The following is a 61,546-nucleotide window of genomic DNA, read 5'->3' on the forward strand; positions in this document are numbered from 1 at the left end:
AGCTGATGTTTAAAGACACCTTAGCGTTGTTCCTGCTGGAGTCACTACAGCATCTCCATAAATCTTTCTCTAGTCCAGGGGGCACAGCCTATACTTCAGGTGGCCTGACACTTCCTGTTCCAAAACCACGTTTTCAGTTGCTTCTAACTTTGCCAGCCGTATTCCTCAGGACGAGATTAGGGGAAACGTGGCTGTTTTCGACCCCGTTAAAACAATTGCACAGCTGATTTGTTGGGGAGCGCTAGTGCCTCCATGCTTTGGAGTGGGGACTTGAAATTTGGCAGGGGGGTTGCCCTGGTGGCAGGGACCTGCCTTCTGCTGCCCCAGCTCAGCCAAGGTATAAACCTCTGAAGAATCTGTTTGCACGTGCTCAGTAGAGACTGGTTGAATTTGGCAGCTAAATTCCCCCCCAAGACTCCATCTGAACTGAGCATGCTCCATCCCCTCACCTCTCCTAGGTGCTGGCTGGACTGTGCATGGGCCATTCTCACAAAGCAACTGAGCATGCTCCAGCCCGGGGATGCAGAAGCTGAGCCGGATTTTCCCTGCAGTTGCGGCTGCCTTCATCTGCCAGGCACCAGACTGGAGAGCAGGGGGACTGTTTCTCCTGTGCTGTCAGTGCGCCCCCTGCTGGGCCCCAGAAAGCCTACCGCAGGTGGAGGAAGCTCCCTGACGGGTGGGGTGAAAAAGTGATGGGGGGAGGGGAAGAGATGCAGGGTGGGGGGACAGGGACAGGAGGGGGGCAGGGGCAGAGGAGGACAGCATACTGGGAGAGGGATAGGAGCAAGAGGGGAGAAGGGCAGGTGCAGAGGGAGTTGGGGGGAGAACCATAGGCAGGAGTTGCAGAGTGGGGCAGGAGGAGAGAGAGAGGGATGGACGGGGCAGAGGGAGGAGGATAAGGGCGGGGGCAGGAGCCGGGGGATAGCAGGAGGGGACAGGTGCTGGAGCTGAGGAGGGAAGGCTAGGAGCAAGGGAGAGGCTGGAGGGATTGGCACAAAAGGGTACACGCCCGGAGAGAGCCTGGAATAGACCCAGTGCTCAACACTTCTTTGCTGTCAAGCAAATCGCTGTGAAACCCACTGGCAAAGTGGGTGTCTTGAGGGGAAAAAAATAGTTATACCGTCTTGAAATACATGCTCATATCATAATGCAGACCCACGATGGGGCCAAATTAAGGTTGCCCCGGCAACCTTCATACTGGCATTTCCTCACTTTTGACTGCGCACCATTAACATTCTTGCAGTGGAGTCTTTGGGGGTGTAATCGCACGCACGCACACACAGAGCCCCATTGGTCGTGCGAATGGAACGGCTGCCACCATCCGACGAGCTGTTGCACAAGTCGATCTCCCAGGTTAGACTGTGGTCCCTTTCTCAGGGACAGGGTGGAACCTATTACAGGGTGAGTCTCTCCAACCTCTTCCCAGCGTCCGGCCCCCTCTTGCGGTCAGCGTGTGGGACGATCCAGGCAGTGACTTTGGTGGCAGAAACATTCAAGCAAACAGTGACGAAGATTCCCACCATTCCAATGTGAACATTTGCATCGGAAACCTGGCTCTCACCCAGTTAGGTCCCAGAACCATAGTCAGGTGACCTAGGAACCCAGTGAAACAGCTCCTCCATCAGCTATTCACAATCGAGCTGTAGCCAAAGGATGATCCACAGGCAAATAATTCTGAGTAATTACAATAAAAACCAAAGAAATCACCCACAGCTGGGGAACGATTCATGACCAGGAGAAAGTGCTGGTCACTGAACAGATTATTCCCTAGGGGTGACTCTTAGCTCCAGAGGAAACCTCAATGCGTGGGACAATGGGAACCCAAACACCCTGTACAGTAGATTCCTGCATTGGCCAGTGGGCTATGGAATAGATACGGCGGAATATGGCTTTGTTAGCTGTCTATTTCCTGGTTGTCTTATCCCCACGCTCCTGCCAACGGTGGCAATGGAATGGCCCATCGTTCGTTTCATTGCACAGGATGGAAAATGTAAACCAAGGGGGCCTAGAGAAGGTTGGAGACACAAGCAGGCAACACCATGAGATTCAGCTTGGGAAAATACAGCTGAGCCGTCAGTAGGATACTGCCCGTTTCTAGACAGAGCAGGCTAGTCGGTAAATGTGTGGCCAGTGCACCTTAGAGCAAGCACGAGCAATGGTGGGAAGGCCAGATCCCACGGCCATCTTGGGAAGGTCAGATCAGCGAGGGATTGATTTCAGTTCACTGGCACTTGGCAGGCTAGGCAAACATTGCCAAACTGTGAGCCAGAGACAGGCCCCGCAGGTGGCTCTCAGAGGCAGGTAAGATCTGCCCAGGCTAGGGCTGCAATCAGTGCACATATGCGTGGGGGTGAAAGGTGGTCACATCGGGCATCCAGAAGGAATGTACCACACGTGCCCAGTGCAGCATATCAAGGCTGTTAGCCGCTGCCCCTTGTCCATGCCCACGGTGTGAGAGACGGAGCAGCTCTCCAGCCGACAGACTCAAAGGGGGAGACAGCTAGAGACCGCAGCTAGAGGCCTCCCGATCTGTACTCTGTCAGCTGGACAGAAGTCATTACTGGGCTCTCTCGGCTCTAGCATTGCACAGAAAGGTCTCTGAGCTCATTACGGCACAGGCAAAAATCTCTGAGGTCATTTAAAATTTGGACGGTCACCTTGTTCTAACGGGGCAATCTTATCACCACGGCATAAAGGGCTGGCTAATCTCTCTCTCTCGAGGGACATTGTAAATGCTGGCTAGCACCTGCTCTTGCTAGCCACATGCCAGCTTTGTTTGCTGGACAGAGTGTTCCAAAGGGAAACTGGCTCCGTGTTGTAGGTCGGGAATTACAGTCATTGCTATAGAGAGGCTCTGAAAATGTCAGGGAGCAGCTGGCTACAGCGTTTCCTAATCACACTCGGCCTCTGTTGGGTGGCCCAGCTCCACTGGAGCTCCCGCTGCCGCTAGCACTGGAAGAGCAGAACTGGGGCTCGCCAGGGGGAAGAAATTTGTTCTGTGTTCCTGCTGCAGACAAAGCCAGAGAGCGATTGCCAGCCCCAGGACAGGGCAGGTCGGGAGGCTGAGGCAGGGGTGCTATGAGAAGAAGTAGCGTTGTATCAGAGGTGTAATTCACATTGGCTGCATCGTTATGAAAGACACTGAACTGGGCGCTATCTAAGGTGCAGGGATGCTGGTATTGTTCATTATTATCTGTTCTGTTCATTCCCTCTGGGGCACCTGGCATTGGCCACTGTTGGAAGACAGGATACTGGGCTAGATGGACCTTTGGTCTGACCCAGTCTGGCCGTTCTTATGTTCACAGCTGGACACTCCCCTTCTAGCACGGAACTATTTTTCTGCCAAGGAAATAGGTTCATATTCGAAGAGCGCATGGGGCGTTTGACCCTGCTGCCCTCCAGGTCTCATCTCAGGGGCACCTGCCTGCAAGATCGATTGCTTGGAGACATCAGGACCATGCAGTGCCAGTTTAGCGCCCAGGATGCCCTCGAGTCCCCAGGGGCATCTGCATATGCTGGTGTCCGAACATCTTCCCAGGAGCTTTGTCTTTTGTGAGGTTTGTCCAGGGAGCTACTGGGACAGAAAAGCCAGGCACAGTCAATGCCCTCCTCAGCTGGGCTCCTGGCTAACCCCACCTCCTGAAAAGCTGGAGCCCTGTCATGGCTATCCTGAGATGCTGAGTCCAGCACAGGCTCTATAATGGTGCTGGACTAACGACTGCATGAAGAAGTTCTGCCCTACTGCTGGTGTGGTGGGAAGCCCCCGGGCTGGAATGTGGCTGGGACAATCCGGAGACCAAAGGTGAAGTCCAGCCCAAAGAGAAGGGCAAAGGACTTTGTTTTGGACTCAAAGGTGATGTGGATTGTGGGCGGGTCCTAGAGTCCGAATGAGTCTGGCTTTACCTCGTCTGCCCGGCATCGCACCAACCCGAGGCACAGGGTAGACAGGACATTTTGAAGCTGCACTGACTTTCTAGAGTAGCCAGGGTGCCAGAGATGCCCCGGCAAGCTGCCCAGGCAGGTGTGTAGCTCCCCAAAGCCCCTCTGGTTTGCTCTCATCAGATAGTCACGTCTTGAGATAGGTCTCAAAGGGGTCTCACTTTGGCCAGGACCTCCCCGCAAGATCTGTGATGACAGCAAGAGACAGGGCACCTTCCTCAGCCACTGGAACTACCACGTTGATCCTCTTTTGGTGCCAGTCTTGGAAACTCCATTTCACCATTGCCAGGTAGTTCACAGGCAGGCGTGACACACTGCAGGTCACCACTGACGCGCTGTGTCTCACCCAAAGCTGCTTGGAGAACGCCAAGTGAGATGATAAAACTGTGTCCTGTAACAGATGCCGGAGAATAGTTACATCTCCTGGGACGTCCCAACCATCTCTGTCCACCAGAGCATCCACAATGTAGAGACACAGCTGGTGGGACACAACAGCAGCATCATGTCGATCCACTCGCTGAGGGTCTGCACTGACTTGGTCACCAGAAGTGTTTGTTGTCGTGCCCCAGGCAGGTCATTTTTTGGCTGATGAATGTTGTTTGTGCAATAGAACAAATTACAAATTGCAGGATCCCCACTAGATTCTCTGTTCACCACGTTCAGACCACAGTGTGCACAGTAGACGTCCCGCACAACTGAACATCACCACCACCGAGCACCTGCTCATGGCACCAGCTCCTTCAAAACCCAAAGCCGCTTGTCCCCTGAGACTCGCTGCCATGCTGGAGGAGGGATAGCTCAGTGGTTTGAGCATTGGCCTGCTAAACCCAGGGTTGTGACTTCAATCCTTGAGGAGGCCACCTACGGATCTGGGGCAAAAATCAGTACTTGGTCCTGCTAGTGAAGGCAGGGGGCTGGACTCGATGACCTTTCAAGGTCCCTTCCAGTTCTAGGAGACAGGATATCTCCATTCATAGCTTTATATCTTCTCGGCTAGATCCCTCCCAGGCATTGATGTCAGTGAGCCGGAGGGTGTCTCCTCCAATGACACCAAGTTCCTTGAGCAAAGGATTGTTTGTGCCTTCCCCGCCCCATCCACCGTCTCATCTGCCACCACGGTCACCAACTCCAGCTTGCGGAGTCATTTCACGACTATCTTATTTCTGGACGCTCAATTTGCTGAATCTGAATAGCTTGGCTTGTGTGTTGTTGGCCCCCCACTTTAGCTATTTCTTCAGCCCCTTGTGGCCAACAAACTGCGCAAAGAGCCGACTCTGCTCTCGGGACCTTGACTGGGTGCTTGAGAGCAGACATTGCCCATGTGATTTGAGGGGGGGGATCTATCCATTCCTCTCCGTCTTGTTACGATGGACCTTGCTAAGCTGGCTGTACGTATCAGACCGACAGAGGTGTCACCCAGGACCCAGCAGTATTGCACGACAACACAGCATTCAGGTCTGATGTTCAAGGACAGGGTAGTGTACATTCGAGCCAGTGCTGAGCACAGGGTTAATGGGACAGGTTGGCCAGGCATTTCAGAGCACTGTGGGCAGGAGGTGAGAAGCAGAGCTCAGCTGTTGAAGATGGAGGAGATGCTGGAGCCGATGACCCACAAGGCAGCATTGGCACTGAAGCCGCTGAAGAGGAGACAACCCCAGAGGACAATTCATGCCCTGAAAGAGGAGCAGATGGCAAAAGAGGCTCCTCATCTGGTCCTATGGATGCAATTCTGTGGCACAGGGCTGAAGGGGAAGCCTCTCTGCAAAGTTCATCTTTGCCCATGGTTGTGGTTTGCTAAGGAGGGGAAGGAGGACATTTCACTACAGATCAGCATGACGCAAAGAAAGCAATTTCAAAGAGGGTTGGAATGAACTCGACTCAATTTTCTGTTGAAAAGCCGCATTGTCCAAGCAACATCCTTTTAGAAAAGAAAACCCCACCTGGGAAAATTACATTTCCCCTTGTCAAACAAACGGTCATAGGGCATCTGGCTCTATGGACACGCAGCGCCGCTTTGCTGACTCACGCTGCCAGCCAGACCAGCTGTGCCTTACGAGGGGCATGGACAGGGTGGAGAGTCCCTCAAGGCAGGGAGCGTCAGGTTGGGAGGGGGAATTTGGCCATGGACTTGTGTGTAAGCCCAGTTCTGCACAGCAGGACTCACACACACACAACCCCGCCCTGCTAACAGAAACAGCCACAGTTTCCATTGTCACTTGTGAAAAGACAGTTACCTTTTCCATAACTGGTGTTCTTCGAGATGTGTTGCTCATGTCTATTCCACAATAGATGTGCATGCTTGCCACATTTACCGGTGCCAGAAGTTTTCCCCCTAGCAGTACCCGTAGGGGAGCGCCCCTAGCGACCCCTGGAGTGGCGCCTCCATGGCGTGGTATAAGGGGCTCTGCGCGCTCCCCGTACCCTCAGTTCCTTCTTGCCAGACAACTCCGACATAGGGGAAGGAGGGCGGGATGTGGAATAGACATGAGCAACACCTCTCGAAGAACACCAGTTACGGAAAAGGTAACTGTCTTTTCTTCTGCGAGTGATTGCTCATGTATATTCCACAGTAGGTTATTCCAAGCTGTATCTATTGGAGGTGGGAAGGAGTTCACAAACTCTCGGGACGGAGAACGGCCCTGCCGAACCCGGCGTCCTCCTTGGTCTGGGAGACAATCACATAATTCAAGGTGAACATGTGAACCGAAGACCACGGGGCAACCCTACAAATATCCTGAATGGGAACATGGGCCAAAAAGGCAGCCAATGCCTGCGCCCGAGTCGAGTGTGTCCTCACAATTGGCGGTGGTACCATTGGGCCGGCCACGGGGCCCAGTGCCACTGCACCTGCTGTGACACTGGCGGAGCCGGCTGTTTGCCTGGCTGGGTCTGGCCCATCGATGGAGGACTACGAAGGGAGGCCGGGCTGACATACAACCTGCCGCTGTCCCTGGACTGGGAGGAGCGGCGGCGCCGGGAGCAATGCCGACCACGGGACCGCGATCCCGACGTGGAGGACCGGTACCATCGGTAACAGCTGCTCCACGATCGGCTCCGGCGGGCGGACCCGCGACGGCGAGACGCCGGCGATCGACACCCGGGGCTGCGGAGGCGGTGCCATGGCGGGGTCCTGGAGCGGGACGCCGAACGGGAACAACGTCGACATCCATGCCATGACTGGCTGCGATAACCCCTCAGAGACGAGGACCTTTGGCGACGTCTGCCTCGGTCCCGTCGGTGCTCGCTCCTCGAGGCGGAGTGGTGCCGAGAGTCTCGATCAGATGGAACCCAAGCAGAGAGCCTGGTGGGCGTCGAGGGTGATCCACATAGACTTTGCTCTGAACGGTCGCTGGGCGGCGAACAGCGTTGGGAACGTTCCCTGGACCGAGACCGATGCCGAGTCGGGGGTGACTGTGGAGATCCCAGTGGCGGCTTGCCTCTGGAGTGTGGGGCTGATATCGGTGGTGCTCCCGGTACCGGCATGGACATAACACCCCGGTCTGCCTGCAGGGCCTCCGGTGTGGAGGGCATCTGGACATCTGGGGAGGCCTGCTCCAAATGGGCCGGGCTACTCCGCTCGACTTGAGTCGGAGGCCTAGAGGCCGGTGGGGATCGAGGACTGCCCAACATGGGTCTAGCCTCTGTCCCAGGTTTACTCCGGTGCCACGGCGAAGAAGGCCTCTTCCTAGCCTTCTTGGCGTGCCCCGTAGACGGAGAGTGGTGCCGACTAGTCGATGGCGCCGAAGGGTCGCCAAGCACCGACACCGTGGTGCCCGGTGCCGACTCGGAGCGGCGCACCGGAGCCGGGGTCACCGCCAACTCCACCAGAATAGCCTAGAGCCTAATGTACCTTTCTCTCTTGGTCCGAGGCTTAAATGACTTGCAAATCTTGCCACGATCGCTGAGGTGGGTTTCCCCCAAACAGTGTAGGCAGTCCATGTGCGGATCACTCAGTGGCATAGATCGCCTACAAGTGTCGCATGACTTAAAACCTGGGGCACGGGGCATGCCCCAGCCCGGGCACTCTAACCAGCTAAACTAAACTAACTAACTACCTACAAGTACACTGAACGAACAAGCAGTTTTGGGGACGAGCCACAGCAAAGCTGGAGCAGAGCAGTTTTGAAGCACCTTCGCTGGCGGCAAGAAGGAACTGAGGGTGGGGGGAGCGCGCAGCGCCCCTTATACCGCGCCATGGAGGCGCCACTCCAGGGGTTGCTAGGGCGCTCCCCTACGGGCACTGCTAAGGGAAAAACTTCCGGCACCGGGGCATGTGGCGAGCACGCACACCTACTGTGGAATACACATGAGCAATCCCTCGAAGAAGAAGCAAAGTTGCCTCCTCCGGCCCCCCTCAAAAAAGTTCCACCGAAAATGAGAAACTCCATTTGGAAAACAGCGTGAGAGGTTCCCCTTCAGAGACCAATGGAGGCAAGAAAAGTCCAGCAACACAACCAGCGAGAGCCCAGGGACCAGAACGTGTGCTCGCTCTGCTGTGAACACCGAGGGAGATCAGAGCATGGTTCTTCCCACAGGGCCGGACTGCGTTCAGAGCCACTCTGAAACGAACAGGGCTGCTCACGGACCAGTGCATGAGGTGGCAGAATCCGGCCCAGAGAGCTCACGGGCAGATCATGGCCAACATGATGAGCGTGTCTATACCAACGACACTCTCCACTGCACGCAATAGAGGAAGCTGAACACGGTGTAACGGCACATGTAGACCATCCCTGAGTTGGCACCGAATGTGGGCTCGTCCTGTCTACACTTGCAATCAAAGCGTAGTCAGCCCCCGGTTCTGATCTCCCGGTGTCAGCAAGGGGTAACTTCTCTAGCGGAGATGAGCTTGGTGTCACGCTGAGGCAGTCACCTGCAACGCATGCTAACCAGCTCCTGGCAGTCAGGGCGACCTGCTGCCTCAGCAAACCTGAAGGCTTAATAACACCCGTGGGAGGTTCTTGCTCCTAAGAGCGCTGATGGGTGGGATCCAGCGTGAGCCACAGCCCACTCTCAGACCACCCCTCTGGCTCTCCCAGGCACTGGAGACAGGGTCAGCTCATCACTGTGGTTCCCAGCCCAGAGCCTTTTTCCTGGCCACAGCTCAGGGCCTCTGCCCAGGTGCTGCTGTGGGGACAGAGAGCTGGGGGGAGTCCTTTCTCCCCGACGTAGCCCTAGGGCAGCCTGCACCCCAAACCCCTCATCCCTGGCCCCACCTGAGCCCGCACCCCTAGCCCTCAATCTCCCCCGCACCCCAGCCCTGAGCCCCGTCCCGCACCCCGAACCGTTCGGCCCCACTCCCACCACATGAGTTTTGTAATGTGCACCCATATGGAGGGGATGTGTCACACATCCCCACCATATGGGTGCACATAAAATTCATTCTGCACACGCGTGGGGAAAATTAGAGGGAACACTGCCCACATGCTCACCTCCTAGCTTGATCCCAGAGCCCCGTGCACTCCAGACCCTGGCATGCCTGCTGCCCCGCTCCTGGCCATGCAAAATGCAGCTGCTCAGACCCCTCCCCTGGCTCCCACTGCTTCGCCCGATCACACTGAGGCGTCCTGTCCTCCAAGGCACGGCAGAGCTCTGCTTTTCCCTATCATGCCCCCTGCTCCCCACTCTGCCAACCATGCCAGCCTCCTCCCACACGCATCTCTGCTCCCTTCCCCACCCTGCAAAGCCGCTGGCGCCATCCTCCGCTCCTTCAGATCCCCACTCCAGAACCTCCTCTGCTAGATGCCTCGGGGCAATCAGCCAGGCAGTGACAGCTGGGTCCCAGAGCCTAAAGCAAACAGAGTTACAGACTGGACCCCGTGGCCTCTCTCTCCCCCACTCCCTGCATGACTTTTGCTTCTCTAGATTGGAACGGGGCTGCCCCTTGTTCTGTCTGTGCACCATGGGGCGCTGTCCCTGCCTGGGGCCACTGGGCACTGCTGGAAGAGACACTGGCCTGCTTTTCAGCCAGGTCACTCCTAGCAGCACTAGGTCTCACCTCTTAGACCCCCGTGTGAAGCGCAGGCCCAGAGGCTCCTCCACTGCTGGAGAAAGAGGGAGCGAGGCCCCACCACCACCATCAGCGCAGGGTGGAGAAGGATCCGGCGGGAGGGACCTCTGCTGCGTGGCGCCATGCTAGGGGGCTGGCGAGACAGCCGCCTCGCCGCCCAGGAAATTGCAAGAGGAGCGAGACCAGCACTTGGCATGTGCCCAGCCCCAGCCAGGGGGAGAGGAAACAGCACGGAGATAAGAAAGTTAGTGTCCAAAGGCCAGTGCCCGTGCCCCCCACAGCCCCACAGCCACCTGCCAGGAGGTGTTAGCCTCCGTCGCCATCTAGCGGGCGAAGGCCACATTGCTGCACCCGAGGCAAACCTCTCCCTGCGTCCACGCCCCAGCTGGGAGTCCTGGCACGTCATCCTTGGTAGTAACTCTGATGCTGCCACCCCCAGCTCCAAAAGCAGCCAGGCCAGGCCTGCCCAAAAGCAGCCTCCAGAGACCCAATGAGACAGCGACAGCCCAGGCGACTGCTGGCCGGTGGCTGAGCACCAGGGCACGGTGGCTCCCTCAATAGAAGGGCAAAGGGAACAGCCAGAGCAGGGCTGCGGTTTGACTCATGTCTGCGTTGCAGGGCACTGCCCAGACTTACTGCATGATGGTCTGGCGGGAACCTCCCGGTCTCCCCCCGTGTCACTGCCATGTCACATGTAGAGGGGTACTCCGGGGGACAGGAAGCCTGGCTTTCCAGGCTGCTGTGCCCTGTGACTCCATGGAGAACGTTCACTTTAATCCTACGAGGAGCTTTTTGCAGCCTGACGTTTCCAATCGTTAATCTCCCAATGGTCCGGCTCAGCCAGCTCAGCCTTTAAGCTGGGGAACAGCTCCCCAGTTAATTACTGGCCGGCTTGCTGGCCACTTCCCGGTAAGGAGTCAGCAAATGCAGAACTGGCCCCCGAGCCAGCCAGAGCAACCAGGCAAGAGCAAGGATGCTCCTTCTTCCATTTGATGCAGAGAGTCCTGTCACAGCCCCCATCCCAATCCCCCCCCTTATCTGCCACCGCCTTTTCACTCCCCTTACCATGCATCACCTCCATCTCATGATCTCACAGCACCGGCCTCCATCTCGGCACTGGACCCTTTCATCTGACACAGCCGGGCAGGAGGCGAATGGGCTGGGCACACCCGGAGCAATGGTACCCCCAGCGACGTGGCTGGAAGGTCGACGTGCCCACACAATGGCCGGACGCTCCTGATCATCAGTTGCAGCGTTTATTTTTCAGGGGAGAAATATCTTGCTCCAATACACCGCGAGCTGCCTCCCCGTCAGGGCCGGCTCCAGCTTTTTTGCTGCCCCAAGCGGCGAAGGGGGAAAAAAAAGATAAAGCCGCGATCGGCGGCACGTCAGCAGCAGCTCTACCGCGCTGCTTCATTCTTCGGCGGCTGGTCCTTCCCTCCGAGAGGGACTGAGGGACCCGCTGCCGAATTGCCACCGAAGACCCGGACGTGCCGCCCCTTTCCATTGGCCGCCCCAAGCACCTGCTTCTTGCACTGGTGCCTAGAGCCGGCCCTGCTCCCCGTTGTCACTGGCCTGCAGCAACCCAATGGGTGGTGTGGGCTTGCCAGGACGGATCTCCACCGAGGGCCCATTTCAGTTCACAGGCGGCCTGTTGCTGTTCAGTGCAATCTCCTTTGTGCGGCTCTCTCTTTGGACACAGCTCAGGGATGGAGCTACCACAAGGGACGAAGCTCCCATAACGCTTGGCCATCCCATTAAAGGACCGAGCCTGTCTCCTGCTCAGGGGAGTGGGCTAATGCGTGCTAGCCTCCACCGTTGCAGGCTCCTGTTTAAAGCAGCCACGCCCCATTCCATGCCCTAGACAGGCCATGCCCCCTTGACGCTTCTCCACCTTGTCCATCCGTCCTGCAGCCAGAATGTGCTAGAACAGCAGCTCTCAAACTGTGGGTCGCCGGGGCCAGCATTAGACTTGCTGGGACCCAAGGGCTGAATTTGAAGCCCGAGCTACCACCCCCACCTGGGGCAGCGGGACTTGGCTGCGGCCCCCTCTCATGGGTGATGGTATCAAAGGCCAGGGCAGGCTAAGCCTCTTCTGACCCAGCCCTGGCCCCGCCCATGTTCTCGCCTGAGGCCCCCCCCGCCTCCCCCGTTGGTTCCTGAAGCTGGTGGGGACTCAGCTCCATGTAGCCAGGGGCAGCGCTGGGGCCAGCCGAGGGAGGGGTGGGGTCGGGTCGGGCCAGCAGCCAGCACGGGCAAGCTGGTGCTTCATCGGCGTGGGAGGGCGGGGCCTCAGGTGGAAGGGGCAGGGCCAGTGGGCTAGCCGCCCCAAAGTGGGGGTTCACCCGCCACCCATGCTCCCTTTCCCCCCACCCGAGGCAGTGGGGCTCAGGCTCTGCCCTCCACCCGGGGTCATGTCGTAACTTTGTTGTCCGAAGGGGGTCACGCTGCAGTGAAGTTTGAGCTCCTCCCCCCAGCATGGGGAACATGCCCCCCCAGGCCTGACCTAGGAAACAAATCTCTCCCCCGCCCCAGCCAGCGACCGACATACAGACATTGAAAACTAGCTGCAATCCCCTCCAGGCCAAACGGCAAACCGAGGCGTGCCCAGAGCCAGCTCAGGGGACAAACGCAGTGTGTGGTAAAGTAACATGCACTGCACTTCCCGGCTCATCTAGGCTCTCAGCAGGCCTGGCCATCGGCTACCTGTCAGACACGGAGGGCATGAAGCTGTCTATAACGCCATACCATCCGACAGTCCCTCCCTTCTTGGGTGTCAGCACCCGGGCAATGCCCATGCGCTGCGAGGAGGCCGAGTTACCCCCACCGCCAGCGATGTCCTGCTCCAAGCTCTGAGCACCTTTCCCAGGGGCTGGAGGAGGAGAGCTACTAACTGGACCCCGTCTCCACCCAGTGGACAGCAAGTGAGGTGCAGCCAGGCTGCTGGAGAGATTTGTAACCCTGCGGCCCCTCCATGCTGGCTGTGCGGGGGCCAAGCGCTCAGAGAGGGGGCTGGAGACCAGCAAAGGGGCTCCCCTCTCCCACATACTGCTAGGACCAGCATCTCCGTCTGGCTCCAGTTCGTTACGTTCCCCCGCTGGGGTGACTAGAGAGCTCCACGCTATAGTTCTCCTCACCCGACTGGATGGGTTTATAGGGCCCCTCCCTGGCAGCTTGGAGCGTATTCCGCCGCCTGGGCATGAGCCCCGTAACTTTGTCCCCTCGTCCACAGCACTGGGCGCCATGCAGCGTGGCCATGCCAGACCTGCCCTCTCTCCTGGGCAAGCCCATGAACTCTACCACCGCTTCCCCACTGGGAAGAGGCCTTACCCTCCCACTCAGCCCCCCTTAGACACCAGGGTCCCCGCCCCTTCCTCCATGGATCAGTGTGAAATGGGCAAACCCTGGGGCTTCTTGAGGAACTCCCTTCCGGCCAAAGAGCAGGGAAGGTCCACGCTTAGCCCAGCAGCTGGGCGCTGCTCTACCAGAGTTTTCAGAATCCTTTTCAGCGTCCCTTTAATCCGCTCCCCCGGTTTGTGAGCGACACGCAGCGGCCCAGAAGCAGCCGATCCTGCCTTTCTCCCACCAGCCCTGGGGAAGGGCGGACAGGGATTTGGCTCACTGGTCGACCAGGAGCTTGGTGGGGTCGCCAGCTGGCAAAAGAGCACCAGCTGCCGTGGCTGCATCTGGGGAGGACAGAACTACAGCATAGCATAGGCCATCACCCCCAGGATGTAGTTCGCTCCTGTCTGGGTTACCCACGATCCAGAGCCACCTCTGAGAAGGTCCCTCTATTATAGGCAGGGGAGCATGGCTGTGGTACCCCGATCTCAGGCTTTCCCCGTCCTCCGGCCAGAATCACACGTTTTACAGTCATTTGTAACCGGCTCAAAAGCTGTTCAGACAGCTGAACGGAGTACTTCTGGGGCCTCCTCCAATGGCTCCTCCTGCTATCCCAAGCCTCACCCGCCCCTGGGGGAGCCTCATCCCTGCAAAGGAGTCCCTTTCCCGGCCCAGCTATCTCCTTGCATCCCCGGTCTGCAAGCCCCCTCAGCGAGGAACCAGTCTCGAAGGAGAGATCAGGCGGTAGCTCCATTTGAAACTCAGGGGCTGGGGCAGGAGATACAGCCTGCTCCTCCACACAGCCCGACCCTTTTCCCAACCACCTCTGGTGGGACAAAATGCCTCACGGTCACCCCCTCTGGGGCTGTAGTCACCCCATTAATCCGCTGCACAGGTGGGGCAGCATCCTGCCCCCTCCTCCATCTGGCTTGTCAGTGTTAGCATGTCGGGCACAGCCCTATGGGGGTGGCAGGGGGCAAATGAACAGGCAAAATACCTCAGAGCCCACAGGTAGCATGGGGGCCCTGATCCCCCCATTTCTGGGGAGCACCCCCCTGACCCGCCCCTTCTAGGTCCCATACACGGGTCATTCTTCCTTGGACGTCCACTGAGAATTGGACCTACTGTCTCCACACTCATCAGCCAGCCCGAGGGCTCTTGGTTTCTTAGCCACTAACCCCACTTTCAGGTCAGCACGGCCCAACCCATGACTGTCCCAACCCAACGACATCATGTCCTTCCTCTAGGGTGGGGCCGCCATGGCCGCCGGCCAGCGCTGAGCTACGTGGTCTGCACCAAAGCAGGCAGCAGGAGCCAGGCTATCAGCACCAGTGCCTGTGTGCTGGCCCCTGGGCCACCTTTGCTCTGTACGGGGAGGGCTGGGCTGGGCTGATTGCTTTGGCTCGGGGCTCGCTCTCAGGAGCTCCTTTGGGTCAACGCGAGCGGCACGGGCGCACCGGGCATACAGGATGCAGCTCCCTGCCCACTGGGGGAGTGAAGCTGGCAGGGGATGGGCAGGGTTTGGACTTGAGCCTGGAGCCTGCCAGGAGCTGGGGCAGTTGGCATGAAGCGCCTCACGCCATTGCAAGGGAGGGTTACGGGGGGGCTGCTAAGAACGTTCTTCCGTCCTTAATTTTTTGGGGGGAGGAAAGGGGACAAAACCACCCCCTTTGAAAAGATGACAGAGCTCTGCCCCCTTTCTATGAAACGCGAGGGTGGCAGGTGGCTGGGTTCTGGCTCACAGCCCCAGCTGCTAAGAGGGACCAAAGGAGGGTTGCAGACACCTTGTCCGCTATGCCCTCGCCCAGGCGCTCAAGGGGGCTCAGGTCACGTGACGGCCCAGCAGCCACAGCTAGTTAACACCCTGATCTCACACCCCCGTAGTGGGATCTACGCTGAGAGTTGTGCGGGGTTCCAGGGGGCTGGGCCAGCCGTTTAGACACTCGAAGGCGACAGCCCCAGATTGCACACTCCAGCCCTGGCTTTCCTGGGAGAGTCCTTCCACAACGCAGCACACCCCTTCCCCGGGCAGGGCACTGGCGTGGGCACTCCATGCGGCATGGGCGGAGGAGGAACTGGGAGCAGAGAGGCTGCTGCCAGGGGTGACGTGTTCCCCTTACGCTGCATTATCAGCAACTGGTTCTTGCAGACGGAACAGAGACAGTCAAAGGACTGGGCCTGCCGTGCTGCAGAGATGTTGGGGTCAGGTCTCACAAACAGCCTGGGCTGGGGCTAGGGGAGCGGGGGCAAGGAAGCCGCTCTGCTGGAGCTAGCCTGAGCAAAGACTCGAGCCCACGCTGGATCTCGCTCCAGCCACCAGAAGTCTGTGCCCCAGCTGCCTGGCCTTCGCTCTGGGGCCAGTTCCTGCCCGCCTGGGGTCCATCAAAGCAAAGGTTTACGTGGACACAGAGTCATTGCTTCTCCTCCCTGCCAGGGCCCACGTGCAGCCAGACACCCCTTGCAGGCAGGCCAGACTGCTTCCCACAGACGCTGCCCGCATTCACCCTGCCCCAAGCTCATCCCACCAGCCAGCCCCAAGCAGCCGCCCTGCTTTAACCCGTTCCCCCACACCACACAAAGGGAACGCTTCCTACTCTCCCCCCAGCCCAGCATGGGTCGGGGGAGCAGTGACAGGTATCCCACAGCCCTGCCTGGTTAGAGACAAGCCTTGAAGCTAGGAGGGGCAGATCCTGAGCCCCCGCTGGGCCCAGCACTCACCAGGCTAAAGGCATTGGCCAGCTGGGGGGTTGGGTGGTGTCGAAGAGGGGTTCAGAGCAGGCAGCTGGCATGCAAGAGTCCAGCTCCCCAAACATGTGTGGCACCCCGGGGAGCTCAGACCGTCACGCTGGAGGCCAAGCGCACGGAGCAGCAAACTTTCACTGTGCCGAGTGATGGTGGGTGGGCAGGGCTGGGACAAGCAGCAAGTCATCCCACGCTCGCCCCATACGTGCCCACGTAACACGGATGTTCCAGCGCACACAGATGTCCCAGGCCACAGACAACCAGGGAGAGTTCCCGAACCCTGATGTGTGGGCAGTGCCCAGCCCAGTGGGGTCTGGGCCATGGATAGGGCACCCAGGCATTACTGCCACAATGCCAATCCACTTCCCTCGGGACCAGTCCCGCCCCTGCCCATCCCAGTCTCCCCGCTTCCCTCGGGGCCAGCCCCTGCCCATCCCAGGCTCCCCGCTTCCCTCCGGGCCAGCCCCCCCCCTGCCCATCCCACCCCCCCCCCCCACTTCCCTCGGGACCAGCCCCTGCTCATCCCAGTCCCCCCCGCAGCCTGACAGCACTGGGGGACATAGAGACAGCAGAGAGCTGGGCTCTGCTCCACGCCCCACATGGATGCCGGGGGGGGGGGGGGGCTACGTCCCCACAGGCAGGGAAAGAAGAAACCCCAGCAGTTAGTGGAGGCATCACTGCATGAGCAGATGAGGGTACAGCCAAAGGAACCTAACACCAGCACCACCCCAATGCACTAGCCCCAACTGCCTGGGAGGGTCTGGTCCCCCCTGCAGGTGGGTGGAGGCTCCAGCTGTCCGCCCGGCCCTAGTCTCTAGACCTGGCACCGCTGCCTGCCTCTGCCAGGAAGTGGGCCCGGGGAAGCTGCCCTGATCGCATTTCCCTTTCTGCACATCTCATTAACCCTGTGAAGGTGCCGGACCATTACACCCAGGTGCCCCTCTTACCGCTCAAAATCTCCAAGAATCTTATCCCCACCTCCCTGCAGACCGACCCCATCACAGCCTGGGCTCACCTTCCTAGTACAGCGAGCAGTTCCCTCTGCCTGCTCAGCCCCTCTCCAATACAGCCCTCAGGCACGCGCCAGCAGAAACAAACCAGCTCTTTAAGGGTTGATACAAATCAATCCAAAAGCATCATCTGAAAATGCTGCCGCACAGGGGGGGATGGGGCAAGGCCCCGGACCCTGCCCCACATGGTTTCCCTGGAAGCAGCAGGTTCCAGGGCAGGTTCCAGCCATGCCCCCCGCCCCCATGTCTCACCCCTACCCCAGAGTGGGCAGTCGACTCTCCACAGCCAACATGAGGGGCGGCCACGCCACCAAACACCTGCCAGACCAGCCTCCAGCCAACAAAACCAAGTGACTTGTTCTCTCCGCGGCAGAGCCAGCTTGTGCTTCCAGTCAGTCAGTCGTCCGCCCCCTGGAGCTGGATTGGAGCTAGGACCCAGCCCCCGGCCAGGGGAAAGGCCCCAGCTTATTCCCTGCTCCCTGAGCCAGCCAGTGCTCCTGCCCGGGCCCACAGGAGGGCTGGTACCCCCTACAGGGGAACCACCCTAGGCCCCATTCCCCAGCCTGTATGTCCCCCCTCCGCCCCCCCGGGGCAAGGCCCCGTCTCACTCCCCAACCCCCACCCCAGGGCAATTCACCCAGCCAGGGTAACAGCAGGAAAGGCTGGAAGAAGCTGCCCAAGCAGAGCAATCCCACCATCCCTGCCCCTAGGGTAACTCTGCATGGCTCCCTGGGGGCTGCCACAAAAGCCAGGGGAGGGGCCTCTGCTCAGCTGTCCAGTGGTTCTGCCTCCCCCCCCCCCCCGCCCCCAATGCAATACACCACAGCGGCCTCCCTACTCCACGCCGCGGTGCCCTCCCGCCCCCAGGGCCCAATGGCCCAGTCTCACCCCCAGGGCTGCGAAGCCAGCAGCAAAGGCAGGACCAGCCCAGCGGCCGGAAGCCAGCCCCATTCAGGTGAGGAATAAGGCTGACAGCCGGAACCAGGCACGGCGGGCAATTCTCCATCTCTCGCTGTCTCCCCGGGCGGTCTGGGGCGGTGGGGGTTAGCCAGCCAAGTCACTGGGCTCAATACAAAGGTTATAAGGTGACATTTAATGGCCTGTGTTACACCAGGTCAGACTAGATGCGCTAACGATCCCTTCAGGCCGTACACTATGAATAATCTATCATCAATCCCTCCACCACCACCCCTGCGTTGCCTCTGCCCAGCCCTCTCACATAGGGGGCCCCTGCAGCCTGGGGGCAGGAGCTCAGAGAGTCTAGCCCCCTTCCCAGGGCTGGTGCAGGCGATGCTCCAAAATTCCCCGGCCTTCTGGACTGGATTCACTCCCCTTCCTTCCTGCCACCTCCCCTTGCCCACAGGAAGAATGGGCACAGTCCGTCAGGGACCCAGGCTACCCCCGGGTGGCACCTGCCCCACAGCTCTTGGTCTTCGCTGGACTCCTGGGCCGTGTTCAGGTTCTCGGATCTCCCTCCAGACCAGACCCGCGAAGGCTTCTCTTCGGACTCCCGTGTTGGCGATCCTTAGGCTGGAAGAGCGATGGCTACAGTGCCGCATAGGAGCCTTCACCCCATCCAGGGCATCCCGCCAGCACCGGCTCCAGACAGGCTGTGGCTGCTTAGTGCCCATTTGCTAGCTGGCCTAGCACAGCGCTGCGGGGGCTGGGGCGGCAGGCGAGCCCTCGCAGACGCAGGCCCGGATCCGACAGCGGCACACGCGGCGGTATTTAGCAATGTTCTTTTATTTCCAGTTTAAGGTGAAAAGATGCCTTTAAATCTTCAATTAAATACTCCATAAAGAAAAGCAAAAAAAAAAAAAAAAAAATATTTACAAATTCACGTGACCGGTAATTGAATCCTTGTTTTAATAATTACGCGTGCGGCTCGTTAACATCCGGCGCTCTATAAATACAGGGGATGCAGATGAAGCCACCGCTTGCTAGCTCGCACAATTGTGGCCTTAAACGTGTTGGGGGGGGGAGACAGGAGCTGTCGAGCTGGCCCCATGGGAGGCTCGCCCGGCGCAGAGGGGGCTGGAACCCCCCTCCCCCCGGAACGGCCCCAGCAGCTCCCAAGCCGATCTCAGTGGTGGGAGATTTGGGGGAGGGGGCTGAAATGATTTTTTTGAAAATAAAAAACCATCCGGCAGGTTTGTGGTGCAGGCTGTGATCCGGGGATGGGGGAGCGGGAGAGCAAAGTCCTGTCCCCAAACCAAATTTAATAAGTTTATATATATATAATCTCTCTATATTTCAGCAATAAATGGGGGGAGGAGACGGCCCCCAACAGACATGAGTTTCTGGTGCTTTGCACCCTGCAGAGTTTGGCCCCGCTCACTGCGATCCATCCGGGTTCCTGCATTGGGGCTGAGCAGAGCCCCACAGCATGCCTGCCTCCTTCAGCATCAATTTATTATCATCAGACACAAACCAATACAGGCCTCGAAAACAAAACAAAAGGAAAGGAGGGAGTCCAGGAGGCAGGGCGGCTCCCCGCGGCCTCTGCGCAAGAGAGTCCAGGCCTCGGGGTGGGCCGGTGGGGCCCTGGCCCCGCTCCTCAGTTGTTGTCCGATTCGTCCTCAGCTTCCCGCAGCCAGGTGAAGAAGGCCGTCACTGACTTGAGAGCCACCCCCTTGCCCTGCTGCTCGGCCGGGTCCTTGCTCGACTCCCACTTGTAGAAGGCTTCCTCCTTGATGACGTCCTCGTCGTACAAGGCATCGAAGAACATTCGGAGCAGGTCTGTGGGGAGGGCGAGAGAGGGGGTCAGGGGGACATGGGCAGAGCCCCTGCTGGGCACCCCCATCCCACCCCGAGCAGCCTGCACAGAAGCCATGACCCCAGAGCACGTCGACCAACAGGCATAGGCTGGGAATCGAGTGACTGCTGCCCTCCCCCCATCTCCCCAGGCCGCCATCCCCCGGCCCTCTCGGAGCCAGTAGCTGGGCCCCGACCAGCTGGAGACACTCACTCGGCGGCTGATCCAGCTTCACCACGAGGGCCTGTAAGGCGTAGAGCGCCTGCAGCTCTTTCTGCTCCTCGCTCACGTACTTCTGCAGCAGCTTGGCCCGGCTCTTGATCACCGTTGTGTCCACCCGGTAAGGGTTCTCGACTGCGGGGGGAGGGGAGCGAGTGAGAGAGGCAGGGGGCGGCCCCAGACCCGCTCCTCCCACCCTGCCCCAAGGGCCAGAGCTCCTGCCCCACTCCCAGCAGATCCTGCGGCCCAGCCCCAGGAAGGGTGGAGGAACAGGGTCCCCACTGCACTTGGCACCAGCCAGCTTCCCCCTCCCATCCCAGCTGCCAGGGCTCTGGCTAGTTCAGGCCACCCTCGTGGGCAGGTCTGGGCCCCAGCTGAGGCCCCCAGAGGCGGGGCAGCCTCCTCCCTACTTACAGACAATGGCCGAATGGCACACGGACGTCATCAGGGCCCTGACGAAGACGTTGGACGAGACCTGATGCTCGCTCAGGTTGGCCTGGTGGGGGGAGAACACTTCAGACCGGGCAGCCAGGCACAGCGCTGGCAGAGGGAGACCCACCCCCACCCCAGGCCTGGCCTCCCCAGGGAAGCTGCGGAGCAGCAGCAGTGATCTTGAGACACAGCCAGCGCCCCTACCCAACTCCCCCCAGTGCCCCTCTGCTGGGAGAGACTGGGACTGGAGTAACCAGGTGCACCCCCAGCCAGCGCTCTTGCCCCCTGGAGTACCTGGGGGCTCCCCCCACAGCCAGCACCCCTGCCCCACTCCCCCCTGGAGTACCTGGGGGCTCCCCCCACGGCCAGCGCCCCACCCCACTCCCCCTTGGAGTACCCAGGGGCTCCCCCCATGGCCAGCGCCCCAGTGCCCCCTGCTGGGGAGGCCCTAGGGGCAGCGTACTCACCTCGATCCAATCGTATATTCTTTGGTTGTTAGAGTTCTCTTTCAGCAGCTTCTCCATCTGCTTGCACAGCTCCTCGGCAGTCAGCTCCTTGCGGCTGGGCATGTCTGAGCTGTCCCCCATGGTGTACTCCACTTTCTGGGGACGGGAGAAGCCAGTGAGGGGAAGCCACGGCGCTGTGACAGGAGGGAGACGCGCCCCAAGAGACGGGGCTGGGGGATCCCGCCTGCAGTGCTGGGCGCCGGACTGCTCAGCGTCAGGTTGCTCCCTGCTGGGTCCTCCACCACCCAGAACTCCAAAGCCAGCCAGGGGGCAGCTCCCTCCCCCTCCCCCCCCAGTCCTGGAGAGGGTCCAGCCCCGCTCACCTGCTCCGTGACAAACTTGTTCACATCCTGGTCCTCGGGCAGGAACTCCTTCCAGCTCAGGCCGCCCTCTCTCCACAGCGTCCCTGCCTTCTTGTGGCTCTGCAAAGGGGGACGGGGGCGGGGGGGAGAGCTCTCCTGTCGTCAGGCTTCCCAGGCAGGCTCGACCTACCCCTTTCCGAGGCTCGGGAGGACCGAGTGAGCTGTGCCCAGCTGGAGGAGGGGACTGCCTGGGGGTGGGGGAGATACTCCGCAGCAGGAAGTGTCTCCACGTGGCCCAGATCGGGGCTGCACCGCGGAGTCAGAGCCGCAGGGCAAAGCTTGGAGCCTGCACTCGGTCATAGAATCATAGAACTGGAAGGGACCTCGAGAGGTCGTCTAGTCCAGTGCCTTGCACTCAGGCAAGACTATGTATTATCTAGACCATCCCTGACAGGTTTGTCCAACCTGCTCTGAAAAATCTCCAATGATGGAGATTCCACAACCTCCCTAGGCAATTTATTCCACTGCTTAACCACCCTGACAGTTAGGAACTTTTTCCTAATGTCCAACCTAAACCACCCTTGCTGCAATTTAAGCCCATTGCTTCTTGTCCTATCCTCAGAAGTTAAGGCCAATTCTTCTCCCTCCTTCTTGTAACAACCTTTTATGTAATTGAAAACTTATGTCCCCTCTCAGTCTTCTCTTCTCCAGACTAAACAAATCCATTTTTTTCAGTCTTCCCTCAGAGGGTTCATGTTTTCTAGACCTTTAATCATTTTTGTTGCTCTTCTCTGGACTTTCTCCAATTTGTCCACATCTTTCCTGAAATGTGGCACCCAGAACTGGACACAATACTCCAGCTGAGGCCTAATCAGCATGGAGTAGAATGGAAGAATTACTTCTCGTGCCTTGCTTACAGCACTCCTGCTAATACATCCCAGAATGACGTTCGCTTTTTTTGCAACAGCGTTATGCTGTTGACTCATATTTAGCTTGTGATCCACTATGACCCCCAGATCCCTTTCTGCAGCTTCCTCCAACTCCAAACATCCCTACGGCAGCGAGGTCACAGGGAGCAGGGCCAGGGCAGAGCCAGACAGGAGGGGCTGGGGAAATCAGGGCCGCACCCCAGAGCCAGACAGGAGGGATGAGGACTGCAGGGGGGTAGGGGCAGTGCCCCGGAGCCAGACAGGAGAGGTGGGGGCTGGGGGCCTGGGCCAGGGCTCAGGTGTTACATGCAGACACCAGCCCTCTCTGCCAGGGATGTGGCTCTCGGTCCCCACTAGCAGGGTCAGGCGAGCAGACAGGCACGGGGGCGGCACTTACCATCCCCTTGCACAGCAACCCCAGGATCTCCAGCAAGAGGGTGCTGGCCTTGCCAATGGGCACCAGGGGCTTGGCAATCTCTCTGCAGGGCACAAAGACACGGGTCAGCTCCTCGTTACGTAGCCAGCCACGCGCCTGGTTACGCTCCCCCCCAGCCCCAGGAGCAGGGCCTGGAAGGCCAGCGGCGCAGGGAGCTGCTCACCTGAAGAGCTCCTCCATGGGGATGCCCCCCTCCCGCAGGATGGGGGTGATCAGCTCGGCCAGGTAGAGCCAGATGTGCGGGATGTCGATCTCCATGTCCTCAGCGATCTCCAGAATGTCGTGCACCCTGCGAGGGAAGCAGAGGAGGGCCGGGCGGATCAGCGGGGAGGGGCAGCTTCCAGGAGCCCACAGCTCAGGGCTGGCAGCATGGGTGCCGTGTCTCCCTGCCAGCCCAGGGGTGTCTGCAGAGCGAGCCAGAGGGGCAGAGCGCAGGTTGGAGCAGGGGAGCAAATCCCACCCCTGCCCATGGGACCAGCCAGGCCCCCAGCCCTGATTCAGCAGCCCTAGGAGGGACAAAAGCCCCCTGGCTACAGACCCTTCTCTAGCAGGGTCACAGGGCGTGGGGGCCCCCTTACCCTTTGTAGTACTGCTCCTTGGTGAGGTTTCCTGCTTTCACCAGCTGGTACAGCAGCAGCCCCATGTGCTCGCGGGCGATCATGCTCCTCTCCAGCGTGGACTCAATGCCATTCCGCACAAAGACATAGAGCTGGGAGGGGCAGGCCAGCTCCTGCACACACTGCAGCGCCTCCTGCAGGGGGAGAGATGGCTCAGCACTGCCCTGGTCCCACCTTTCCATCCCCACCCCCACCGCAGCGCCTCCTGCAGGGGGAGAGAGGGCTCAGCACCGCCCTGGCCCCACCCTCTTGCACACACTGCAGCATCTGCTACGGGGTAGACTGGACTGGCTCAGAACAGCCCTATGCTTGCTCCTGGTCCCCAGCAAAGGGCTGACAGCTCCCAGCCCTACCCCCCGCCCCGCCCCGCCTAGCCAGCCCTGCCCCCATCCACCTTTATTGTTAAAAGGAAAGATCATTATCACTTGTAATTCTGCTGCCAGTTCCAGGGCTGCAGGCGTCACAGGAACACAGGGCCCCGAGCGCAGGCCAGGGGCCGCATGCAATGCTCCTCCTGAGGGACAGGGCAGGGGCCGCCCCTGCCTCCCCTGTCCCAGTTCTCACCTTCATGTCGTTGATATGCAGGTACTCTTCAATGATGGCCTTGGATTTCTTCTCCAGCTCCTCCTCTGACAGCGCTGGCTTGGGGGGGGCTGCAGGGGGCGCCGGCTCTCGCTTAACTGTGCGGAGGGAGAGATCCCATCAGCATGGCTGGGCTGTGGGGTGGATGCCCCAGCCGAGGGCAGACAGCCAGGCCCTTGACAGGACTCGGGCCTTGGGCACCGCCTCCCCCTCTCAGCACCGTGCCAGCCCCGCTCCTCACCTGGCTCCCTGCTCCTGTCCCGCTCCTCCGTCATGCTGGAAACCTTCCGGACGGCCTCCTGGGCTCCCTGCCTCTCGCGCTCCCGGCTCCTGTCCTCCGTCTCCTTGCTGTAGCTCCGCTTGGTGATGGGGGGCCGGTTCCTGTCTGCCCGCTCCCCCCTGTCGGGGCGCTCCAAGCGGTCACCCCTCTCCAAGCGCTCACGCTCAAACCGCTCCCCTCGCTCTCCGGCCTTCTCCGACCGATCCCGGCTGGAGCTGCTCCTGGGGAGAGGTGGGGGGCAAAGTAGGTGAAGCACCCCCAGTATTCTAGCGCCCCCCGCCTTCCCTAACGACTCTCTGCTCTCCTGACTGCACATGCTGCTTCCCCACCCTCCTGAACCCAGGGCGAGACAGCTCCGGCGCCCGGCCCTCTCCTGGGGTTTTAAAGCCTTGCCTGGCTCCCTGTTGTGTGTGTCCCCATCCCCTTCTCTGCAGATGTGAGAGCCTCCTCCTCAGCAGCTCCTGCATCTCTAGCTCCTATGGGGTCTCAGCTGTTAGCACCCCGGTTTTGTTGTCTGATTTGAGACTTGGTATCTCCCATGGGCCTCGCACCGAGCAGCATTCCCCCCCACCCCACGGGCCTCTCCCACCTGCCCCACCCCATGGCTGAATGAGTAGCAGCTGCAGGTGGCGGAGAGGAACTCCTGTCTCCCAGAGGTGCAGCAGGGTCAGGGGACATGTCAGCCAACAGCGCCCCACTGGCTCTTGGCCTCTCCAAAGCTCTGCTCCAACAGCGTCCCCTCACACGCCTGGGACTGCCAGGCCCTCGCTGTGTGTTAGGGGCTCTGTCCCCGGTCCGTGCGCAGCCCCGTGCCTGGGAATAGCAGGAGATCTCCCAAAACACACTCACCAGGCCCTGGTGGCCGCACGGCCAACAGCTAAACGGGCTCCCGGGACTCACCTCTGTACCACGCGCCGGGAATCCAGGCTCTCCGCGGGGGTCGACTGCTGCAGGGCTGAGAAGCGATTCAAGGTGCTAGTGGCTGGCCGGGTGGCATCAGAAGCTGGGAACAGAGAACAGATGAGTCAGAACTGGGTGTGGGCACAGCACACACCCCCCCCCATTTCTGAGACAGACCACCCAGGCACCAGGCTCCCCCCGCCACAGAGCCGGCGAGCACTCCTCATGTACCTGAGTCAGCAGGCTTGGCACCAGATCCCCCGCTGCTGCCCTTCCCCCAGCTCAGGCGCCCACCAGGTGCAAATAGCTGATTATTGGAGTCGATGGATCCAGGCTGCACAGAGAGAAACCGACACGGAGCTGGCTCGAGTTGTTTCTTGTCTAGCACTACGCCCCGCCTTCCCCCCGCCAAAAGGAGCTGGCAGACGGTGGGGAGGGCACATGCCAGCGCACAAGGCTCGGAGCCCAGCCGGGAAAGGCCTTGCCAGACACGCAGCATCCACCCAGAGCTGGATGCTGAAGAACCCACGCAGCCTACGGGCAGGCGTCCATGCGCCCCGAATCAAGCTGGCCCTAGATCCTGCAGCAACGCCTCTGATCTGGCACTGCTCTCGTCATTCCACAGCAGCTTCACTTAGGGAGGTTGCTAGGAGGGGGAACAGCCCAGCCAATGCAGCAGCTGCTCAGTATTCGTTATCACTGGCACTATGTGCTCAGCGCTCCTGGGGAAGCAGCCTGGACCGAAGGGTAAGTAGGAGCTGGACTTTTCTGTTGAGATGATCCCCAGCAAAACAGTGAATGTTGGCATTCGGTGTGCCATCTTTAGGTTTCAGAGTTAACACCCAATTGGGCTGAATAGGGCCGGTCATCCGTCTCACAGCTATCGTTTCAGGCCGTCGGCAGACATCTACGTTGGTTACACGCCAGCACGTTTTCAAAGCTTTATGACCATAAGGACTAGGACCATGTAAAGGAAAATTGAGACTGGAGCCCAGTTCTGTGGCTGAAGAGAGCTCCCTTCCCACAGACACCACCAACGCCCACCCCCATCCCCACCCCACTCACCTTTGTGATCTTGGTTATCCGGCTGGTGTCAATAGGCCTGTTGCCCTTGCTGATGGGGACAGTGTTCCAGCCATCATCTGCAACCTGGCTCCCTCGTCCACCTGTACGGCACAGGGACAGACCAGGCCAAGGTCACCAGCCACCCCCAGCACCACTGAGAGATACAGACCCCCCCACATCACGCTCACAGGGCAGAGCCAGGGCCTGAGGGAGCAGGCAGCCCCAGGCCCAGCTGCACAGTTCTCCTGCCCACAGGAACATGGGACCCTGCCCCGGCGGGCGCTCTGGGTCTGCTGGGGCGAGGGCTATCAGCCATCCCCAAGAGCCCCAGGTGGGCGTGTGGAAAGGGTGAACCATTCAAACTGGTCTGTAAATGTCACAGGCCTGAGACCCTGGGAGCAGCAGGGTCAAGAGCCCCCCAATCCCAGCACTCGACATGGTTTGCCTGTCCCCCTGGCCAGGGCCATGGGGACTCAGCAACGTGCTCCAAGAAGCTCACTGGCCTCTCACCTCCAGATGAGGAACCAGGAGGCCCTCTCCTCTTGTCCTGCTTTGACATGAGCTGCTGCACTTTGATGTGCTCCCGATGCTCCTCCATCTCCGCCTCCTTGTGGATCTGGTCGATGGTTTTAGGGCCCTGGTCCCCTCGCCGCGGCACCCAGTTATTCTGCAAAGGGCACAGGGGGAGCGGGGGTTACAGTGGCTGCGGGAGGGGGAAAGGATCCATCGGGCTGTCTACGCACTGCCTTACCCATCTGTGCAGGACTGGAATGGCCAGATGGGGCACATTGGCATAGGATTCTCCAGCATCCGGCACCCCGCCAGGGGCTCACTCCGCACAGACACGGTTCCACCCACACGCTGCCTCAGCTACCTGCCTTCGAATCCAGAGCCCGTTGCCATCGCAGCCAGGCATTGATTTCCCGGCCCCCCCCTCCGGCAGCGGGGCAGCCTTCATGGACTCTCTCCAGCTCCAATCACCGGCCCAGACAGCCTCCTGCTGTTTTCCCAGGCCAGTACCAGGTGGCATGCCACCCGCACATCTCTGGAGGGGTGGGGGCTACACAATGCCAACCAACCCAGGGGGAGGTGGGGGGGAGGGAGAGAAGATCTGTGGGTTTGATGGCCACAGCGCTGCTCTATGCCAGACCCCACCGTGCCCCCCTCTGCCTGGCTCTCGGGGTTTGCAGCAGCCTTTGGTGCAGAGAGGTTCAGAATCGGGAGCCTCCCTGCATCAAACAGCTGTTGGAGGGATTCTAGCCAAGGCCCAGAGGCTAGCAGGGGCTGCGGCGCAGCTGGCTGCGTTTGCCACGTGGGACCCCAGCAACAGGGGTCACTAGCTGGGAGCAGAGGTCACGGTACGGGCGTGGATCCCAAAGCCTTTGAGCTGACGCCCTCCAGCCAGGAAGGGGGCGGGGCACACACCTTACCCACCACGGTCATGCCTGTCTATTCAAGAGCCAAGGCTGGCCCCATGGATCCAGGGGGAGGGGAGGGGAGGGGTGTGGGCTTGACACCCATCTATCCCAAGGCTGGAGGAGGGATGTGTACTTCACCCAACCCAGCAGGGTCATGCCCCCGTCTATCCTGAGGACATGGGGGTGGGGCTGGCACTCATCTACCTGTGTGTGCACGTCCCTTACCCGGGAGGGTCATGCCCGCCTATCCAGGGGCAAGGCTGGCACCTTACCCGCCTGAGGTCAATCACATCCTGCAGCATGAAGCGAATTCGAGACGACGTTTTCTTCTCCTTAATGATCTTATCCATCTGGTTGAAATACTGATCCATTCTGGGCTGCACGAGGGGAGACAGCGTTACCCCAGTCACCACCATGCCCTCCCCACGCCTGGCATGGCAGCGTGCCAGGGCCCCACGGCTCCCTGCGCTAGGGCTGCGAGCGCAGCATCCCGGGGCACCGGTCGCCTGGGGGAGGCACTGACTCCCCAGCCCCAACAGCTCAGCCCCACACACGCTCCCTGCCCCTCTCCAGAGCCCCCCATAGGCAGCATCAACAACCCTCCCTGCAATGGGGTGCCAGGGCCAGCATGGCTCTGAAGGGCAACGCCTGGTACCCTACAGTCCTAGGCCATTGAGCAAGGTGGAGCAGCCTGTAGGGACAGCTGCTGCCACACCCCCTGCTTTCCGGTGCTCCCTGGCTCTCCTGGGCACCCTGACCGACAGGCCCGGGGCAGGGAAGCCGGGGGGAGAGGGCGGCAGGTTACCTTGGCTTTCTCGAAGTCCAGGTCCTTGCCAATGGTGGTGAGCAGGCGGCACAGGCACTCGAGCGACTCCTCGTCATGGTTCTTGAGCAGCTTGACCACGCAGTCATGCATGATGGCCTCCGTCAGCATCTTCAGCTTGAAGAGCTCCCCGATGAACTTGATGTTCCCCAGAGAGCGTCTCCTGGCCTTGTCCCGCGCATCGTCCAGCTCCTCCTTCAGGCGAGCCTTCTCCTCCGGCTGTGGGGAGGGGAGGAGAGCGGGGTTTAGCCCGGAGAGCCGCATCCCGCTGCTCCCGATCACACCTCGCCCCCCTGCCCCCTGGGAACAGCCCCACTCACGGCAGCAGCGTCGTCCATCTCCTTCTGCTTCTTCTCAAAGATCTCGTCGTCGTCCTTGTCCTTCTCAAACTCCTTCTGGCAGCGGTTCAGCAGCAGCTTGCGGAAGTTCACGGTCACCGCCGGCTTGTCAGTCGTGGGGACTTTCAGCTGCAGGGAGGGACGGGACCAGAGATGAGGGGGGGTAATACCCACCAGGCAGGCCAACCAGCCCTATACCCTCACCCCCCGCAGCCAGTCCTGCTCCAGCCCAACAAGGGGACAGCTGCCAGCTGCACCCCACGCAAGGTGCAGTGTCTGAGCCATTAGAGCTGGGAGCCTGGACTCGTGGCTTCCATCCATCCCCAGCTCTGCCACCTCATATAAATCCCTCTGTTGACCCCCGCGGTGCCTCAGTTTCCCCACCTGTAAGATGGGGGTCCCGGCTCCACAAAGGCTCTAAGAGGCTCTGATTTCTGTGGTGGGAAGGTGCCAGGGCACACAGAGCTCGGAGGAGCTGAGCCCTCAGGGCACTCACCCCCATAAGGCAACGGCACATGTTGGCATAGGCAACGGAGAAGTTTGGCTCGGAGATGGCCTTCTCGAAGATGAGGTCAATGACGCCCTTGAGCCGCTCCTCGGTGTCAATGGACAGCTCCGTGACCTGCTTCATCAGCTGCTGGAACATCTGCGGCGTCAGCTTGTTCAGGATGCTACGCACGCGCCGGAACAGGTCCTGCAGGGACGCCCCAGACACGGTGAGTGAGAGCCGGCCCCATCCGCCCCAAGCCCCCTCGCTTCCCACAGCTCCTCCATACCGACCTGCGTCTTGATGTTGTCAGGATCCTCCTCCTCGGCAGCCCGCTTGCTGGTGGGCTTCCAGGCCTTCTCAGCCTTGTTGAGCTTGATGTCCTCGTTCAGGGACACCGTGGCAATGATTTTCCGGGGCTCTTTCCTCTGGCTCTGCTGCGAGCGGCGTGGGCCCAACCCTGCGGGCTGAGGAGGAGGAACAGGAGACATCAGCACTTCCCTTCTCATCTCCCCACATGCCACTGTCAGGCAGACTCGGGGCTTTGCACCCCATGCAATGGGTCTGTATCCAGCTCCCAAGCTGGGGAGCCCCCCACTGTAAGAACAAGCCAGATGGGCCGATGGCACCAGCACAGGCTCCTGGGCCCGTTCAGATCCTCGGTTCCATCACAGAGCATCAGTGGCCCAGACACGATGGCACAAACAGGAGATCATCATGCAGGCGAGCAGGAAGGAGGCTGAGGCTGGTGACCTTTGAAGCACTTACCGGTCCCCGGTTGCCCATGGACGGACGGCCCAGGTTGGCAAAGGAAGGGGTGAAGTCAGGGCCGCAGTTCATCCCGCTTAGGCGGATGGGGTCCAGCGGTCGCATAGGCGTTTTATTCACCTGCAAGTCAGAAGGGGGGGAGGGGGGGAACCCACTGAGAATTCCCAGTCTGCTGGGCTGAAGGCAGAGCCAGGCCCCATTGGCAAGCTACATCCTCAGGCTGCCCAGTGGAGAAGGGTCACTGCAGTAGAGGGGGCAATGCCAGGAGGGGAGCAGGGCACCCAGAAGGCTCAGGCCATAGAGCTCTACCAGGGCCCAGTGGGAGCGCAGCAAGGAAAATGGCTGGATCACATTCTCATAAGAACGTCCAGGCTGGATCAGACCAAAGGTCCATCTAGCCCAGTATCCTGTCTTTCGACAGTGGCCAATGCCAGGTGCCCCAGAGGGAATGAACAGAACAGGTCATCATCAAGTGATCCACCCGTCGCCCATTCCCAGTTCTGGCAAACAGAGGCTAGGGACACCATTCCTGCCCATCCTGGCTAATAGCCATTGATGGACCTGTCCTCCATGAACTTATCTAGCTCTTTTTGAACTCTGTTAGTGTCTTGGCCTTCACAACATCCCCTGGCAAAGAGTTCCACAGATTGATTGTATGTTGTGTGAAGAAATACTTCCTTATCTTTGTTTTAAACCTGCTGCCTGTTTACTTCATTTGGTGACCCCTAGTTCTTGTGTTATGAGGAGTAAATAACACTTTCTCCACACCAGTCATGATTTTACAGACCTCTATCATATCTCCCCTTAGTCATTTCTTCTCCGAGCCGTCCCAGACGTGTTAATCTCTCCTCACATGGAAGCTGTTCCATACCCCTAATCATTTTTGTTGCCCTTTTCTGAACCTTTTCCAATTCCAATATATCTTTTTAGAGATGGGGCGACCACATCTGCACGCGGTATTCAAGATGTGGGCGTACCATGGATTTATATAGAGACAATAGGATATTTTCTGTCTTATTATCTATCCCTATCTTAATGATTCCCAACATTCTGTTCACTTTTTTGCCTGCCGCTGCAAACTGATTGGATGTTTTCAGAGAACTCTCCACAATGACTCCAAGAGCGCTCTCTCGAGTGGTAACAGCTAATTTAAACCCCATCATTTTGTACGTACAGTTGGGGTTGTTTTCCAACGCGCATTACTTTGCATTTATCAACATTCTCTTCTCCCACAGCAAGGGGAGATGGCACGGATGGGACAACTCCACGGGAAGGCACCTCTGGCATGTCTCAGCCAAGGAGCTGCTGTTGTTTGTACAGTGCCCCAGGCAGGGTCAGAAGCAGCAAGTGAGGCTCTGCCCATTCCAGACTGGGCACTTTTCTCAGCTGCCCAGCACCACGTGCCCGAGTGCACCGGATGACTTCAGAACAGCTACTGGCCCAGTGGGTATCACCTCTATTTCCACTGGGATCTGATCCAGGCCATGGCAATGCCCATTCCCAGTGCCCATCCCGCCACCCGAGCTACTTGGGTCTCATGTTCTGGCCATAGCAGAGTCCACAGAGAGACCGAGCATGGAACTAAGAGCGGTTAGTGGCATTTCCCCCATCTGGTGGTAAGCTCACGCCAGTAGATCCAGGGTCCTCACCAGTCTGGTGGTGGCACTGACCTTGTCCAGCACCACATCGCTGATCTGGGGCAGCCCCTCGGGTTTCTGCATGCTGGCAAAGATGAACTGGAAGCCCAGCAGGAATTCCCGGTCGTATCTCTTCTTCTCCTCTGGGTTCAGGGGCTTCCATTGTTCTGTGGCGGAGGAAAGGAGACCACCCTGAAAAACCACATCCCTCCCAGCCACAGCCCACACCCGGGGGACGTCGCAAGGCGGGAAGAAGGGGCAGAGAAGCAGCAGGCAAGGCAGGGAGAGAGGAGCAGCCCCACACGGCAGGCACTGAGCGGTACTGGCCCCAGCCTGGCCCCAGGGGCTCCCTGCAGTGGGAGAAAGGTCACGCCTGGCTCAGTGGTGACACTGCCAGTCTCTGCCCACCACCCTGATGTAAGGGGATGTGGGAAGCCAAGCCCACATCAACCCAACATGGCAGATGCAGATCCTTGTGCCGTGACGGCCTATCAGGAGGCTCCACAACAGGGCAGCCTCACATACCGCAGAGGGGCAGCCAGCGGGCAAAGCCTGCAGGCCACAGGGCATGCTGGGACCAGCAGCTCTTCCAGCTCCCCGACGTGCAGGGCTGGAATCACCCCTGGGGTTCCGGCGTCTGCAGGACCCAACCTGCAGCCTAAGCCTGAAGCTCCTGCCCTGCCCGAAGACCCACTGTCCTCCAGCGCCCACTGGACTAGCAGGTTGTGAATGGATCTGCCCCCCCAGCTCCAGTCTGCGCTAGGTGCTAGTGGGCCCTGCTGGGGTCGAGTCTCTGCAGAAGCCGGCCAGCCAGGACAGTGACCAAGGGGACGTGAAAGCCAAGAGCAGTGAAAGTCAGCGGGACGACCGGCACGCGCTCCCGGCACCCCACCAGTGCAACCCCCGCCTGCTCAGATCCTCAGTTCCATCACAGAGCGTCAGTGGCCCAGACACGATGGCTCATAGCGGATGTCATCACAGTAGGCCGGGACGGTCCGAGCGCAAGAAGCAAGCAATGAGCAGGACACCTACTTTGGCTGAAGGAAGGCTCACCTTCCTTGTACTGGTACTTCTGATCTGCAGCCTTGAGCTTCTCCGGATCCAGCTTGTCCTCCTTCTCTTCCCAGGTCTCCTCCGTCTCCTCCTGGGGGCAGGCTGGGGCGGCCTCCTTGGGCTCAGGGACTGGGGGCTTGTTCTCCACCTCAGAGGCACCATCGCTGATCTGAGACTTCCAATGAAAGGAGCCAGCGAGACAAGAAGTGAGCGAGGAACCCAGCCAGACCCTCCCAAGACCCTGGAAACGTACTCAGGGCCCCCAGGATTCCCCGTCCCATAGCAGCCCCCAGTGCAGAGAGCTCCCAGTTAGAGGGAGCGCTAGGCACACAGCTACCCCATGCCCTCAAGCCCTGGCCCTGCTGGGGGGAGCCCCGGAACCCGGACTCCCTGCTGCAACTCAGATCCTCAGTTCCATCACGGTGCATCAGTGGCCCAGACACGATGGCACTAACAGGAGCTCATCACGAGAGGCAGCAGCCCTGGGCGGTGCGGGGGTGGGAACGCGGCGCCCACGCTGGCTCAGAAGACCACACACCCACCTCTTTAAAGGCATCCAGCAGGTCGCCCACGGCTTCCTTCTTGTTGAGCTCCTTCATTTTCCGCTTTTTCTTTGGCACCGACACGGCGACTGGAGGGGAGAGGTGGGCAAGTGAGACCCTGGCCCCGCAAGGGGTAGAGAGATACGTGCCCCGGCCACCCCTCCAACGAAAAAAACAAACAAACCACATTTTGAGCCCCGCCCCCCTGCAGTACAGGGAGAGAGTCCCCTGCTACGATGGAGCTTCCCGCTCCAGGAGCCCCCCATCCTTAGCCCAGGGGTGCCTCTCCCCCCCAGCCCCCACACCTTGCATGATCTCCTCGGAGCTCTGGGAAAGAGGCGCTTCCAACGGGGAATTCTGCTCTGGTGCTTCTAGGAGCCCCTCGCACTCCTCTTCTTCCTCCTGTTCCTCCTCCTCCTCCTCCTCTGCAGGGGGGGAGGCTGGGAGGGCCGGCTCCTCTGCCTTAACCTCCTCGGGTTCCGAGATGGGGCTGACGTCCGACTCCGGCTGCTCCACCGGCTCGTCGGCCTCCTGCTTGCCAGGTACCTCCAGCCCGTTGGGCAGCGCCAGCTCCTCTGGCTGGGCAACAGGAGACTCCACGACTGGCTCTGGCTGGCGCACAGGTGGCTCGGCCACTGGCTCTGGCGTTTCCTCCAAGACTCCATTGGATTCAACAACAGCCTCGCTGGAGGCCTCTTCCTGGGGGGGCGGGGGGCTGGGGGGAGCAGCAGGCTTGGCTGGCAGCTCCTCCTCCAGGGGCACCTCCTCCGGGGGTGCCACCTCCACGGGTGCCACCTCCTCCATTGGTGCCACCTCCTCTTGTGTTTCTACCAGCACCGGTTGGGCAGGGGGTTCCAGGACAGGGGTGGCAGCTGCCTCCTCCTGGGGCTCTGTGTCCAAGGCAGGGGCTTCCTCGGGCTGCTCCATGCCCCCTGGCACTGTAGTGGTGGCTTTAAGAGGTTCGTGAGTGTCTGCAGGAGCCTCAGCCAGCTCCGCTTTAGTGTCCACGTCCACTGGGCTCTCCAGCGGCACCAGCGGCACCGGGGCCAGCAGCACAGGCTCTACCTCGGCGATCAGGGGAGGCGGGGGAGACGGGGACGCTGATTTACTTGGCTCTAGGGAGACAGGTTTACTTACAACCGGGACAGGCTTTGGGCGGTCATCTGCAAAGAAGGGAGACAGGGCGTTAGCGGTGCCCAGGGAAAGCTCGCCTCCCCGGGCCAATCCATCGAGCTGGGGGCACAGGTGGGCTATTGGGGGCCAACTGGCTGCCACAGACGAGGGAGGGGCTCAGGGTCACGGGGGGAAGCCAAGGAAGCAGGATTGGGTGAAGCACCAGACAAAGGCGGAAGAACAAAGGAGCCAGTGTGAGGAGCAGGAAGAGACAGGAGGAAACAGCAGCAAGGAGGAGGAGGAGGAAGAACAGAGGGCAAATGTCTATGGAGACGAAGGAGGGTCCTGCCCCACAGGAGCAAGGGGGGTTGCAGCAGACAGGGGAGATCAGGCATCAAGGGGCTGAACTGCTAACAAATACACCCGCAGTCGGCGACTGTGCTGGCGCACAGCACGCAGGAGACTGGGCTCTAAAGAGGCACTGGAGTGAAGCTGGGAATCACATACAAGGCTTCAGTGCCACATCAGATCACAAGAGCGGCCACACTGGGTCAGACCATGGGCCATTATGCCCGGTCTCCGACAGTCGCCCACACCACAGCTTCAAGGGGAGTGTACAGAACAGAGCAATTATGAAGTGATCCACTCATCTTCCTCTCCTGCTTCTGATAATCAGAGGATTAGGGTCACCCAGAGCATGGAGCTGCATCTCTGACCATCTTGGCTAATAGCCATTGACAGACCTGTCCTCCAGTTTTGTTTTGTTTTTGAACCCAGTTACACTTTTGGCCATAACATACAGTGGCAATGAGTTCCACAGGTTAATTGCGCATAGTGTGAAGGAATACTTCCTCTTGTTTGTATAAACTCTCTGCCTATCAATTGCATCGGGTGACCCCTCGTTTTTGTAGGGTGTGAAATGGTAAATAACACTTCCCTATTCACTTTCTCCGCCCCATTCATGATTTTAGAGACCTCTGTCTTATCCCTCCTTGGTCATCTTTTTTCTATGCTGCCTAATCCCTTTAGTCTCTCCTCGTATGGAAGCTGGTCCATACCTCTAATCATTGTTTGTTTCCCCTCCACTATATCCTCTGGACACAGTATTCAAGGTGTGAACACACCATGGATTTATATAGAGGCATTATATTTTCTGTCTTATTTTCTATCCCTTTCCTAATAGTTCTTAACTGCTCACCTTTTTGACCACTGCTGTGCATTGTGCAGTAGTTTTCAAAGAACTATCTACGGTGACTCCAAGATCTCTTTGAGTGGTAACAAGAAAAGAACAGTGTAGTTCCCCCTTTTAAAGTTAAATGTTACTACAGTGGGTATACGTATCGCTGGGATTATTTTTTTCAATGTGCATTACTTTGCACTTATCAACATTGAATTTCGTCTGCCATTTTGTTGCCCCGTCACCCAGTTTTGTGAGAGCTTCTAATTCCTTGCAGGCAGCTTTGGACACGAATGATTTTGTATCATCTGCAAACTTTGCCACTTCACCGTCTGCTCCTTCTTCCAGATCGCTAATGAAAATGTTGAACAGCACTGGTCCCAGTGCAGATCCTTGGGGGACCCTGCTGTTCACCTCTCTCCACTGTGAAAACTGACCATTTATTTCTACCCTTTGTCTCCTATCTTTCAACCAGTTACTGATCCATGAGAGGACCATCCCCCTTATCCCACAGCTACTTAGTTTCCTTAAGAGCCTTGGTGTGTGACCTTGTTAAAGGGTTTCTGAAAATCCACATACACTGTCAACTGGATCCCCCGATCCACGTTTGGTAACTCCCTCAAAGAATTCTGATAGATTGGTGAGGCATGACTTCCCTTTATAAAAGCCGTGTTGACTCTCCCCCAACAAATCATGTTCATCTATGCGTCCGATAGTTCCCAGAGTGATGCAATGTTCATCTAGGTGTCTGATAATTCCCAGCTACTTGGCCAAATGCCTCTGGTAGAGGGCGCAAATATGCTTGCTCGCCCTGGGCACTAAAATGCCTAGTTAGGACTCTGCCCCAGGGCCTCCACCCCCAGACTATTTACTGGGTTGTGATAAGCCATAAACATTTACAAGTGACTGTTGCGTTATTTCACTGGAGGTCAGACTTGCGGAGTGTCATTGCCGGGATGCACTCTTGCTGACATGCTCAAAGAATTCTAATAGATTAGCAAGGCACAACTTTTCCCCTGCAGACTTGGGCTGATTGTCTGCATCATCGCAGGATCCTGTAAGTGTCTTATCTTTTCACCCCACTACTGTATCCACCATAGTAACATTTAACTTTAAAAAAGGGAACTACACAGGAATGAGGATGGTAGTTAGAGGGAAATTAAAAAGAGAACAAAGGTAAAATGCCTGCAAGCAGCATGGAGACAACTTTCAAAACACCTTAATAGAGGCTCAGACTAAATGTATACCCCAAATTAAATAAAATCAAATCCCAGTGAGAAAAACAGGGAGGGAGGGATAGCTCAATGGTTCAAGCATTGGCCTGCTAAACCCAGGGTTGTGAGTTCAATCCTTGAGGGGGCCACTTTGGGATCTGGGGCAAAAATCAGTACTTGGTCCTGCTAGTGAAGGCAGGGGGCTGGACTCAATGACCTTTCGAGATCCCTTCCAGTTCTATGAGATAGGTATATCTCCATATAAAAAATAAAAATAAAAAAAGCAGCACAAACTCTGGCAAGTAAAATGTAAAAGTATAAGAAGTCTGGCCAGGAAAGAATTTGAGAAGCAACTTGCTAAAGATGCAAAAAACAAGTGCGTGAGAAGCAGGAAGCCTGCCAAACAGTCAGACACCAGATGTGTTAAAGCAGCACTCAAGGAAGACAAGGTCATTGCAGAGAAGCTAACTGAATTCTTTGCATCAGTCACCACAGAGGATCTGGCGGAAGATGCCTCAAAAAGATAGCTCTGATGTGGGTAACAAATCTAAAGCACCATCCCAAATTGATGTGCCAGTAGGAGAGGTTTAAGACCAGATTACTGTTTAGTTTATCAATGAGTCACCAGGACCAGATGGGATTCACCCAAGAGATCTGAAGGAACTCAAATGAAATTGCGGAACTACTGTCTGTAACATGTAACCTATCACTGAAATCACCTCTGTACCAGATGATGAAGGTAGCTAATCTAGTGCTGATTTTTAAACCGGGCTCCAGAGGAGACCCCGGCTGTTACGCCGAACTTCAGCACTGGACAAATTGGTAGAAACCAGACTCTGCAGGGAAAAGCTGTGCCTTGCTAATCTATTAGATTTCTTTGAGCACATCGGCAATGACACCCCACAAGTCTGACCTCTAGTGAAACAACACAACAGTCACTTAGACCAGTGGTTCTCAACCCTTCTGGGCTCAGGACCCACTTGTAAATGCCTATGGCTTGTCACGACCCAGTAAATAGTCTGGGGGTGGAGGCCCTGGGGCAGAGCCGTACCTAGGCATTTTAGCACCCAGGGTCTGCAAGCATGCAGGAGGGAGAGGGGGGCGCGGTGCACAGACCGCCCCATTTTTTGGTTGCGCCCCCCCAACCGAGACAGGCTGGGTGGCCCGCTGCGATGAGTCGGGGGTGGAGGTGGTGGTCCCTCCCTGAGCCCCGCCGTGCAGGGCTGGCCCAAGCCAACTGGCGTCGCCAGCCCGAGCCACCCCCATGGCTTTGCACCTTGGGTAGCTGACCTGCTTGCTCCACCCTGGTTACAGCCCTGCCCTGGGGTGGTTTCGGTTGGATCCTGCACCCTGGTGGGGTTGGGTCCTGCCCCGGCACTCACACCACAGTGGCAGTTCCTGCAGCTCCCGTGCTGTGGGGCTGCCTGGGCTTGGCTCTCTGCTCCGGGCATCGCAACCTCCGGGGTTGCAGCAACACTCAGGCTTGGCCCCGCCCCCCGACTGGACCAAATGTGCGAGAGTGGAGTTGTGACCTGGCTCACTGGGTTGCAGTGCCACTCACTCAAATTTGGCCTACCCAGGCTTCCGTCGTCATGACGGCTGGGCTAACCCTGCGTGTCACTGGAACCCGAGAGGTTGCAGTGCCTGGAGCAGGGAGGCGATCCCAGTCAGCCCCATGGGACAGGGACCCCAGGAGCTGCCACGCAACCCTTTGAAACATTCTGGTTGAGAACCCCTGATACAGACAAATCACTAAGCCTTCCCGGAGGTGGGGCAGGACAAGGGGCCCAACAGCAGGAGGAGGGAGTGGAAACGAGTGAGAATTGTCTGGGGTGGGTTTGGATAGCTCCGTGAAATCAAGACTTATTGGCTTCTCAGCACTGGAAGAGGCACCCTGAGCATGGAATGGTTCTAGCATCTAGGTAGGAATGTCAGACTAATGGCAGCAGAAGCTACAAGTGGCCACAGGGTTCGTATATATCCAGGCAGGCCCAGCCAGGCAAGAGTCATGGCGACCCTGAGCTAGGAGGCCGGGCCGAGATCACAAAGGGTCCAAAGTGATCAGAAACAGGCAGAAAGGGACAGAAAGACTCAGCTCAGGAAACCACAGCTGATCTCGGAGGGGGAATAACCTGAAATCCAGACCTGCGGCCAGGGTGAAGGAGAAGCTGAGAGAGACCTGGCTTCCCACCATACCAGTTTGCCATGGGACATGGGCACAAAGAAGAGAGGTTGATGCCAGTTTGAGCTCCATACACTGAGCACCCCTGTGCTGGAGCTGGGAGGGCCTGGTCCCTCTCCACACCACTCGAGGGATACCCTGCCCAAGGGGAAGGAGTTCACAGAGTTGGAGAGGCTGAGCCTGGAGCAGAGATGGAGAGCGTTGGGTGTGCTGAGCTTGCAGGAGTCTAACCACCCGACAGGCAGTAAACCCCAAGGAGGGGGGCTCCGGGCAAATGGAGTGACACTAAGAAAGGGGGGATTCTAGGCTGAGTCTTAGGGAGAACGGCCTCCCAGGTACGGCACGTGGGGCTGGAGCATCGACTGCCCAGAGAAGGGGCAGGAGCCACATCGCTTGGGACACTGAACTAGCCTGAGTGCAATGCTGCAGGGACCAATCCTGCCACAGGCTCAGGGCAGGGCCCCCAAGTTCCACAAGAGGAAACCCCCCACCGGCTTCTCCCACCCTCACCCCAACAGCTCCACCTGCAGGGAGTCACAGCCAGGGAGAGAGCAACAGGCCGCAAGTGGGGGACAGTCACCCCAGCCCTTCAGCCGCCTGGCTGCTCTCCTGCTCCTGCCCCAGGTCACACACTGGCCGCAGGCAGCCGATTCTCTCCGTCCGGCACCCCTACCCCAGCCCGGACACCCACCTGGCCGGACAATAACTGCTACGTGGGGCGTCTCTCCATTGGCCTGTGGCTCCAAACCGCTTCCAGGCTGTGGAACAGAAGCACGTGAAGGGTTAATGAGTGCCCTTCCCCCACACCCCTCCACACACACTACTAACTTAAGTCGGTCTAACTACGTCGCTCACTGGTGTGGATTTTCCATGCCCCTGAGTGGGACAACTACCCCCTATCGGGGAGGTGGGAGCGCCCACGCCGAAGGGAGACGTTCTCCTGTCGGCGTAGGTAGCATCTTCATATAAGCGCTACAGCAGCGCAGCTACACCCGTGCAGTGTCGTAAGTGTACACAAGCCCTTAAACTCACAGCCACATACCACCCCGCCCTAGAGAAGGAATATGCAGGGCCCATCACTTGTGGTGGGGGGTGCGGGGGAGCTAGGGAGGGGCCTCTTACCTGAGGAGGGGTGGGGGTGGAGGAGGTCCTTGCTCCAGACATGATTTCTTCGGTGATGTCTTTGCCGCCCTGGTTCGGATCTCGTATCCGGATCTGCCAATATAAGAGAGGCAGAGCAGCAGTTAGTGGGGGGAGGAGGGGGCACACTCCCCCTTCTCCCCACCCCGTTGGCAGGGTGAAGGGAGGGGCACACACTTCCCAAAGCAAGGGACATGCTGGCAGCAGGGCACAGCTAACCAGCTCATGCCACTCCAGGCTGCCCTGCACCCCAGCCCCGACCCCCCCCTGCATGTACAGTGCAGCCAGGCGGAGGCCTCTTGGGGAACCTGCTCCAGGACAGAGCTGCCTGTCAGGCAGTGAGCCCCCTGCACACCCCAGGGCCAGGACAGCCCGTACCTGATCCCCAAGCAGCTGGGTGGGGAGCAGGTCAGGCCAGGCAGGAAGGGGAGGTTTGTTTAGCTTCCGGTGGGCTGCTGTAGCCACGTGGAGCGCAGCACTCACCCCGCTCCAACACACGCTCGGCTGGGACCTCACACAGCCCATGGCAGGGGGCCAGCGCCGCCGCAGCCAGCTGCCATTTCACTCCCTCTTGCTCGGCACATTCCCCAGCTCCCCCCTCCCACAGAGGCCAGGCCAGGAGGAAACGGCTCCTCCTGCCCCAGAGCAGCCAGGATGGGACTTCGGCCGCTGGAGGGGGAGTAGCCAGGCCAAGGGCAGGGGGAGGAAGGCACTTAGCAGCAGCCTGTGAGGTCACAGAGGATCTGTCTGGCAGCCAATGGCAGAGCAGCCCTCCTGGGGTGCTGGGTACATCAGCTCAGCACCAGCTGGGCCCCGCAGAAGCCACCCCACACCCCCAGAGAAGGAGAGACCAGCAGCCCCAGCCAAGACAGCAAACCCCCACCCAGTACAGCCTGGTATCTCCCCCCACTTGGGCAGTGGGACAGTCCAGGCATCTCTACTCCCCCCTGCACACACACCCTCCACTTGGGCAGTGGGACAGTCCAAGCATCTCCCCCCTCCACACCCTACCCCAGCAGGGCCCTGGGACAGTCCTGACATTCTGATTGCATGAGACAAGGGGGTGTCACAATGCTCCGGGAACTGAGCGCCCCCATTGGCTGAACACTCCACTGCATCTGCCCTGGCGTCTCATGCCCCTGCCCTGCCTGTAACCCAGGGTGAGACCCCTTCGGGCAGCGGTGGGACCCCAGGCCCTCAGCCTGTAAGGGACAACCCTGCCCTGGAACCTGGCAGGGGGCCGGGCAAGACAAGCCGGGTTTTATGAGTCTCCACCCTGCCTGCGAGGGGTGCAGCGACCCCCTGAGAACACCCCACCCCCAGCATGGCAGACATCCCCACTGCTGCCAGGGCAGTCACACTCCAAGCCACATGGCAGCTACCTACCCCAAGGGCCCAGCAGGGCACCCCAACACTCCCTGAGGACACAGTGCTATTCTACTCCTCCTGGTCCTGCAATAGCGCCCCCCCTCTCACCTCCACCCGGTGCAGCGTGCACCACACTCTAAGCCACCCCTGCCTACCAGCCTCAGCCTCGCTGCAGAGGGGTGCCTGTGTGGAGAACGTAGGTTGGGATCCATGGTCTCTGCTATGCCCCTCGGGGCAGGGCAGAATGTGGGTCACCTCTGCCCTAGCTGCATGGAGACCCCAAAACTGGTCCCCGGGAATGGCCCAGTCCCCACAACAGATCTGACACCCGCACACCACAGAGCCCCTGGCCGGCACCCCACCCCCCAGCACTGCAGTGGGAATTCTGCCTCCCATAACAGGCAGAGCAGGCTGCCCTTGGCACCGACAGCTCTTCCCCCCCATCCAACGTGGGCTGACGCAGAGACAGCTCCAACAGGCACAGGTGCCTCTTCCCTGCCAGGCTGCCAAGGTGGCCTGCTTCTGCCACAGCATCACGGTGCACAGCCTGGGAAGATGGGGCTCCCGGCAAAGCAGGATCCCCTCCTACGTCCCACTCAACAGCAGCGCAGGTGCCCAGCTGCCCAGGCAGCACGGGCCAGGGCAAACGAGGTGGCAGAGGGTTTGAATGACAAGCCATTCAGGAACAGGTCCCCACATGAGCCAGGGTGGAGCCCGGGGGGGATCTGCCCCCCCGGAAGGGGCCCTGGCAGACCCGAGCTGCAGCGCTCGCAGAGGGCGGCTTAATGCTATAAATAGATCCTGTGCCGAGCCTCCGAGCAACAGCATTACTGCAGGCACCGGCTGGCAACTGCAGCACCCACCCCCAGCCGCAGCAGCCGTGACACAGCAGGTTCTCCCCACCAGGGAGGACAGGGAAGGTCGGGCCTGACTCTGCAGACACAACCGGGAGCCAGCCACGCACTCCCTTCTCCTCACCACCGCCGCCCCCGTCCCCTGTACACAGCCACACACGGCCCACCTCACCCCCACCCACAGTCCCGCCCGCTCCCTGCTTAGTGGGGTGTGCAAGGCCTGGCCAAGCGGCCTCGCATGGAGCTGGGTTCTGGCCTCTCACTCCCCGCAGAGGCAGCATTTTCAGCTGGGGGGTGGGGGGGAAAAACCAGCCTTGAGCCATTCTCAGGCACCCCACAACAGGCTCCATCCCTCACAGCTGGGAGTCACCAGCACAGGGCTCCTGGGGGAGGCAGCGCAAGAACCCAGCCCCCCTCCCCTCGCCCTCCTTACCGTCTTGCGTTCTCGCTTTGTCGGGATGGGCGGCTGCTGGTTCATCATGACCTGGGCAGTGGGGACCCCGGCTGGGAACTGCTGCACCCCCTGAGCAGGGTAATAGGCACCAGCTGGGAAAGGAGAGAGTCAGTCAGAGGAACTGGGTGGTCCAATCCCCATTGCACCAGGCAGCAGCCAGCACTAACAGCCTGGAGCCACCAGACACCAAGTGCCGTTCCCCCCCAGGAACCCCCAGTTCGTGGGCCGGGAATTTTGCCAGGCAGGCCCAGCACAGCAGCCCCTCCCTCACAGAGACACCCCCTGGACACAACCCGGGCAGCTCTTGTTTGGCCTTTCCTGCCCAATGCCACTCAGGGTTGCTGGGGGTCAGAGCTCTCTGGAGCACCAGAGCACTATCCAATGAGCTGCTGCGCCCACAAACACAGGAGGCCCACGGGCTGCTCAGTGGGGCGGGATCCTCTCCCAGCAGTCTCCAGCCCTGGCCAGGAATGTCCCAAACCTGAACAACAGGACCAACCAGCCCTTCCCAGAATTCCTTCCCCGTGATGCAGAGCGTAGCTGAGCTGCCCCCACGTCCAGCCTCCTGCTGCGGAGGGCTAGCCAGCCCCACGCCCACCCCTACCCAGTGGCAAGGCAAGGGAAGCCATCCCACTGGCAGGCAGGAGTTAAACTTGCCACCTAGGTTGCCGGAGCTGGCAGATGAAGCCTGGAGAGAAATCCCTACTCCAGGCCCAGCTACACTTCCCAGAATGCTACAGCACAGCTCAAACTCGCACCCAGCCCCCTTCCAAACCTATCAGGTGGGCAGAGGAGGAAGCCTGTGTGTGTGTGGAGTCCATGCCCCATCCGGAGAGACAGGACGACCCAAGCAAGCACTGGGGTTCAGGTGTCTCCTCCTGCAGCTGCCTTCCTTGTGCCCCAGCTCGGCGGCAGCAGCTCCCCGGCCTTATCTCCCTCACACCAGACTGCACCCGCCCCAGCTCCGCAGAGGAGTAAGAACCAGAGCTGCCAGCCCACTCTGCTCACACCCACAATCCCAGATGGCTGGAGAGCTGGGGCTCAGGCCCCTCATCAGACCCATGGCTGCTAGGCCGGCCAGCATCCCGGGCCCACACAGCTGGACTACAGCACCAGGTAGTAGCCTGACCCCCTTGGGATGAGCCAGGGTCACAACAAGGGCAACATGCCTGAGGTCCCCCAATTCCATGGCTGCTGCAAGGTCCCATGACCCCCAGCTGCAGATGCTGAGCAGACTCAGCCAAACCAGGGCAGAACAGGGCAACCAAGGAGCCAGCAGCCCGGGCCGGCGGCTCAGAGCCAGGGTGACTGATGGAAGTCAGGCAGCGCAAGTCAGAGCTGGTCTGTCTCAGAACCAGGACTGGGAATCAGCTCTCTGCAGAGACCCTGTCTCTGCCCATATCACCAATGGGGGGCCAGGCCCAGGGATAAGGTCCCCATGGCACACAAGAGCATGACCCGGGCACAGGAGGGTGCCCAAGGAGGAAGAGTGTCAGCCTCTGGCCTGAGCTCTGACAGCAGCCAGCCTTCCCTGAACAACGGGCCAGACAGATGCCCCCCACACTCCCCCAGCGGGGCAGGCGACCGTGAGACGGATGCCAGCATGGGGAGGGAGAGACAGTAACAGGTGGGAGCCTGGCCTCCTCCCAAATCCAGCACTTTCCTGGGCTCCTAAACCCCTGGAGGCTCCAGATCTCCACACCAAGGGCGTGGGCCTGTCCCACCCCACTGGCCACCCACACACCCCAGCGGGGCACTCGCTGCTCAGGCTGGGAAGCAGCCATGGGGCAGACCAAGCGTGGGGAGTTCAGGCCGGCTAGCCAGGAACTGTCCTGCTAGCTGGCCAGGGTGGGGAGGGGAATAACCCAAAGTCCCTCCATTCGTAGGAACACGTGGTCCTTTCTAGGGCTCGAGGGCCTGGGAAACTGACAAAGGAGGGGAAGTGACTTGCCCAAGATCACCCGGTGAGTCAGTGGCAGCGCTGGAAACAGAGCCCAGATCTCCTGACTCCTGGTCCTGTGATGAGCCACCAGGCTGCCCTTCCCCAGATAGGGACAGAGCCCCCAGCAAGTGATTGCAGTGGCTCAGCAAAGGAACAAGAGCCCCTCCCATCTGAAGCTCCCGACACCAGCTCAAAGCTGCAGGTTCAAGCCAGCCCTGTTTCTTACAGGCCCCTTGGAGCTTTTCCCCAGCCTCGCTTTCTGGGAGCCAGACTGCCCAGGAACCACACCTCACTGCCCTCATCTTTGCCAGGGTTGGCAGCTGGTGGAGCCCAGGAGCCCTGGTATGCAACACCAGGAGGCTCAGAACAAGATGGAGGGAGAGGTACAATTGCCAGCCAGAGAGGATGCTGGGAAATGTAGTTTCCACATAAAGTTTAGCCAGCCACCCTCCCTCTCCCCTACCACAGCTCAGCCTCCCACAGCATTTGTGGCCAGACGGGCTCCTAGAAGCCAGGTCCTTAGAAAACCTTTCTGATGGCTGGTGACCACCAAGAGGGATCCTTGCCGAGGGCGCCGAATGATGATGCTTTGACAGGAAGCAGCAAGGGGCTGGGAAGCCGGCGTGCCAGGTCCCTCCTCTGGCACGTGCAGCCAGCCGCCTCCCAGGATGGACATTTACTAGTGACTCTGGAGGCCTTGTGCACTGGTGAGAAGCAGCCACGGGGCAGAGCGGTGCAGCTCCTACCACACAAGTCTGCCAATACCCATAGCCCAGACCCCTTCCCTCCACAGCTCTGCTCATGCCCCTCAACCCTGACCCGCAGCTCCCTTTTGCACGTCAGTCCTGGGCCTCCGGCAGGAAGCTACCACTCCCACCAGCCTGCTGCTTTAGGGAGATGAGACACTGATGAGTCACCTGCCCTGTATCTCCATCGAGGGGCTCCGTGCCCCCTTCACACCCGGCCAGTGCCTGGCCGCAGCAGCCCAGCCGGCCTGCCATGACTCACCCACAAGGCTGCAGATGCCACTGCTGACGAGCTGCTGTTACACAAGAGCATGTGGTCAAGAGATGCCGGGGCCTTTGGCTACCCCACCCCCAAGCTGGGGATGAGACACAGACAGGCCTAGCCTGGAGGTTAGCGGAGCCCAGGCCAGCAAGCCTCGGCGTCTGGCTCTCTCCAAGATACTGAATCACAGGTGGGGAGCAGGGGCTGCACCTACCTGTCTCAGGGGGAGCCCATTTTGGTGCTGTGTCCAGAGGCGGCCGCTGCTGGGGATGGGATGAGACGCAGGGCCCAGCGGCTCACATTGCTGTGTCTGCAGAGCCGCCCGCCCGGGATGGATCCAGACTAAATATAGTCACAGTCCTGCTGGCCATGTGAGCGCAGCACGGGGGAGGGGAGGGGCAGCTGGCTGCACAAACCCACCGCTCCACTCCAAGGAAGGGCAACCTGGGAAGGGGGACTGAGGAGCCAAGGCAAGGAGGGGGGCACACGGGAGCCCCCTTCCATACTCCCCCTTGAGCCCTCGGCTTGGCCACGCTCCGGGGACAGGGGCCCGTGTTTATTTAGGGAACAGCTGACTCTGGGGCGGCTGCTGCCTGTTTCCTTCTGCAGTGACCAAAGGGCAGGCTGGGGCTAAAGTCTGCCCGGCCTCTCTGCCAGGACAGTTAAACATTAAGCTGCCCTCGCTGGGGGTGGGCGGGCGGGCAGGGGGCCCTAATGGGGTGGGCCAGCCTCAACGTTCCGCCCCCTCATTTCAGCCCCACGCTCACATCTCTCCTACCCTCTGGCAGTGCCCCCCTCCTGCAGAACAACGCCAATCCCCCTCCCCACCCCACACTTTGGTAGGGACCAGCTCGGGAATGAGGAAAGGGCCATTTCTAGGGAAAACTCTCATCCCCCAACTGCTAAGGGAGGTGCTAAGGGAGGTGTGAAATTCTAAACTCAGTTCACGCCCCCTTCCGATTGGACGCGCATCCCCGGCACAAAGCTAACCCGGCAGAGCTGGGGCAGCAGGGAGTCAGGGGCACTGGGAGAGCGGAGAGCGGGGGAAGCCCAGGGCTGGAATAACAGAGGGGCTGCATGCTGGGATCGAAGGGCATCAGCAGATCTGCGTGGGGCGCAGTGGGGCCCAGGGCTGGAGTAGCAAGGGGGCTGCAGGTCAGGATTGAGGAGCATCAGCAGAGCCGCACAGGGCACAGCGGAGCCTGGACGGGAGTAATCGCACGCTGTGCCTGGCTCTCAACCAGTGACGTCCTGTTGTTCAGGTTTGGGACATTCCTGGCCAGGGCTGGAGACTGCTGGGAGAGGATCCCGCCCCACTGAGCAGCCCATGGGCCTCCTGGAGCAGCTCATTGGGTAGTGCTCTGGTGCTCCAGAGGGCTCTGACCCCCAGCAACCCTGAGTGGCACCGGGCAGGGAAGGCCAAGCAAGAGCTGCCTGGATTATGTCCAGGGGGTGTCTCTGTGAGGGAGGGGCTGCTGTGCTAGGCCTGCCTGGCAAAACTCCCAGCCCACAAACTGGGGGGAGGGGGGGAAGAGACTGCACTTGGTGGTTTCAGGTGCCCCAAACTCCCACCCCAGACTGAATGGAAGAGGAACGGCGTCCCCGGGGGCCCTTACCGTAGGTGCCAAATTCCGGGGGGTTGGCTCCAGGATAAAAGCTGGGGGCGCCCGGCTGGACTGGGTACTGCTGAGTTGGAACAACATACGTGGAGCGACCCTGGGTGGGCAGAGAAGGACACGCCGGTTACTGCCCGCCAGGCCCTGGAGTACACATCTTCATGCCACAGAGATCTGAGGGGACTCTCCCAGCAACCGTCACGGAGGGCAGGACCCAGAGCGTGGGCAAGGCTGGCAAGCAGGGCAGCACGCACGCTGCAGAGCAGGAGGGCCTTGGCATCAGGCTGCTGGCCCCACGGGACCTGGCTCAGCGGAGCAGGCGGTCAGTCCCTGCCAGTCCAGCAGTGAGCAGGGCTTGCAACCGCACCTGGCCCTCGAGGCTTCCTGGGGCAGAGGTGACACACGGTGTCACTCAGCACCAGCCTTTCCACCCCAACAGCAGCACAATGGGCTTTCAGAGGGCCTGGGGCTGGGCCCCCTGCATGGAGCAGCAGAGAAAGAGGGCCAAGGTCCATAGGACTTCCCATGGGGGAGCCCCAGAGCCTTCCCTCCCGCTCATAAGATGATGATCTGGTGGTCGATTCTGTCCTGATGACGCCACACCCCCATTTCAAAGCCAGTTTGAGCCCTGCGCGGCAGGGAGCAGAAGCCCAAGGAACCCGGTGTCCGGGTGCAGCCCTCACCTGTCCTGGGATGTAATAGGCTCCTTGCGAAGCAGGGTAGGAAATCTGGGAGGGGATCATCATCACCTGGGAAGCAGCTGGATAGACATGAGCAGGCGGGCCGGGCCGGGCCGACGTGTTACTCTGCACCCGGGAAGCACTTGTCGGAGGCTGGGCCCTGCTCTGGTAGAAATGCTTTGGGAGAGAAGGACGGTGGCACTCAGTTAGTCCCAGCAGGGTGCCAGGACCGCCCAGCTCCACGCCCCACAGAGGTAGCTGCTTCCCGTCTCTGCATCCCCCATCCAGAGGGCTGGACAGCAGCTACCACTACCCCCAGAGCTGGGACCACAAGCGGACAGCTAATGTTCCGCCCCCCAGCTGGGATGGGAAAGGCAGTCTAGGGCAGGAGGTGCGAGGAACCAACAGCAGGGGAATGGCATCCCCACACAGCTTGTGGTGTGCCTCTGGGACCCTTCTGACACATGGTGGCCAGGCGCTAAGAGGTGGCACACACGACCAGCTGCCATGGGGTGGCAGGACAGTTTCGTAGCTGTCATATGTGCCCATCACAAGATGGCTGCAATCCCCAGATGGCTGCAATCCCCGCCCCTGGGGCTGTGGGTGTCTCAAGGGGTGCAGTCCCCCAGGCTGGCGCAGCTCCATTGACACTGGTGGTGATGGGCTGGACCCTGCTCCCTTCCCCTAGCAAAAATTCCCATAATGTCTCAACAGCCCTGGAAAACTACAACTCACAGATGGCACCTGTAGGGAACCAAAGGAAGTGGGACAATCTATCTCCCCCTATTTACCTTAAGCACAATGCTCAAGTTCCACCCAGCCAAAGGCCACAAGTCTAACAGAGCTGATCACAGCCACTCGCAGCACCCTCAATACAAATGCTGTGGCCTGTGGAGACTACAGGCCCGAGCGTGCAATGAAGCCAGGCAGCTGGGACTGCAATAGAGCACTGAATTCTGGGACATGTAGTCTCCACAGGTTGCCGTACGGATGGAGCCAAGCAACCAGCTGGAGCTGGATGGAATCGCTCTGCATACTTAGGGAGCACAAGGAGGGACCATCTCATTAACCAGCTGCTGTGGGGGGTTGCTGGGTGCACCAGGAAAGTCCAGCCCTGCATCTTTCTCCTAGGGGTCTCCTTTTAAGTGGGAGCAGCTCTGAGCCTTTTCAGACCCCAGTGTAACGTCACAGGCCCCCTGGGCTTGGGAGGGAAGTTACTGCATCCCAAACCTGATCCATACCCCCAGAGCAGCCGTCCACCAACAGCCCCACCAGAGTGAAGCAAGGCAGATAGTAGCACAGTGTTCACACATACACACACACCACGTGCCCTGTCTCCCACTCCCCAGCCGAGAGCACCGCCTGAGCAGGGGTAATGAAAAAGCGTTACCTGAAGAGACCTGAATCCTCCCTGTTAGCGAGCACACACACAAGGGGAGAAGGAAGAGAAAAGAGACAGGAGTTACCCACAGCCTCACAAGGTCCCAGGCCCCAGGGACAGGCGAGCAAACGCTGCTGTGGGGGGAGCCGGAGCTCAAAAGGGCTTTTGGTACAAGAGCCGCCCGGCTGTAAGGGAAGGTCAGAGGGGAGGGCCAGGCGGGAGAACAGTAAAGCAAGCGTGTCTCGTGGGCTTTGGAGCCCAATGCGCAGATGCTGCACCCCCGAATGCTCCAGAAGGCAGCCCTGGCACCAGGCGATACCTTCAGGGCCACGGCCCACTGGGCTGGCAGGAGGCTCAGGGACCTAACCCCTCCTCATACACAAGAGCTGGACAAAAAGACCACAGTGGCCCCTCAATTGCCCCTGCCCTTCCCCAGGATGCCGTGAGCCAGGGCACTTTCTGCCCTTCAGTCCCAGAACGTGCCTCCAGACACAGCGCGTGAGGGTGGGGGGGATCGTTTCACAGCCTGGACTGCCCATTCCAAGGGCCCCCATCCTGACTTCAAAGGGGGGCTGATGACACCAGCCGACCTGGGATGGGCCTCAGCTTCAGGCCCGCAGCTGCACCAGGGCCCATCCCCATGAGCTAGAACTCCCCTCTCCTCCTCCTGTCAGACCCTATGTCGTTCTCCATCTGCACAAGCCGCCCCGGCCTTCAGCCAGACTCCAAAGGGCGGGGCAAGCAGAGACGATCAGCAGCTTGTGGGGTGCCCCTCTGGCAAACTCCACTCACGCATCAAGAGGCAGGACTATGCAGGTGGTGAATGGGCCTCTCTGCCCTGCTAGGCCAGCCAGAGCCCAAGCCACGTCTTAACCACGGACCTCGGCCTGTCCCAAGACAAAGCAGCACGTACAGAGCTGGCATCCCCTCTCCGGCCTGCGTCTGATCAGTACAGACAGCCCAGAGCTGGCACCTCCAGGGCATAGGCCTCCCGGCAGGCAACGCAGTGCTAGTGCGAAAGAAATGCCAACGCGCAGCCCCGACTCAGGAGCCAGCGCGCCTCTTCCAGCAAACAACTCCAACCAACCGTCCAGAGGCGAATCGGACGCCACCAGCCACCCCAGCTCTTCCCCTCCACAGAAACGCTCGGCCCCACGGCAGGGTGTTTCCCAGCCCGTGAACCCCTATGTGCACCCCAGTGCATCGGACCAGGCGTGGAGCCAACTTCACAGCCAGGGGGTGCAGAGGGAGGTGAAAGGTCAGGGGAGGGACCGTAGTTACCAACAAGCTGCCCATTCCTGCTGCCCTCTCCCGCCCCCGCTGCACTGGCAGCGGAGCAGGGACGGGGCTCACCTCACCCTGCAGCCGCTGCGTGAGATGGGAGCCCTTTTAGTAAGGGACAGGGTGATTGCTCAGAGGTTATGGCAGCAGCACAGCACGGTGCCATCTCGGGGTGCTGCCCTGGGTGCTGCCAGGGGACTAGTCCATCTGAGGAGCAAAGGCGAGACCACCCGTAGGTCAGGCACAGACAGAAGCGGCTTTGTGAGGAAGAGTGGGTTGTGGGGCTGGTAGCAGAGAAGCAGCCACATGCTCCAAGCTTCATGCAGGACTCACATCAAGGTACAGACGCTGCAGTGAAACTCCCATGGCCTCCTACTCAAGGACACCTCTCCTCTCCATGGGACACCCACATGGCCAGCAGAGATCCCAGCGCACTGAGCGGTTTGCGTCAGCAGGCCACTGGGCCAGCCAAGCCCCCGGCTCCCCACTCCAGCTGTCTGTCTGGCCTTGCAGAGCCCCAGCATCGGGCTCCTGGCTCACGCGCACTCGGAGTTTGGTGCAACTCAACCAGCGCTCGGGACCCACTGTCTTTGCGCATCCAATCACCCACTCTCACCGTGGTGAGGCCACCACTGGCCTGAGAATGTGGCAGGGGTCCTGGGCCACAAGACACCACGTGAGACTTTGACAAGCCTTCCTGCTCCTCGCGTTAACCCAAACCAGTTCTCCCCAGTGCTCGGTGCAGCCCGCACCCTCCCACTCCTCTAGCCCCGCCGTTTCCTTGCAGCATCCAGACAAACACCATGTGGCTGCACCCCCGGGGGGCCGTATGGCATGCGGGGGGGCAGGGGCGGGTTAGTACCTGCTGGTGTAAAGCACGAGGCCCTGCTGGAAACTAAGACAGGAAAGAGCGAGGGGAGAGGAAAGAAGAAGCAAGGTCACTTCAGGTTCAGACAAGACTGTGAGGCCTGGGAGGGGGTGGGGGGGCGGCTCTGCGCCATGTGCCCCTCCCCAAGGAAAGAGACGCAGGCCAGGAGGGCGGGCAGACAGACAGACAGACATCCATCCATCCCCTCACAGCTCCCCTGCAGTCGCCCCCACCTCCCACTCTGAGCACACGTTCATCCAGCCCCACCTCCTCCACGTGCATGGCTGCGCGCACCGCGGGGCCAGAGCGCACCGGAAGGGTCCGGGTAGCTCTGCCCTCCCTCCGCCTGGCACGCTGGAGCCCTCCAGCCTGACTCAGAGCTGGGGCCAGTTCAGCACCACAAAACCTGCTCGGCGGCAGATCAAAGGCCCCAAGCGCAGCCAGGCTGGCACCCCAGAGAACCACGCAACTGGGAGGCAGCAACCACCCCTGGCCGTCAGAGAGCCTGACGGCCAGAAGGCAGCGGGAGTCCCAGCGGCCCCGAAGAGCCGCCAGCGGCCCCGCCCCAGTGCCCCCTTACCTGTCGAGGCTGGGAAGGCGTATTCATTTGTGTAGCTTGCGACGGGTTAAAAACCACGGGTGCCGTCTGACCAGGTGGAAACGCCGACTGCAGGGAGACAAGGAAGGAGCAGGTTGGCACGGCAGCTACCAGGGCTCCCCAAAGCCACACCCCAGGGACCTGTAACACTGCGCTCCCCGCTGGGCCACTCACTGCACTGCCAATAACCCGGCACCCCATGGGCTCCAGGCTCTGAGCACGCCTCCCTCACCTGGCAAGCCCAATCCTGACCCCAGGACTGGTCAGCAGGGAGCCGAGCGCTAAACCAGGCGTCTCAGCGGAGGGCAGTACGGCTGGGATCAGGCATACGCAGGGCTCTGAGGGGAGATGCTCCATCCGATGAAGCCTCAGAGAAGGGCCGGGGGGGGATCCTACCTGTGGAAGTCCAGGAGAAGGGGCAGGGTGTGGGGCTGTCGGGGCTCCTCCTGTGGGCTGTGGAGCTTTGTTCATTTCATGTGGTGCTGCATAAGGATCCCCTCGCTATCTGCGGACAGAGAAACAAAGAGCACACGCTCAGCAGAGGGACAAGGAGCCTGGGGTGAGCGGGGCAGAGAGGAGCTGGGCCCAGGGCAGGGAGTTCCCCAAAGGCAGCTCCGGCAGGGGCTGGCTGATGACTTTGCAGCCTGGGTCTGCGCAAGTCCGCAGCACACGCAGGCTGCCCTGGGGCCCGAGGGTCTGCGTGCCAGGACAAATGAGCCTCAGACTCCAGCTAGCCAGTACAGTCCAACTTGGCAGCGGGGTTTCAGGCAGAGATTGGCCACCACAGTCCCTGGGGCAGCTCAAACAGCCGGAGCCAGGCACAGGCAGTCACTGGGCGAGCTCCCGGTAGTGATCCCCGCAGGAGCGCTCAGTGGGTGCCACTCAGCAGGGACGCTGGTGATCTACAATCCGGGGGCCCCAGCCCAATGATCATCCCAGCGAGGCCGGACCCCCATTTATCTTCTCCCTCAACCTTTCCCCCTGCTTCCTTCACGTTCTCCTGTCTCCCCTGCCCCACCCTGGCCACACCCCACCAACAGCAGTAAGCTCCGGGGTGCCCTCAGTACCTGGAAAGGGCCCCTCACCCACTACTGAGGTAACACCAACCGAGGGGGGGGGAATATCTCAGAGCAGCCTGTACTCCCAGGCACGGGCTCCCCTGCAGCCCCCTCCCCAACAGAAACAGCCAAACATTTCAGGAGGTCGAAAGTGCCACAAAGCCAAGAGTTTTCCCCAAAGCAGAGTCATTAAAGACAGCTCCTGGGGAAGAGTCCAAACAGGCCCCAAGGCAGCAGGAACCCAGCCGTGCCCCCCGCCCCCCAAGAATGGACCAGGCCACAATCACTGGTTACAGGGAGGGGAAGCCGAGAACTCTCCCAGCTTTAAGGTCCTTAGGAGCTGGGGGAGACACCATTCCTGCACACCTGGAACCTGGGTGAATCCCCACCCTCCGGCTACAGCCCCCCCCCTTACTAGTGCTCAGTCCAAGCACTGCAGGGGCCCCTCCATAACACACCCCAAGGGCTGAGCCCGGGTCGGTTCCCCCCAGACATGCAGAGGGCATGGGGGTGGCAGCTTCTCTTGGGGATGCAGCACGCCAACCCCCTCCCTCCAGAGACCACTAGCCACAGACAGTCGGGAGCCCCATGGACCCAGGCCTCCCCAACTCAGCAAGAGTGAAGAATCCACTGACCTAGGCTTGAACCCAGCTCCAGGGACCTGCCTGGGCCCATCTACACAATAGGGGCAGGCCAGGCCCCCCGGCTCAGCTCCCCACCAGCTCATTACCTGCCCCATCTGCAGGCCAGACAAACATGTTTCTAGGAGGAAGGAGGCCATGCTGGGAACTGGCTCCCCAGAGCATGGCAGCATCACAGGGATTCCTGCTGGGAGCTGCCCCATAGCCAGCGTTCTTGCCCTGCTCCCTGCTGGGCAAGGCTGGGACTGGCACCATGAGCAAGGGCTGTGCTCACCCATAGCCAGAGAGGGGTCTGCGGGGGGTGGAAGAGAGATTCCCTGCCCCGTTCTTGCTCGGTGCCGGATCTGGAGAGCAGCAGGGAGAGCCCAGACCCATCTCCGATGCTGACAGGCCTGGCCCCAGGACTCCCTGGCTGCTTCCCCTCCCGCTTGGTTACAGTGCAAAGGCCACGGTGACAGAGCATGGGGAGCCCCAGCCTCCTTCCCCGGGCGCAGAGAGAAGACCATTGAACCCCGCTGGAGCCCAGCACCGCCACACGAAGGTGCCCAGCCAGAGGCAGCAGGCGGCCCGGGCCAGCCCTGCCAGGGAACCTTCCCCAACCATCCAAGCCAAACAAACAGCCTGGCTCTCGCTGTAACCTGATGCTCAGAGTCAGCATTCCAGGCATGGGGGAGACACAGTCAATGCAGACCAGAGGGCGGCCATCTCTGCGCAGGGGAAATCCACCACCTCCAAACCCTCTCCCAGCGCCCCTGGGAATCACGGCCAGTCCCCCCAGAGGGGGCAGGATCCCACAACAGCCTGGGTCACATAAGGGGGGAAATAGCTGCAGACCCAGTCCATGGGCCCTGCGTTTCCTGCATCCTCCCTACTGCTCTCAGCTCTGACCCCTGGAGTCCCACTGCATTTCAGGAGCCTTTCAACCGCTGCCGTCCAGGGGCTTTTAAAAGCAGCCAGGTCCTTGCTGCCTGCCTAGGATGAGCAAAGGGGCCAGGAAGAGCCCAGCCTCCCCCAGGAGTCAGCACCAAAGCCCTGCGGAGCAGGACCTGCACGGCCAGAAGCAGGTGGGTGAGCAGGCCCAAGCACCATGCATGGGCACCCTGCATGACAAAGAACCCGCTCAAGACCAACTTGAGAAGGCTGGCTGCAGACTGGGCTGGGGGTGGCCCCGGGGTGCCTGGGTTTGGGGATCTGCACACCATTTCCGAGGGGCAGAGGTGCCCACTGAGGTCACTGCCATTCTCAACCCCGTAGCACGCAGCACTGGGTCCAACGCCCCTGGCACAGGCAGTCCCTCCTCCCCCACCAAGGACTGGTATTTCAGAGGCTGCCTCCCGGCCACTGGCAAACACCCTGACCCAGCACCCCACAGCGCTGACCAGCTCACCCCAGCCCAGGACGTGCCCAGAGCTCAGAACTCAGCAGCTGCCAACCCCAGCCGGGACGCAGCCCTGGAAAACATGACACAGCAACAATCCTACTCGAGACCTCAGGAAAGAGGGTGCTGGATGGGACTGATCAGCACTCTCTAACTCCCCTCCTCCACCTATCCAGGGCGGAAGCCAAGTGCCCAGGACATGGCTCTCTGCTCTGGGCCCCTCCCCTGCAGCCTGGCAGGGTGCCTGGAGCACATACCCAGGCTCTCAGCCCTTCCCGGGGGAACACCGAGCTTGGGGCAATTGTAATATTCTTTCGGGATAACACCAGCAAGTTACTCAAGAAAGGGGGGGAGACTTTGGAGCTCTGAGAAGTTCCTGACTGTGCAGTGACACCCCTCACCCCCCAGGAATGGGGGAGCCCAGGTCTCGCAGGCCTCTCCCCAACACAGCTCTGATCCACACTGCAGCCAGACAGAGCACCGGCCACTCCCCACGGAGAGTCAGAACACCCTACCCGGCCAGCCTGGCGTGTACACAGTGATCATTACAGCACCACGTAGGGAACCCCCCACTGCCACCCCGGCCACACACACAGGAGAGAGGAGGATACTCACCCCTGCCTTGCCCGGGAAAAACCTGGGCAGGCTGAGCGGGTCTGTAGAGACCTTTCATCCGACTGACTTCAAGAGAGAGGAAAATCAGCCTGCAAACCTGCCCGCCAGCGATGGGGAGGGCCGGGTGAGCCAAACATGGGCAAGGCAGGGGAGAGCCCCCCACCCCAGGGAGGACGGGAACATGCCAGGAGCTGCCAGTGTCAGATCGCAGAGTCTGCTGCAGTGCAGAGACACCGAGAGGGAGAGACAGACTGAGGAGCCAGGGAGCATCCGAAACCCCACCCACAGGCAGAGCCATGCGGCCTCAGCACTGCCCAAACCAGTCAGAGAAACCCGTCTCCATGCATGAGTCACTCGCGCTGCACACGCTCCCCGGCAGGCAGGCAGGCGAGGAGCCGAGCCCCACGCCAGGCGCTCCCTGCCCTGCCTCTCCCCTCGCCATGCAAAGCAACCAGACACCCACCTGTGCCAACGGCACTCACGCAGCCTGGAGTCAGACAGACGCTGCGCGATTCCACCAGAGCTCCACCCAGGCTTTTCCCCCCAGCAGTCTGCTCCGGCAAACCAAGGACCCCCCCAAACACCTCTGCCCTCCGAGAGGAGAGGGAGGGTCCGCAGGGGGCAGTGCAGCAGCATCACCCTCCTCCCTTGGGAGCTGCAGGGGAGAGGAGGGGGCTGGAAGGCAGCCCAGTAACGAAAATGCGCAGGTGACACTAAATGGGGGAGCTGCAAACTGCAGCCAGGAGGGAGGACGGTGCAGAGGGGCAGGAAACAGCACCAATGCCACCTGGGAGACAGGCAGCTGGGGAGCAGGAGTGGGGGGAGGGGCACAGCACATCAGGGGGGAGTTTGCAATAGGACAGGGTTGCAAAAAGCCCAATGCAATTTGGGGCTGCGTCCGCCACGGCCTCCCGTGCAGGAGCAGGGTGGGCACCGGACCATTCCGTATGGTGCTGGGGAGACTCCCCCCATCCCCACCTCAGGTTCCCCCCCTCAGCTCTGGGACCAGGCCACCGGGAGGATGTAAGTGCCCCGGGGCTGAGGGCCTGCCTTGGGAGGGCAGAGTCTAGCTCACCAGAGAGGGGCCCAGCGGCAGCCTGCAGACATCTGCCAGAGGCAAACCCCCCAAGAAGAATCATTTGGGGAGGGAGGGGGGGGGTAAGAAATCACAAAATGGGCACTCCCCCTCCCCCATTGTGCAGGCCCTTCCCCACAGACGCAGGGAGACTTAACCCTTCAGTAGCCAAGGCCTTTACGTGGCCCTGACCCTCCCATCTCACAGGTGGGGAAACAGGACTAGACAGAGAGCCTGGACACCCCCTACCACCGCCCTCAGGCCTCTAAACCACACCCGCCTCCCCTACAGACCAGGGTGCAAATTCCTTGGCCTTGCTAAGCCCGGGCTTGGGTATTTATGGAACGTGGGGCACTATCACCTCACCTCCCCCGCAGCAGAGAGGCTCCTGGGACCCTGAAAGCCCACATTCAGTAGAGGACCATGTCCCTGGGGCCAGAAGCCACCTTACAATCCTCAGCCACCCTCCCTCCCCAGGTGCAGCTCACTGCACCAGCCAGTGGCTGTTCCCGGCAGCTGGTGATGCTAGATTGTGTAATACTAATCCAACCTGGCGGGCCCACTCCCAATGCCAGGTCGGGGCAGTGGGAGGAGGATGCCCACTGCTCTGCACTTGGGGACCCCACCCCGTGGAGCACTGTGAGAGCTCCAAGCTGCAGGACATAGCAGGCAGGCTCCTGGAGCAGCTAGGGGTCTCTAGGCAGCGGGCCCTGCCGTATGCTAGGGAGACACCAGAATTGTGCTCAGGGCCTGGCATCCTGAGCACTCGGGGGGGGGGGGGGGAGGTGCCCCCCCCGCCTCCCGGTCAGGTTCTCACGCACACACGAAAGCTTTAGCCACTCAAGGTCTCTGTCAGCCCAACAGTGATTAGACCAGCCTTCCACGTTAAACAAACACCTCAAAGGTTATGTCCAGAGACCAGCCCACAAGAGCCCAAGCCCTAACACTGCCAGCTTGTCCTCGCCTACCCCAAAGATGGGCCAAGAGCGCAGATCCCCTGGGCCTGGCAGGTTAAAACCCCATCCACAGGGGCAGATAAAGGGCACTGCTGAGACTGAACCAGGGTGGCAGGCCAGGGAATAGGCCGGCTCAGTGGGCAGCTCAAGCAGCCAGGCCCCCTGGCTCCTCTGGTGAGGAGCACAACCACCACCCCCTCATCAATACAGACGTTCAAAATCCACCCCAGGGTAAGCCGCAGCCTGCAGAACTGGTGTCCACCCCTCAAGCTCTCCTCCCCCATCCTGGGGTGTGGGACTGTTTGTCAGCCCTTGATTTTATGACAAGGCAAGCTTCTCTGGGCAAGGACAGCGTCCTACATGCCTGTGAAGAGATGTGCACAATGGGCCACGCCAGCTTCAGGGTGACGCAGCCCCAGCGACATGGCCCCGTTGACCCTGCCTGATCAGCATCCCAGCCACGGCTCATTAACAGCTGTACCTGGGCAGAACTAGACGTGGCCACGTTAGGGTTCGTTGTACTCTAGTGCCCCCCATGTTTCCAGCAGGAGCAGGGACCCACTGGGCAGAGCACTGGACAGTAGGGATGTAAATCTCAGTTTAAAAAGTTAACCGAGTAAAATTATATGGTTTGACCAGTTAACGGAGGTCGCTCCGGCTGGCCTGGCATGGTGGGGGCTGGGGTTGCAGCCCAGCCAGCGCAGGGCCGCCAGGGTTAACAATTAAGATCAGTTGACCGTAAGTCTAGTGCTTACCGGTTAACCGCTTAACCTTTTACATCCCTATTGGACAGACAGCAAAATATTTACAAATTAGCTAGATCCCAGGGCATCCACATCTTCAGAGTCCTCACAAATCTTTGCTGATCAGGGGGCTCCTACCCACCCACTCCGGCAGAACTGGGAGAAGTTCTCCCTTACTCAGGACCTTCCTGCCCTGTCGCAGGTTTGAGATTTAAACCAGGCCCTTAAGCCCCCCCTCAGTGACTCTGCCTGGGATCCCTGAGAGGCAAGAGGAGAGAACCAGGGTCATGAGGAATTACAAAGGGTTTCTCTCTCTTCCACAGATGCCCCACACCGGAGCATCACTGCGTTCTCCTGCTTGCTCTGGAGTCACTAGGGGTGAGGATAGAGGAGCAAGGCTGCTGCAGCCATATCATTAGCAGGTGCTCAGATCCACCCCACTGCCTGCTCCAACCCCACCCTCTGCTCCCCACTAGATCAGGGCTACCCTGCGTGCTCAGTCTCATTTAGACTGGGAACTCCTGGAGGCCAGGGCTGAATTCCCTGCTCCATATAGTGCCAAACCCACCAGCAGCTCTTAATAAGCCAATCTCCTCCCCTAACCTGAGCCAGGTCAGCCAGACATTGGAGAAAGCAACCCCCTGTGTGGGATCAATAGCTGGCGCTTGCCGATCACTTCCTAAGGGGAGGCAGAAAAACATCCGGCTCCTTAGGTCATTATTTTAATTGTCTGCTAGGTTCACCTGAAAATCGCTCTGCTGCCGCTTGGATGAGAGGGAAGGCGTTAACCTTCTTTGTAACAACCACCCAATATGCAATTAGGAGCGAGGCAAACAGCTTGCTCTCCAGTTTACAGCCCAGCTATTTGAAGTGGCTAATATATGACCCCAATGTCTGAAATATAATGGAAGAGAGGCAGCGGTATTAACCTAGTCAACAGGGGCGGGGATTGCATCAGATCCCAGAGTCAGGCCTGGCTGGAGACCTCCAAAGAGAAGCTGGGGGGGCACGTTAAGAACTGGTGCTGAACCCAACACCCCAGCATGGCACTGGAGGTGCTGACTTTGAGCAGAAATAACTGAGGCCCACAGCCCTTTGGTGAAGAGGCTGGTTTGCCCAGAGTCCTGATCACACTCTGCCCACCACAAGTTCCCCCCCGGGGAGCTTTTGGGAATAACCCTTCCTGTGCTTATTCTAGACTGGGGGAGGGGAGGACTGGCATGGGAACCCTGCCCCTCATCCCCAACAGACTCGCACAGAGGAGGATGGCAGCATCTGGGCCCCGCCTCTGCTTCTTAGAGCAGCAGAGCCAAATTAGCGTGAACTCAGTGTCTCTCTGCTCCTCCACAAGCAGGAACCAGGAGCCACTGTTGGGGGTGGGGGTGGGAGGAGGAAGCAATGTGCGTCTCCTCTCTCTGTTCCTGGCAGAGGATAGTGCTCGGGCTGCTCATGCAGGTAGCACATCCCTGGCATTGCCGTGCCCATTGGACCAGAGTGAAACGGGGGAGGAACGGCACAGCCACCATCTTAGAGAAGAGGTTACACAGGGATTGGGGGGGGGTGGGGATGTTCTGGATGAGAAGGGGCAGGGGCACCATTCATCTGGGTCTTCCCTGCAGCCCCTTCTGCAGCTCCGAGCCCAGCAGAGCGAGTCAGGGACAGGCCTACGGAACAATGGTCCCTCCCTACTCTACAGCGCCGCCTCCTGGGCGTAGCAGAGTCACAGACGACCACTTTAGGGGCCAATTTTCTTCTGGTGCTTGTCTCTCCCGTAAGCCCTGTAGGGCCAGTCCAGCTGCAGGAGAGAAACTGGATTCCAGTCCGGCCGTAACAGAACTGTTACTGAAATGCAATAAGTGGCATGGGGCTCCACAGATGCTAATGGGGGGCAGAGCTCAGCCTGCAGGCAGTACACACCAACCTTGTGCCCCAGTCCGAGGGATCCAGTTCCCTTCTCAGATGCCAGGAAGAAGCTGCAGGGCAGCGACTTTACTTGTAAACTGAGCCCTTTTGACCTGGAGTCACGGAGAGGGTAAACAGGGAGCCCTCAATGCCAATTTCACATTAAGTCCCCTTCAACGGTGTTTGTGGCAGCCCCAAGACTGTTCTCACGAGAGGTCACAGAATAAATGAGCCCCTGCTACCCCGCATACATAGCTGCAGAGATCAGACCAGAGGACATCCCCCGCTCACAACTTCAGACACTGCCCCCTCCCTGGAAAACATGCACACCCCACAAACCAAGGGATCGGGAAAGCAGGGCAGCAAGAATCCCTATTTTTTCCGCTCTGCTTTGATACAGGAGCGCGCCCGTGCCCAGGAAAATGTCCGAGACACAACCAGGTTTATGGAGCAAAACACAGACAGGAGAAGGGTAAATATCCCCCCCGGGAAGCCCGGCTTTGAACTCCCCCTGGCCACAGTCCAGAGGCTTTAGGGGAGCAGCGCGCTGCGAATGGCTCACGAGCGCTCAGTGGGCACAACGTGATGTACCCAGCAAAGATGAGGCAGAAGCACGTAGGACCCAGGCATATGAGCCGTGGGGCACCTCACCAGTCACCACCACCACCAGGGCAGAGGGACCCCAGAACCTGCATTGCCATATGCAACAGGCAGGCGTGGGGACATACACCCCCCTGCCAGGGGCACGGGGACCCCACCCGAGAACAGGCTCCTCGGGGGGCCCCAGAGCCCGCTCCCCCCAACAGGCGCCCCCCTCCCACTCGCCCGGGCAGCACTGGGCCGCCCACCCCGGTCGGGGCTGGGGCCGGCGGCGCAGATCGCCCCCCCCGCACCAGCGCACGGAGCCCAGGGAAGGCCCCAGGCGGCCCGCGCCGCTCCCAAGGCCGGCGGCGGCCTCTGCCAAGGACACGTGTCACTCCCGGCGGCGGCCATCGCTTCCCGGGAGAGGCCCGAGCGGGAGCCGGCGCCTCCGCACTACGGACGCGGGGGGGAAGGAAGCCGGAGCCGGGCCTGATGGAAGGAAGCCGGGCAGCGGGGACACGTGGGGGCCGGGCCTAGACACCGGCTTGGGAGAGGCCGGGGCTGGGCCTACGGACGGGGGGAGCCGAGAGC

The 61,546-nt window shown here is 59.9% G+C and overlaps 1 protein-coding gene and 3 non-coding genes across 9 annotated transcripts; all 4 read right to left on the reverse strand.

Annotated features, from left to right (window-relative positions):
* Positions 1-18,764: 18,764 nt before the first annotated feature.
* Positions 18,765-55,854, reverse strand: EIF4G1 (eukaryotic translation initiation factor 4 gamma 1). 6 transcript variants are annotated; one of them, XM_024208531.3, is made up of 32 exons: positions 55,698-55,854; positions 52,402-52,510; positions 51,988-52,074; positions 47,881-48,054; positions 47,198-47,297; positions 42,611-42,723; positions 39,938-40,030; positions 39,507-39,573; positions 33,435-34,292; positions 33,130-33,218; positions 32,567-32,762; positions 31,547-31,701; positions 29,898-30,017; positions 29,423-29,596; positions 29,139-29,336; positions 28,625-28,771; positions 28,287-28,523; positions 27,754-27,858; positions 26,574-26,730; positions 26,064-26,164; positions 25,230-25,332; positions 24,999-25,101; positions 24,060-24,319; positions 23,801-23,916; positions 23,198-23,370; positions 22,783-22,908; positions 22,581-22,662; positions 21,276-21,374; positions 20,914-21,048; positions 20,429-20,510; positions 20,009-20,149; positions 19,598-19,779 (listed from the first exon to the last, which is right to left on the reverse strand). In XM_024208531.3, exons 2-32 carry the CDS (start codon positions 52,474-52,476, stop codon positions 19,598-19,600), a joined length of 4,848 nt encoding a protein of 1,615 aa, XP_024064299.2. In that variant the 5' UTR covers positions 52,477-52,510; positions 55,698-55,854. The 6 variants fall into 6 exon arrangements, with proteins under 6 accessions (XP_026505870.1, XP_026505868.1, XP_026505869.1 ...); XM_026650085.1 differs by lacking the exon at positions 55,698-55,854 and having other exon boundaries at positions 18,765-19,779; positions 31,568-31,701; positions 32,588-32,762; positions 52,402-52,476; XM_026650083.1 differs by lacking the exon at positions 55,698-55,854 and having other exon boundaries at positions 18,765-19,779; positions 32,588-32,762; positions 52,402-52,476.
* Positions 29,776-29,853, reverse strand: LOC112112572. Its single transcript, XR_002908613.1, has one exon. It is a non-coding gene; the product is annotated as a small nucleolar RNA SNORD66 (small nucleolar RNA).
* Positions 32,442-32,518, reverse strand: LOC112112571. Its single transcript, XR_002908612.1, has one exon. It is a non-coding gene; the product is annotated as a small nucleolar RNA SNORD66 (small nucleolar RNA).
* On the reverse strand, positions 32,984-33,060 carry LOC112112573. Its single transcript, XR_002908614.2, has one exon. It is a non-coding gene; the product is annotated as a small nucleolar RNA SNORD66 (small nucleolar RNA).
* Positions 55,855-61,546: the final 5,692 nt, after the last annotated feature.

This window comes from Terrapene carolina, unplaced genomic scaffold (assembly GCF_002925995.2).
Source record: "Terrapene carolina triunguis isolate 2854851 unplaced genomic scaffold, T_m_triunguis-2.0 Scaffold88, whole genome shotgun sequence".
Taxonomy (NCBI): Eukaryota; Metazoa; Chordata; order Testudines; family Emydidae; genus Terrapene; species Terrapene triunguis.

What these genes read in the sequence shown, in the direction of transcription:
- EIF4G1 (XM_026650082.1), bottom strand. Translation starts at nt 52,476, where the DNA reads ATGAACAAAGCTCCACAGCCCACAGGAGGAGCCCCGACAGCCCCACAC. An exon ending in GGACAGGAGCAGGGAGCCAG is followed by an intron (nt 23,917 to 24,059) that starts GTGAGGAGCGGG and finishes CCCTCCGCACAG; the next exon opens with TTAAGCGAGAGCCGGCGCCC. An exon ending in CCCATGGAGGAGCTCTTCAG is followed by an intron (nt 22,663 to 22,782) that starts GTGAGCAGCTCC and finishes TGTGCCCTGCAG; the next exon opens with AGAGATTGCCAAGCCCCTGG.